Genomic DNA, 72,089 nt, shown 5'->3' with positions numbered 1-72,089 from the left:
TTTGTGCATTTACAATATTCATTGATTTTTGCCATTGAAAAACATAATGTTATTCATATACCAGAAATGTTTGAAGCTACTGACTGAATGAAAAGAGCTGGCATCTCACTCTCTTTGAATCTTCTTTATCATGCTAAGAGGAGCAGGAAAAAGCAAAAAATTTCAGAATTGCACCTTGCAATGTGGAGAAATTACTGTTTGTGCATTTACAATATTCATTGATTTTTGCCATTGAAAAACATCCAGAAATGTTTGAAGCTACTGACTGAATGAAAGGAGCTGGCATCTCACTCTCTTTGAATCTTCTTTATCATGCTAAGAGGAGCAGGAAAAAGCAAAAAATTTCAGAATTGCACCTTGCAATGCGGAGAAATTACTGTTTGTGCATTTACAATATTCATTGATTTTTGCCATTGAAAAACATCATGTTATTCATATACCAGAAATGTTTGAAGCTACTGACTGAATGAAAAGAGCTGGCATCTCACTCTCTTTGAATCTTCTTTATCATGCTAAGAGGAGCAGGAAAAAGCAAAAAATTTCAGAATTGCACCTTGCAATGTGGAGAAATTACTGTTTGTGCATTTACAATATTCATTGATTTTTGCCATTGAAAAACATCCAGAAATGTTTGAAGCTACTGACTGAATGAAAGGAGCTGGCATCTCACTCTCTTTGAATCTTCTTTATCATGCTAAGAGGAGCAGGAAAAAGCAAAAAATTTCAGAATTGCACCTTGCAATGTGGAGAAATTACTGTTTGTGCATTTACAATATTCATTGATTTTTGCCATTGAAAAACGTCCAGAAATGTTTGAAGCTACTGACTGAATGAAAGGAGCTGGCATCTCACTCTCTTTGAATCTTCTTTATCATGCTAAAAGGAGCAGGAAAAAGCAAAAAATTTCAGAATTGCACCTTGCAATGCGGAGAAATTACTGTTTGTGCATTTACAATATTCATTGATTTTTGCCATTGAAAAACATCATGTTATTCATATACCAGAAATGTTTGAAGCTACTGACTGAATGAAAAGAGCTGGCATCTCACTCTCTTTGAATCTTCTTTATCATGCTAAGAGGAGCAGGAAAAAGCAAAAAATTTCAGAATTGCACCTTGCAATGCGGAGAAATTACTGTTTGTGCATTTACAATATTCATTGATTTTTGCCATTGAAAAACATCATGTTATTCATATACCAGAAATGTTTGAAGCTACTGACTGAATGAAAAGAGCTGGCATCTCACTCTCTTTGAATCTTCTTTATCATGCAAAGAGGAGCAGGAAAAAGCAAAAAATTTCAGAATTGCACCTTGCAATGTGGAGAAATTACTGTTTGTGCATTTACAATATTCATTGATTTTTGCCATTGAAAAACGTCCAGAAATGTTTGAAGCTACTGACTGAATGAAAGGAGCTGGCATCTCACTCTCTTTGAATCTTCTTTATCATGCTAAGAGGAGCAGGAAAAAGCAAAAAATTTCAGAATTGCACCCTGCAATGCGGAGAAATTACTGTTTGTGCATTTACAATATTCATTGATTTTTGCCATTGAAAAACATCATGTTATTCATATACCAGAAATGTTTGAAGCTACTGACTGAATGAAAAGAGCTGGCATCTCACTCTCTTTGAATCTTCTTTATCATGCTAAGAGGAGCAGGAAAAAGTAAAAAATTTCAGAATTGCACCTTGCAATGTTTTTGAAATTACTGTTTGTGCATTTACAATATTCATTGATTTTTGCCATTGAAAAACGTCCAGAAATGTTTGAAGCTACTGACTGAATGAAAGGAGCTGGCATCTCACTCTCTTTGAATCTTCTTTATCATGCTAAGAGGAGCAGGAAAAAGCAAAAAATTTCAGAATTGCACCTTGCAATGCGGAGAAATTACTGTTTGTGCATTTACAATATTCATTGATTTTTGCCATTGAAAAACATCATGTTATTCATATACCAGAAATGTTTGAAGCTACTGACTGAATGAAAAGAGCTGGCATCTCACTCTCTTTGAATCTTCTTTATCATGCAAAGAGGAGCAGGAAAAAGCAAAAAATTTCAGAATTGCACCTTGCAATGTGGAGAAATTACTGTTTGTGCATTTACAATATTCATTGATTTTTGCCATTGAAAAACGTCCAGAAATGTTTGAAGCTACTGACTGAATGAAAGGAGCTGGCATCTCACTCTCTTTGAATCTTCTTTATCATGCTAAGAGGAGCAGGAAAAAGCAAAAAATTTCAGAATTGCACCCTGCAATGCGGAGAAATTACTGTTTGTGCATTTACAATATTCATTGATTTTTGCCATTGAAAAACATCATGTTATTCATATACCAGAAATGTTTGAAGCTACTGACTGAATGAAAAGAGCTGGCATCTCACTCTCTTTGAATCTTCTTTATCATGCTAAGAGGAGCAGGAAAAAGTAAAAAATTTCAGAATTGCACCTTGCAATGTTTTTGAAATTACTGTTTGTGCATTTACAATATTCATTGATTTTTGCCATTGAAAAACGTCCAGAAATGTTTGAAGCTACTGACTGAATGAAAGGAGCTGGCATCTCACTCTCTTTGAATCTTCTTTATCATGCTAAGAGGAGCAGGAAAAAGCAAAAAATTTCAGAATTGCACCTTGCAATGCGGAGAAATTACTGTTTGTGCATTTACAATATTCATTGATTTTTGCCATTGAAAAACATCATGTTATTCATATACCAGAAATGTTTGAAGCTACTGACTGAATGAAAAGAGCTGGCATCTCACTCTCTTTGAATCTTCTTTATCATGCTAAGAGGAGCAGGAAAAAGCAAAAAATTTCAGAATTGCACCTTGCAATGTGGAGAAATTACTGTTTGTGCATTTACAATATTCATTGATTTTTACCATTGAAAAACATCCAGAAATGTTTGAAGCTACTGACTGAATGAAAGGAGCTGGCATCTCACTCTCTTTGAATCTTCTTTATCATGCTAAGAGGAGCAGGAAAAAGCAAAAAATTTCAGAATTGCACCCTGCAATGCGGAGAAATTACTGTTTGTGCATTCACAATATTCATTGATTTTTGCCATTGAAAAACATCATGTTATTCATATACCAGAAATGTTTGAAGCTACTGACTGAATGAAAAGAGCTGGCATCTCACTCTCTTTGAATCTTCTTTATCATGCTAAGAGGAGCAGGAAAAAGCAAAAAATTTCAGAATTGCACCTTGCAATGTGGAGAAATTACTGTTTGTGCATTTACAATATTCATTGATTTTTGCCATTGAAAAACGTCCAGAAATGTTTGAAGCTACTGACTGAATGAAAGGAGCTGGCATCTCACTCTCTTTGAATCTTCTTTATCATGCTAAGAGGAGCAGGAAAAAGCAAAAAATTTCAGAATAGCACCTTGCAATGTGGAGAAATTACTGTTTGTGCATTTACAATATTCATTGATTTTTGCCATTGAAAAACGTCCAGAAATGTTTGAAGCTACTGACTGAATGAAAGGAGCTGGCATGTCACTCTCTTTGAATCTTCTTTATCATGCTAAAAGGAGCAGGAAAAAGCAAAAAATTTCAGAATTGCACCTTGCAATGCGGAGAAATTACTGTTTGTGCATTTACAATATTCATTGATTTTTGCCATTGAAAAACATCATGTTATTCATATACCAGAAATGTTTGAAGCTACTGACTGAATGAAAAGAGCTGGCATCTCACTCTCTTTGAATCTTCTTTATCATGCTAAGAGGAGCAGGAAAAAGCAAAAAATTTCAGAATTGCACCTTGCAATGTGTTTGAAATTACTGTTTGTGCATTTACAATATTCATTGATTTTTGCCATTGAAAAACGTCCAGAAATGTTTGAAGCTACTGACTGAATGAAAGGAGCTGGCATCTCACTCTCTTTGAATCTTCTTTATCATGCTAAGAGGAGCAGGAAAAAGCAAAAAATTTCAGAATTGCACCTTGCAATGTGGAGAAATTACTGTTTGTGCATTTACAATATTCATTGATTTTTGCCATTGAAAAACGTCCAGAAATGTTTGAAGCTACTGACTGAATGAAAGGAGCTGGCATCTCACTCTCTTTGAATCTTCTTTATCATGCTAAAAGGAGCAGGAAAAAGCAAAAAATTTCAGAATTGCACCTTGCAATGCGGAGAAATTACTGTTTGTGCATTTACAATATTCATTGATTTTTGCCATTGAAAAACATCATGTTATTCATATACCAGAAATGTTTGAAGCTACTGACTGAATGAAAAGAGCTGGCATCTCACTCTCTTTGAATCTTCTTTATCATGCTAAGAGGAGCAGGAAAAAGCAAAAAATTTCAGAATTGCACCTTGCAATGTGTTTGAAATTACTGTTTGTGCATTTACAATATTCATTGATTTTTGCCACTGAAAAACGTCCAGAAATGTTTGAAGCTACTGACTGAATGAAAGGAGCTGGCATCTCACTCTCTTTGAATCTTCTTTATCATGCTAAGAGGAGCAGGAAAAAGCAAAAAATTTCAGAATTGCACCTTGCAATGCGGAGAAATTGCTGTTTGTGCATTTACAATATTCATTGATTTTTGCCATTGAAAAACATCATGTTATTCATATACCAGAAATGTTTGAAGCTACTGACTTAATGAAAAGAGCTGGCATCTCACTCTCTTTGAATCTTCTTTATCATGCTAAGAGGAGCAGGAAAAAGCAAAAAATTGCAGAATTGCACCTTGCAATGCGGAGAAATTACTGTTTGTGCATTTACAATATTCATTGATTTTTGCCATTGAAAAACGTCCAGAAATGTTTGAAGCTACTGACTGAATGAAAGGAGCTGGCATCTCACTCTCTTTGAATCTTCTTTATCATGCTAAAAGGAGCAGGAAAAAGCAAAAAATTTCAGAATTGCACCTTGCAATGCGGAGAAATTACTGTTTGTGCATTTACAATATTCATTGATTTTTGCCATTGAAAAACATCATGTTATTCATATACCAGAAATGTTTGAAGCTACTGACTGAATGAAAAGAGCTGGCATCTCACTCTCTTTGAATCTTCTTTATCATGCTAAGAGGAGCAGGAAAAAGCAAAAAATTTCAGAATTGCACCTTGCAATGTGTTTGAAATTACTGTTTGTGCATTTACAATATTCATTGATTTTTGCCACTGAAAAACGTCCAGAAATGTTTGAAGCTACTGACTGAATGAAAGGAGCTGGCATCTCACTCTCTTTGAATCTTCTTTATCATGCTAAGAGGAGCAGGAAAAAGCAAAAAATTTCAGAATTGCACCTTGCAATGCGGAGAAATTGCTGTTTGTGCATTTACAATATTCATTGATTTTTGCCATTGAAAAACATCATGTTATTCATATACCAGAAATGTTTGAAGCTACTGACTGAATGAAAAGAGCTGGCATCTCACTCTCTTTGAATCTTCTTTATCATGCTAAGAGGAGCAGGAAAAAGCAAAAAATTTCAGAATTGCTCCTTGCAATGTGTTTGAAATTACTGTTTGTGCATTTAAAATATTCATTGATTTTTGCCATTGAAAAACGTCCAGAAATGTTTGAAGCTACTGACTGAGTGAAAGGAGCTGGCATCTCACTCTCTTTGAATCTTCTTTATCATGCTAAGATGAGCAGGAAAAAGCAAAAAATTTCAGAATTGCACCTTGCAATGTGGAGAAATTACTGTTTGTGCATTTACAATATTCATTGATTTTTGCCATTGAAAAACGTCCAGAAATGTTTGAAGCTACTGACTGAATGAAAGCAGCTGGCATCTCACTCTCTTTGAATCTTCTTTATCATGCTAAGAGGAGCAGGAAAAAGCAAAAAATTTCAGAATTGCACCTTGCAATGCGGAGAAATTACTGTTTGTGCATTTACAATATTCATTGATTTTTGCCATTGAAAAACATCATGTTATTCATATACCAGAAATGTTTGAAGCTACTGACTGAATGAAAAGAGCTGGCATCTCACTCTCTTTGAATCTTCTTTATCATGCTAAGAGGAGCAGGAAAAAGCAAAAAATTTCAGAATTGCACCTTGCAATGTGTTTGAAATTACTGTTTGTGCATTTACAATATTCATTGATTTTTGCCATTGAAAAACGTCCAGAAATGTTTGAAGCTACTGACTGAATGAAAGGAGCTGGCATCTCACTCTCTTTGAATCTTCTTTATCATGCTAAGAGGAGCAGGAAAAAGCAAAAAATTTCAGAATTGCACCTTGCAATGCGGAGAAATTACTGTTTGTGCATTTACAATATTCATTGATTTTTGCCATTGAAAAACATCATGTTATTCATATACCAGAAATGTTTGAAGCTACTGACTGAATGAAAAGAGCTGGCATCTCACTCTCTTTGAATCTTCTTTATCATGCTAAGAGGAGCAGGAAAAAGCAAAAAATTTCAGAATTGCACCTTGCAATGTGGAGAAATTACTGTTTGTGCATTTACAATATTCATTGATTTTTGCCATTGAAAAACGTCCAGAAATGTTTGAAGCTACTGACTGAATGAAAGCAGCTGGCATCTCACTCTCTTTGAATCTTCTTTATCATGCTAAGAGGAGCAGGAAAAAGCAAAAAATTGCAGAATTGCACCTTGCAATGCGGAGAAATTACTGTTTGTGCATTTACAATATTCATTGATTTTTGCCATTGAAAAACATCATGTTATTCATATACCAGAAATGTTTGAAGCTACTGACTTAATGAAAAGAGCTGGCATCTCACTCTCTTTGAATCTTCTTTATCATGCTAAGAGGAGCAGGAAAAAGCAAAAAATTTCAGAATTGCACCTTGTAATGTTGAGAAATTACAGTTTGTGCATTTACAATATTCATTGATTTTTGCCATTGAAAAACATCATGTTATTCATATACCAGAAATGTTTGAAGCTACTGACTGAATGAAAGGAGCTGGCATCTCACTCTCTTTGAATCTTCTTTATCATGCTAAGAGGAGCAGGAAAAAGCAAAAAATTTCAGAATTGCACCTTGCAATGTGGAGAAATTACTGTTTGTGCATTTACATTATTCATTGATTTTTGCCATTGAAAAACGTCCAGAAATGTTTGAAGCTACTGACTGAATGAAAGGAGCTGGCATCTCACTCTCTTTGAATCTTCTTTATCATGCTAAGAGGAGCAGGAAAAAGCAAAAAATTTCAGAATTGCACCCTGCAATGCGGAGAAATTACTGTTTGTGCATTTACAATATTCATTGATTTTTGTCATTGAAAAACATCATGTTATTCATATACCAGAAATGTTTGAAGCTACTGACTGAATGAAAAGAGCTGGCATCTCACTCTCTTTGAATCTTCTTTATCATGCTAAGAGGAGCAGGAAAAAGCAAAAAATTTCAGAATTGCACCTTGCAATGTGGAGAAATTTCTGTTTGTGCATGTACAATATTCATTGATTTTTGCCATTGAAAAATGTCCAGAAATGTTTGAAGCTACTGACTGAATGAAAGGAGCTGGCATCTTACTCTCTTTGAATCTTCTTTATCATGCTAAAAGGAGCAGGAAAAAGCAAAAAATTTCAGAATTGCACCTTGCAATGTGGAGAAATTACTGTTTGTGCATTTACAATATTCATTGATTTTTGCCATTGAAAAACGTCCAGAAATGTTTGAAGCTACTGACTGAATGAAAGCAGCTGGCATCTCACTCTCTTTGAATCTTCTTTATCATGCTAAGAGAAGCAGGAAAAAGAAAAAATTTCAGAATTGCACCTTGCAATGCGGAGAAATTACTGTTTGTGCATTTACAATAGTCATTGATTTTTGCCATTGAAAAACGTCCAGAAATGTTTGAAGCTACTGACTGAATGAAAGCAGCTGGCATCTCACTCTCTTTGAATCTTCTTTATCATGCTAAGAGGAGCAGGAAAAAGCAAAAAATTTCAGAATTGCACCTTGCAATGCGGAGAAATTACTTTTTGTGCATTTACAATATTCATTGATTTTTGCCATTGAAAAACATCATGTTATTCATATACCAGAAATGTTTGAAGCTACTGACTGAATGAAAGGAGCTGGCATCTCACTCTCTTTGAATCTTCTTTATCATGCTAAGAGGAGCAGGAAAAAGAAAAAAATTTCAGAATTGCACCTTGCAATGTGGAGAAATTACTGTTTGTGCATTTACAATATTCATTGATTTTTGCCATTGAAAAACGTCCAGAAATGTTTGAAGCTACTGACTGAATGAAAGGAGCTGGCATCTCACTCTCTTTGAATCTTCTTTATCATGCTAAGAGGAGCAGGAAAAAGCAAAAAATTTCAGAATTGCACCCTGCAATGCGGAGAAATTACTGTTTGTGCATTTACAATATTCATTGATTTTTGCCATTGAAAAACATCATGTTATTCATATACCAGAAATGTTTGAAGCTACTGACTGAATGAAAAGAGCTGGCATCTCACTCTCTTTGAATCTTCTTTATCATGCTAAGAGGAGCAGGAAAAAGTAAAAAAATTTCAGAATTGCACCTTGCAATGTTTTTGAAATTACTGTTTGTGCATTTACAATATTCATTGATTTTTGCCATTGAAAAACGTCCAGAAATGTTTGAAGCTACTGACTGAATGAAAGGAGCTGGCATCTCACTCTCTTTGAATCTTCTTTATCATGCTAAGAGGAGCAGGAAAAAGCAAAAAATTTCAGAATTGCACCTTGCAATGCGGAGAAATTACTGTTTGTGCATTTACAATATTCATTGATTTTTGCCATTGAAAAACATCATGTTATTCATATACCAGAAATGTTTGAAGCTACTGACTGAATGAAAAGAGCTGGCATCTCACTCTCTTTGAATCTTCTTTATCATGCTAAGAGGAGCAGGAAAAAGCAAAAAATTTCAGAATTGCACCTTGCAATGTGGAGAAATTACTGTTTGTGCATTTACAATATTCATTGATTTTTGCCATTGAAAAACATCCAGAAATGTTTGAAGCTACTGACTGAATGAAAGGAGCTGGCATCTCACTCTCTTTGAATCTTCTTTATCATGCTAAGAGGAGCAGGAAAAAGCAAAAAATTTCAGAATTGCACCCTGCAATGCGGAGAAATTACTGTTTGTGCATTTACAATATTCATTGATTTTTGCCATTGAAAAACATCATGTTATTCATATACCAGAAATGTTTGAAGCTACTGACTGAATGAAAAGAGCTGGCATCTCACTCTCTTTGAATCTTCTTTATCATGCTAAGAGGAGCAGGAAAAAGCAAAAAAATTCAGAATTGCACCTTGCAATGTGGAGAAATTACTGTTTGTGCATTTACAATATTCATTGATTTTTGCCATTGAAAAATGTCCAGAAATGTTTGAAGCTACTGACTGAATGAAAGGAGCTGGCATCTTACTCTCTTTGAATCTTCTTTATCATGCTAAGAGGAGCAGGAAAAAGCAAAAAAATTCAGAATTGCACCTTGCAATGTGGAGAAATTACTGTTTGTGCATTTACAATATTCATTGATTTTTGCCATTGAAAAACGTCCAGAAATGTTTGAAGCTACTGACTGAATGAAAGGAGCTGGCATCTCACTCTCTTTGAATCTTCTTTATCATGCTAAGAGGAGCAGGAAAAATCAAAAAATTTCAGAATTGCACCTTGCAATGCGGAGAAATTACTGTTTGTGCATTTACAATATTCATTGATTTTTGCCATTGAAAAACATCATGTTATTCAGATACCAGAAATGTTTGAAGCTACTGACTGAATGAAAAGAGCTGGCATCTCACTCTCTTTGAATCTTCTTTATCATGCTAAGAGGAGCAGGAAAAAGCAAAAAATTTCAGAATTGCACCTTGCAATGTGGAGAAATTACTGTTTGTGCATTTACAATATTCATTGATTTTTGCCATTGAAAAACGTTCAGAAATGTTTGAAGCTACTGACTGAATGAAAGGAGCTGGCATCTCACTCTCTTTGAATCTTCTTTATCATGCTAAGAGGAGCGTACACACTCACACACTCGCACTTTATCATGCTAAGAGGAGCAGGAAAAAGCAAAAAATTTCAGAATTGCACCTTGCAATGTGGAGAAATTACTGTTTGTGCATTTACAATATTCATTGATTTTTGCCATTGAAAAACGTCCAGAAATGTTTGAAGCTACTGACTGAATGAAAGGAGCTGGCATCTCCCTCTCTTTGAATCTTATTTAGCATGCTAAGAGGAGCGTACACACTCACACACTCGCACAGACACTCGCACACACACCCGCACATACACTCATACACATTCGCAGACACTCGCACACACACTCGCACACACAGTCCTACACACTCACACACACACACTCGCAAACACTAGCACACACTCACACACACTCACTAACACGCACACACTCGTGCACACTCACACACACTCACACACTCATGCACACTAGCACACACTCACAGCACACACTCACACTCACACACACTCACTCACATGCACACACTCGCACACACTCACACACACTTGCGCACACTCGCACACACTCGCATGCCCACACTCGCACACTCGCACGCCCACACTCACACACTCTCACACACATTTGCACACACTCGCACTCACTCGCACGCACTCGCACGCACACACTCGCACACACTCGCACACACTCACACACTCAAGCACACTAGCACACACTCGCATGCACACACGCACACACTCGCACAAACTCACACACACTCGCACACACTCACACACTCGCGCACACTAGCACACACTCTCACGCCCACACTCGCACACTCTCACACACATTTGCACACACTCACACTCACTCACACGCACTCGCACGCACACACGCACACACTCGCAAAAACTCACACACACTCGCACACACTCATACACAATCGCACACACACTCGCACACTCTCGCACACACTCACTCGCACACACTTGCACACACTCACTCACACACACACTCGCACACACTCGCACACACTTGCACACACTCGCACACACACTCATACACACTCGCACACACTCACACATACAGCCCTACACACAATCGCACACATTCACACACACACTCGCACACACTCACACACACTCACTCACTAACACGCACACACTCGCGCACACTCACACACACTCACACACTCATGCACACTAGCACACACTCGCAAGCACACACTCACACTCACACACACACTGACTCACACGCACACACTCGCACACACTCACACACACTTGCGCACACTCGCACACACTCGCACGCCCACACTCGCACACTCTCGCACACATTTGCACACACTCGCACTCACTCGCATGCACTCGCATGCACACAATCGCACACACTCACACACACTTGCGCACACTCGCACACACTCGCACGCCCACACTTGCACACTCTCGCACACATTTGCACACACTCGCACTCACTGGCACGCACACAATGCACACACTCGCACACACTCGCACACACTCGCGCACACTAGCACACACTCGCACACACACTCACACACACACTCGCACACACTTATGCACAATCACACACACACTCGTACACACACTCGCACACACTCACACACATTCACACACACTCACACACACTTGCACACACACACTTGCTCACACTCACACACACTTGCACACACTCGCACACACACTCATACACACTTGCACACACTCGCACACACACATGCACACACACTCGCACACACACTCACACACACTCGCACACGCTCGCACACACTCACATGCACACACTCACACACACTCGCACACACTCGCACCCACTCACTCGTGCACACTCGGGCACATTTGCACACACTCGCACACACTCGCACACTCTCGCACACACACTCGCACACACACTCGCACACACTCACACACACACTCGCACGCACACACTCGCACGCACACACTCGCACGCACACACTCGCACACACACTCGCACAGACACACTCGCACACACTCGCACACACTCACTCGCACACAAATTTGCACACACGCACACACTCACACACACTCACTCATACACACTCGCACACACTTGCACCCACTCACTCGTGCACACTCGCGCACACTCGGGCACATTTGCACACACTCGTACACACTCGCACACTCTCGCACACACACTCGCACACACTCGCACACACTCACTCACACTTGCACACTCTCGCACACATTTGCACACACTCACACTCACTCGCACGCACTCGCACGCACACAACGCACACACTCGCACACACTCGCACACACTCGCGCACACTAGCACACACTCGCACACACACTCAAACACACACTCGCACACACTTATGCACAATCACACACACACACTCGGACACACACTCGCACACACTCACACACACTCACACACACTTGCACACACACACTTGCACACACTCACACACACTTGCACACACTTGCACACACACACTTGCACACACTCACACACACTTGCACACACTCGCACACACACTCATACACACTCGCACACACTCGCACACACACACATGCACACACTCACACACACACTCACACACACTCGCACACACTCACTCACACTTGCACACTCTCGCACACATTTGCACACACTCACACTTACTCGCACGCACTCGCACGCACACAAGGCACACTCTCGCACACACTCACTCACACTTGCACACACTCGCGCACATTAGCACACACTCGCACACACACTCACACACACACTCGCACACACTTATGCACAATCACACACACACACTCGTACACACACTCGCACACACTCGCACACACTCGCACACACACACATGCACACACTCGCACACACACTCACACACACTCGCACACACTCACTCACACTTGCACACTCTCGCACACATTTGCACACACTCACACTTACTCGCACGCACTCGCACGCACACAAGGCACACTCTCGCACACACTCACTCACACTTGCACACACTCGCGCACATTAGCACACACTCGCACACACACTCACACACACACTCGCACACACTTATGCACAATCACACACACACACTCGTACACACACTCGCACACACTCGCACACACTCACACACACTCACTCATACACACTCGCACACACTCGCACCCACTCACTCGAGCACACTCGCACACACTCGCACGCACACACTCGCACACACTCACACGCACACACTCATGCACACTCGCACACACTTGTACGCACTCGCACACACACTCGCACACTTGCACACACTCGAACACACACACTCGAACACACACTCGCAAACACTCTCACACACACTCGCACATACACTCATACACACTCGGACACACGTACACACACTCGCACACACAGTCGCACACACTCACACACACACTCGCAAGCACTCGCACACACTCACACACACACTCACTTACTCACACGCACACACTCGCGCACACTCACACACTCGCGCACACTAGCAAACACTCGCAAGCACACACTTGCACAGACTCACACACACACTCACTCACACGCGCACACTCGCACACACTCACACACACTCGCACACACTCGCACACGCTCACACACATTTGCACACACTCGCACTCACTCACACGCACACATCCGCACACACTCGCACGCACACACTCGCACACACACTCGCACACACTCACTCGCACACACTTGCACACACTCGCACACACTTGCACACAATTGCACACACTCACACACAGACTCATACACACTCACACATACAGTCCTACAAACTCACACACACAATCGCACACACTCGCACACACTCACACACACACTCGCACACACTCACACACACTCGCACACACTCGTACACACTCGTCACACTCACACACACACTCGCACACAATTGAACACACTCGCATACACACTCGAACACACACTCACACACACTCGCACACACTCGCACACACACACTCGCACACACTTGCACACACACACTCACAATCACACACAATCGAGCGCACTCGCACACACACACTCGCACACACACTCACACACACTCGCACACACTTATACACAATCGCATACACACACTCGTACACACACTCGCACACACTCGCACACACTCACTCACACACACTCGCACACACACTCGCACACACTCACACACACTTGCACACACTCGCACACACTCACACGCACACACACTCGCACACACACTCACACACACTCACACACTCCCACGCACACACTTGCACACACACTCGCACACACTCACACGCACACACTCGCACACACGCTCGCACACACTCACACCCACTCACTCGTGCACACTCGCGCACACTCGGGCACATTTGCACACACTCGTACACTCTCGCACACACACTCGCACACACTCGCACACACACTCGCACACACTCGCACACTCGAACACACTCGCACACACTCGCAAACACTCGCACATACAGTCCTACAAGCTCACTCACACTCGCACACATTCACACACACTCGCACACACACGCACACACACTCGCACACACTCGTACACACTCGCACACACACTCGCACACACTTGCACACACTCTCACACACTCGCACACACACTCGCACATACACTCATATACACTCTCACACACGCGCACACACTCGCACACACAGTCGTACACACTCACACACACACTCGCACACACACACACACTCACTTACTCACACGCACACACTCGCGCACACTCGCACACACTCACACACTCGCGCACACACTCGCACACACTCACTCACACACACACACTCGTGCACACTCACACAGACTCGCACACACTCACACACGCTCGCACACATTTGCACACACTCGCACGCACTCGCACGCATACACCCGTGCACACTCACACACACACTCGCACACACTTTCAAACACACTCGCATACACTCACTCATACACAATCGCACACACACACTCGCACACACTCGCACACACACCCGCACACACACACTTGCACACACACGCACACACACTCGTACACACTCGCACACACTCGCACACATTCGCACACACTCGCACTCACTTGCACACACTCGTACGCACACACTGGCACACACTCGCACTCACTCACTCACACACACTTGCACACACTCACACACACAGACTCGCACACACTCGCACACACTCGCACACACTCACATGCACACACTTGCACTCACTTGCACACACTCGTACGCACACACTGGCACACACTCGCACTCACTCGCTCGCACACACTTGCACACATTCACACACACAGACTCGCACACACTCGCATACACTCGCTAGCACACACTCGCACCCACTTGCACACACTCGTACGCACACACTGGCACACACTCACACACACCCTCGCACACACTCGCACACACTTGCACACACTCGCACACACACTCATACACACTCGCACACACTCGCACATACAGCCCTACACACAATCGCACAAATTCACACACACTCACACACACTCACACACACACTCACACACACTCACTCACACTCAAACACAATCGAGCAAACTCGCACACACACACTCGCACACACACTCACACACAGACTCTCACACACTTATACACAATCGCTCAAACACTCGAACACACACTCGCACACACTCGCACACACTCGTACACACTCACACACACTTGCACACACACTCTCGCACTCACTCACACACACTTGCACACACTCGCACACATTCACATGCACAAACACTTGCACACACACTCACACACACTCACACACGCTCGCACACACTCACACGCACACACTCGTACACACACTCACACACACTCACACCCACTCACTCGTGCACACTCGCACACACTCGGGCACATTTGCACACACTCGCACACACTCGCACACTCTCGCACACACACTCGCACACATTCATACACAATCGCACACACTCGCACACACTCGCACACTCTCGCACACACTCACTCGCACACACTCGCACACACTTGCACACACACACTCATACACACTCGCACACACTCGCACATACAGCCCTACACACAATCGCACACATTCACACACACTCGCACACACACACTCGCACACACTCGCACACACTCGTACACACTTACTCACACTCACACACACTCACACACAATCGAGCAAACTCACACACACACACTCGCACACACACTCACACACACACTCGCACACACACTCGCACACACTTATACACAATCGCACACACACACTCGTACACACACTCGCACACACTCGCACACACTCGCACACACTCACACACACTCGCACACACACTCTCGCACACACTCACACACACTCACACACGCTCGCACACACTCACACGCACACACTCGCACACACACTCACACCCACTCACTCGTGCACACTCGCACACACTCGGGCACATTTGCACACACTCGCACACACTCGCACACTGTCGCACACACACTCGCACACACTCACACACACACTCGCACACACTCACACACACTCACAGACTCGAACACACTCGCACACACTCGCAAACACTCGCACATACAGTCCTACAAGCTCACTCACACTCGCACACAATCACACACACTCGCACACACACGCACACACACTCGCACACACTCGTACGCACTCGCACACACACTCGCACACACTTGCACACACTCAAACACACTCGCACACAGACTCGCACACACACTCGAAAACACACTTGCACATACACTCATATACACTCACACACACGCGCACACACTCGCAGACACAGTCGTACACACTCACACACACACTCACACACACACTCACTTACTCACATGCACACACTAGCGCACCCTCGCACACACTCACACACTCGTGCACACTAGCACACACTCGCAAGCACACACTCGCACAGACTCACACACACTCACTCACACACACACACTCGTGCACACTCACACACAATCGCACACACTCGCACACGCTCGCATACATTTGCACACACTCGCACTCACTCGCACGCACTCGCACGCACACACCCGTGCACACTCACACACGCACTCACACACACTTTCACACACACTCGCACACACTCACTCATACACAATCGCACACACACACTCGCACACACTCGCACACACTCGCACACACATTGACACGCACTCGCACACACTCACTCATACACTCATACACAATCTCACACACACACTCGCACGCACTCGCACACACTTGCACACACATGCACACACACTCATACACACTCGCACACACACTCGCACAAACACGCACGCACACACTCGCACACACTCGCACCCACACACTCACACACACTCGCACACACTCACACACACACTCGCACACACTCGCACACACTCACTCATGCACACACTCGCACACACTCGCACACACACACACTCATACACAATCACATACACACTCGCACACAAACACTCGCACACACACACTCGAACAGACTCGCACACACTCGCACATACAGTCCTACACACTCACACACACAATCGCACACACTCGCACACACTACTACACACACTCGCACACACTCACACACACTCGCACACACTCGCACACACACTCGCACACACACTCGCACATACACTCATACACATTCGCACACACACTCGCACACACAGTCGTACACAGACACACTCGCAAACACTCGCACACACTCACACACACACTCACTCACTCGCACACACTCATGCACACTCGCACACACTCACACACTCACGCACACTAACACACACTCGCAAGCACACATTCACACTCACACACACACTCACTCACACGCAGACCCTCGCGCATACTCGCACACACTCACACACACTCGCATACACTCGCACGCCGACACTTGCACACTCTCGCACACATTTGCACACACTCGCACTCACTCGCACGCACTCACACGCACACACTCGCACACACTCACACACACACTCGAACACACCATACACAATTGCACACACACTCGCACACACACTCGCACACATTCGCACACACTCGCACTCACTCACACTCACTTGCACACACTTGCACACACTCGCACATACACTCACACACACTCGCACACACGCCTACACACACTCGCACACACTCGCACACACTCGCACACACACTCACACACACACTCATACACATTCGCACACACACTCGCACACACAGTCCTACACACACACTCTTGCAAACACTCGCACACACTCACACACACACTCACTCACACGCACACACTCACGCACACTAACACACACTCGCAAGCACACACTCACACTCACACACACACTCACTCACACGCATACCCTCGCGCATACTCACACACACTCACACACACTCGCATACACTTGCACACCCAAACTTGCACACTCTCGCACAGATTTGCACACACTCGCACTCACTCGCACGCACTCACACGCACACACTCGCACACACTCACACACACACTCGAACACACCATACACAATCGCACACACACTCGCACACAAACTCGCACACACGCAAACACTCACACACACTCACTCATACACACTCGCACACACTCACTCGCACACACTCACACACACTCGCACACACTCACACCCAGTCACTCGAGCACACTCGCACACACACTCGCACGCACACACTCGCGCACACTCACACGCACAAACTCGCACACATTCGCACACACTCGCACTCACTTGCACACACTCGTGCACACACACTCGCACTCACTCGCTTGCACACAACTTGCACAGACTCACACACACAGACTCGCACACACTCCCACACACTCGCACACACATTCGCACACACACTCGCACACACACACTTGCATGCACACACTCACACGCACACACTCGCACACACACTCGCACACACACTCGCAAACACTCGCACACACTCACTCGCACACACTCACACACACTCGCACACACTCACACCCAGTCACTCGAGCACACTCGCACACACACTCGCACGCACACACTCGCGCACATTCACACGCACAAACTCGCACACATTCGCACACACTCACACTCACTTGCACACACTCGTGCGCACACACTCGCACTCACTCGCTTGCACACAACTTGCACATACTCACACACAGACTCGCACACACTCCCACACACTCGCACACACATTCGCACACACACTCGCACGCACACACTTGCATGCACACACTCACACGCACACACTCGCAAACACACTCGCACACACACTCGCAAACACTCGCACACACTCACTCGCACACATTCACACACACTCACTCGCACACACTCGCACACACTGACACACACTCGCACACACTCGCACTCATTCACTCGAGCATACACGCACAAACTCGCACGCACACACTCGCACACACTCACATGCACACACTCGTGCACACTCACGCACACTCGCACGCACACACTTGCACACATTTGCACACACTCGCACTCACTTGCACGCACTCGTACGCACACTCTGGCACACACTCGCACACACTTGCACACACTCACACACACACACTCGCACATAGTCGCACACAGTCGCACACACTCGCATGCACACACTCACACACACACACACTCGCACACACTTGCACACACTCGCACACGCACTCATACACACTCGTACACACTCGCACATACAGCCCTACACACAATCGCACACATTCACAAACACTCGCACACACTCACACACACACTCGCACACACTCGCACACACTTGTACACACTCACTCACACTCACACACACTCACACACAATCGAGCAAACTCGCACACACACACTCGCACACACACTCACACACACACCCGCACACACTTATACACAATCGCACACACACACTCGTACACACACTCGCACACACTCGCACACACTCACACACACTCGCACACACACACTTGCACACTCTCGCACACATTTGCACACACTCGCACTCACTCGCACGCACTCACACGCACACACTCGCACACACTCACACACACACTCGCACACACCATACACAATCGCACACACACTCCCACACACACTCGCACACATTCGCACACACTCGCACTCACTCACACTCACTTGCACACACTTGCACACACTCGCACATACACTCACAAACACTCGCACACACGCACGCACACACTCGCGCACACTCACACGCACAAACTCACACACATTCGCACACACTCGCACTCACTTGCACACACTCGTGCACACACACTCGCACTCACTCGCTTGCACACAACTTGCACACACTCACACACACAGACTCGCACACACTCCCACACACTCGCACACACATTCGCACACACACTCGCACGCACTCGCACACACTTATACACAATCACACACACACACTCGTACACACACTCGCACACACTTGCACATACTCACTCACACACACTCGCACACAATCGAACACACTCACTTGCACACACACTCACACACACACTCGCACACACTTATACACAATTGCACACACACACTCGTACACACACTCGCACACACTCGCAAACACACACTCGCACACACTCACACACACTTGCACACACTCACACACACACTCATACACACTCGCACACACTCGCACATACACATGCACACACACTCGCACACACACTCACACACTCGCACAAGCTCACATACACTCACAGGCACACACTCACACACACTCGCACCCACTCACTCATGCACACTCGTGCACATTTGGGCACATTTGCACACACACTCGCAGACACTCTCACACACACTCCCACACACTCATACACACTCGCACACACTCGCACGCACACTCGCACTCACACTCACACACACACTTGCACTCACTCACACGCACTCACACGCACACACTTGCACACACTCACACACACACTCGCACACACCATACACAATCGCACACACACTCGCACACACACTCGCACACATTCGCACACACTCGCACTCACTTACACTCACTTGCACACACTTGCACACACTCGCACATACACTCACACACACTCGCACACACGCACGCACACACTCGCGCACACTCACACGCACAAACTCGCACACATTCGCACACACTCGCACTCACTTGCACACACTCGTGCGCACACACTCGCACTCACTCGCTTGCACACAACTTGCACACACTCACACCCACAGACTCGCACACACTCCCACACACTCGCACACACATTCGCACACACACTCGCACGCACACACTTGCATGCACACACTCACACGCACACACTCGCACACACACTCGCAAACACTCGCACACACTCACTCGCACACATTCGCACACACTCACTCGCACACACTCACTCGCACACACTCACACACACTCGCACACACTCGCACTCATTCACTCGAGCATACTCGCACAAACTCGCACGCACACACTCGCACACAGTCACATGCACACACTCGTGCACACTCACGCACACTCGCACGCACACACTTGCACACATTTGCACACACTCGCACTCACTTGCACGCACTCGTACGCACACACTGGCACACTCTCGCACACACTTGCACACACTCACACACACACACTCGCACATAGTCGCACACAGTCGCACACACTCGCATGCACACACTCGCACACACACACACTCGCACACACTTGCACACACTCGCACACAGTCACATGCACACACTCGTGCACACTCACGCACACTCGCACGCACACACTTGCACACATTTGCACACACTCGCACTCACTTGCACGCACTCGTACGCACACACTGGCACACTCTCGCACACACTTGCACACACTCACACACACACACTCGCACATAGTCGCACACAGTCGCACACACTCGCATGCACACACTCGCACACACACACACACTCGCACACACTTGCACACACTCGCACACGCACTCATACACACTCGTACACACTCGCACATACAGCCCTACACACAATCGCACACATTCACAAACACTCGCACACACACTCGCACACACTCGTACACACTCACTCACACTCACACACATTCACACACAATCGAGCAAACTCGCACACACACACTCGCACACACACTCACACACACACCCGCACACACTTATACACAATCGCACACACACACTCGTACACACACTCGCACACACTCGCACACACTCACACACACTCGCACACACACACTCGCACACACTCACACACACTTGCACACACTCGCACACATTCACATGCACACACACTCGCACATACACTCACACACACTCGCACACACTCACACGCACACACTCGCACACACACTCGCACACACTCACACCCACTCACTCGTGCACACTCGTGCACATTTGCACACACTCGCACACACTCGCACACTCTCGCACACACACTCGCACACACTCGCACACACACTCGCACACACTCACACACACTCGAACACACTCGCACACACTCACAAACAATCGCACATACAGTCCTACAAGCTCACTCACACTCGCACACAATCACACACACTCACACTGACTCGCACGCACTCGCACACACTTGCACACACACGCACACACACTCATACACACTCGTACACACTCGCACACACACTCGCACAAACACACACGCACACACTCGCACACACTCGCACTCACACACTCACACACACTCGCACACACTCACACACACTCGCACACACTCACTCATGCACACACTCACACACTCGCACACACACACTCATACACACTCGCACACACACTCAAACACAATTGTACACACTCACACACTCGCACTCATACACAATCACACACACACTCGCACACACACACTCGCACACACACACTCGCACACACACACACTCAAACAGACTCGCACACACTCGCACATACAGTCCTACACACTCACACTCACAATCGCACACTCGCACACACTCCTACACACACTCACACACACTCACGCACACTCGCACACACACTCATACGCATTTGCACACACACTCGCACACACAGTCCTACACACACACACTCGCAAACACTCGCACACACTCACACACACATTCACTCACATGCACACACTCACGCACACTCGCACACACTCACACACTCATGCACACTAACACACACTTGCAAGCACACACTCACACTCACACACACACTCACTCACACGCAGACCCTCGCGCATACTCGCACACACTCACACACACTCGCATACACTCGCACGCCCACACTTGCACACTCTCGCACACATTTGCACACACTCGCACTCACTCGCACGCACTCACACGCACACACTCGCACACACTCACACACACACTCGCACACACCATACACAATCGCACACACACTCGCACACACACTCGCACACATTCGCACACACTCGCACTCACTCACACTCACTTGCACACACTTGCACACACTCGCACATACACTCACACACACTCGCACACACATACTCGCATGCACACACTCGCATGCATACACTCGCACACACTCGCACACACTCGCACACACACACTCGCACACATTTGCACACATTCGCACACACTCACTCGCACACACTCGCACACAAACTCGCACACACACACTCACACACACTCACTCATACACACTCGCACACACTCACTCGCACACACTCACACACACTCGCACACACTCACACCCAGTCACTCGAGCACACTCGCACACACTCGCACGCAGACACTCGCGCACACTCACATGCACAAACTCGCACACATTCGCACACACTCGCACACACTTGCACACACTCGTACGCACACATTCGCACTCACTCGCTTGCACACAACTTGCACACACTCACACACACAGACTTGCACACACTCGCACACACTCGCACACACATTCGCACACACACTCGCACGCACACACTTGCACGCACACACTCGCATGCACACATTCGCACACACACTCGCACACACACTCGCACCCACACTCGCAAACACTCGCACACACTCACTCGCACACTTTCGCACACACTCACTTGCACACACTCGCACACACTCACTCGCACACACTCACACACACTCGCACACACTCGCACCCATTCACTCGAGCACACTCGCACACACTCGCACGCACACACTCACATGCACACACTCGTGCACACTCACGCACACTCGCACGCACACACTCGCACACATTCGCACACACTCACACTCACTTGCACGCACTCGTATGCACACACTGGCACACACTCGCACACACACACTCACACACACTTGCACACACTCACACACTCGCACACACTCGCACACACTCGCACGCACACACTCGCACACACACTCACACACACTCACACACTCGCACACACTTATACACAATCACACACACACACACGCGTACACACACTCGCACACACTTGCACATACTCACTCACACACACTCGCACACAATCGAACACACTCGCACACACACACTTGCACACACACTCACACACACACTCGCACACACTTATACACAATTGCACACACACACTCGTACACACACTCGCACACACTCGCAAACACACACTCGCACACACTCACACACACTTGCACACACTCACACACACACTCATACACACTCGCACACACTCGCACACACACATGCACACACACTCGCACACACACTCACACACTCGCACAAGATCGCATACACTCACACGCACACACTCGCACACACTCGCACCCACTCACTCATGCACACTCGTGCACATTTGGGCACATTTGCACACACACTCGCACAAACTCGCACACACACTCGCACACACTCACACACACTCGCACACACTCGCACACACACTCACACACACACTTGCACACACTCGCACACACACACTCGCACACACACTCACACACTCACACACACTTATACACAATCGCACACACACACTCGTACACACACTCGCACACACTCGCACACACTCACTCACACACAATCGAACACACTCGCACACACACACTTGCACACACACTCACACACACTCACACACACACTCGCACACACTTATACACAATTGCACACTCACACTCGTACACACACTCGCACACATTCGCACACACTCGCACTCACTCACACTCACTTGCACACACTTGCACACACTCGCACATACACTCACAAACACTCGCACACACGCACGCACACACTCGCGCACACTCACACGCACAAACTCACACACATTCGCACACACTCGCACTCACTTGCACACACTCGTGCACACACACTCGCACTCACTCGCTTGCACACAACTTGCACACACTCACACACACAGACTCGCACACACTCCCACACACTCGCACACACATTCGCACACACACTCGCACGCACTCGCACACACTTATACACAATCACACACACACACTCGTACACACACTCGCACACACTTGCACATACTCACTCACACACACTCGCACACAATCGAACACACTCACTTGCACACACACTCACACACACACTCGCACACACTTATACACAATTGCACACACACACTCGTACACACACTCGCACACACTCGCAAACACACACTCGCACACACTCACACACACTTGCACACACTCACACACACACTCATACACACTCGCACACACTCGCACATACACATGCACACACACTCGCACACACACTCACACACTCGCACAAGCTCACATACACTCACAGGCACACACTCACACACACTCGCACCCACTCACTCATGCACACTCGTGCACATTTGGGCACATTTGCACACACACTCGCAGACACTCTCACACACACTCCCACACACTCATACACACTCGCACACACTCGCACGCACACTCACACTCACACTCACACACACACTTGCACTCACTCACACGCACTCACACGCACACACTTGCACACACTCACACACACACTCGCACACACCATACACAATCGCACACACACTCGCACACACACTCGCACACATTCGCACACACTCGCACTCACTTACACTCACTTGCACACACTTGCACACACTCGCACATACACTCACACACACTCGCACACACGCACGCACACACTCGCGCACACTCACACGCACAAACTCGCACACATTCGCACACACTCGCACTCACTTGCACACACTCGTGCGCACACACTCGCACTCACTCGCTTGCACACAACTTGCACACACTCACACCCACAGACTCGCACACACTCCCACACACTCGCACACACATTCGCACACACACTCGCACGCACACACTTGCATGCACACACTCACACGCACACACTCGCACACACACTCGCAAACACTCGCACACACTCACTCGCACACATTCGCACACACTCACTCGCACACACTCACTCGCACACACTCACACACACTCGCACACACTCGCACTCATTCACTCGAGCATACTCGCACAAACTCGCACGCACACACTCGCACACAGTCACATGCACACACTCGTGCACACTCACGCACACTCGCACGCACACACTTGCACACATTTGCACACACTCGCACTCACTTGCACGCACTCGTACGCACACACTGGCACACTCTCGCACACACTTGCACACACTCACACACACACACTCGCACATAGTCGCACACAGTCGCACACACTCGCATGCACACACTCGCACACACACACACACTCGCACACACTTGCACACACTCGCACACAGTCACATGCACACACTCGTGCACACTCACGCACACTCGCACGCACACACTTGCACACATTTGCACACACTCGCACTCACTTGCACGCACTCGTACGCACACACTGGCACACTCTCGCACACACTTGCACACACTCACACACACACACTCGCACATAGTCGCACACAGTCGCACACACTCGCATGCACACACTCGCACACACACACACACTCGCACACACTTGCACACACTCGCACACGCACTCATACACACTCGTACACACTCGCACATACAGCCCTACACACAATCGCACACATTCACAAACACTCGCACACACACTCGCACACACTCGCACACACTCGTACACACTCACTCACACTCACACACATTCACACACAATCGAGCAAACTCGCACACACACACTCGCACACACACTCACACACACACCCGCACACACTTATACACAATCGCACACACACACTCGTACACACACTCGCACACACTCGCACACACTCACACACACTCGCACACACACACTCGCACACACTCACACACACTTGCACACACTCGCACACATTCACATGCACACACACTCGCACATACACTCACACACACTCGCACACACTCACACGCACACACTCGCACACACACTCGCACACACTCACACCCACTCACTCGTGCACACTCGTGCACATTTGCACACACTCGCACACACTCGCACACTCTCGCACACACACTCGCACACACTCGCACACACACTCGCACACACTCACACACACTCGAACACACTCGCACACACTCACAAACAATCGCACATACAGTCCTACAAGCTCACTCACACTCGCACACAATCACACACACTCACACTGACTCGCACGCACTCGCACACACTTGCACACACACGCACACACACTCATACACACTCGTACACACTCGCACACACACTCGCACAAACACACACGCACACACTCGCACACACTCGCACACACTCGCACTCACACACTCACACACACTCGCACACACTCACACACACTCGCACACACTCACTCATGCACACACTCACACACTCGCACACACACACTCATACACACTCGCACACACACTCAAACACAATTGTACACACTCACACACTCGCACTCATACACAATCACACACACACTCGCACACACACACTCGCACACACACACTCGCACACACACACACTCAAACAGACTCGCACACACTCGCACATACAGTCCTACACACTCACACTCACAATCGCACACTCGCACACACTCCTACACACACTCACACACACTCACGCACACTCGCACACACACTCATACGCATTTGCACACACACTCGCACACACAGTCCTACACACACACACTCGCAAACACTCGCACACACTCACACACACATTCACTCACATGCACACACTCACGCACACTCGCACACACTCACACACTCATGCACACTAACACACACTTGCAAGCACACACTCACACTCACACACACACTCACTCACACGCAGACCCTCGCGCATACTCGCACACACTCACACACACTCGCATACACTCGCACGCCCACACTTGCACACTCTCGCACACATTTGCACACACTCGCACTCACTCGCACGCACTCACACGCACACACTCGCACACACTCACACACACACTCGCACACACCATACACAATCGCACACACACTCGCACACACACTCGCACACATTCGCACACACTCGCACTCACTCACACTCACTTGCACACACTTGCACACACTCGCACATACACTCACACACACTCGCACACACATACTCGCATGCACACACTCGCATGCATACACTCGCACACACTCGCACACACTCGCACACACACACTCGCACACATTTGCACACATTCGCACACACTCACTCGCACACACTCGCACACAAACTCGCACACACACACTCACACACACTCACTCATACACACTCGCACACACTCACTCGCACACACTCACACACACTCGCACACACTCACACCCAGTCACTCGAGCACACTCGCACACACTCGCACGCAGACACTCGCGCACACTCACATGCACAAACTCGCACACATTCGCACACACTCGCACACACTTGCACACACTCGTACGCACACATTCGCACTCACTCGCTTGCACACAACTTGCACACACTCACACACACAGACTTGCACACACTCGCACACACTCGCACACACATTCGCACACACACTCGCACGCACACACTTGCACGCACACACTCGCATGCACACATTCGCACACACACTCGCACACACACTCGCACCCACACTCGCAAACACTCGCACACACTCACTCGCACACATTCGCACACACTCACTTGCACACACTCGCACACACTCACTCGCACACACTCACACACACTCGCACACACTCGCACCCATTCACTCGAGCACACTCGCACACACTCGCACGCACACACTCACATGCACACACTCGTGCACACTCACGCACACTCGCACGCACACACTCGCACACATTCGCACACACTCACACTCACTTGCACGCACTCGTATGCACACACTGGCACACACTCGCACACACACACTCACACACACTTGCACACACTCACACACTCGCACACACTCGCACACACTCGCACGCACACACTCGCACACACACTCACACACACTCACACACTCGCACACACTTATACACAATCACACACACACACACGCGTACACACACTCGCACACACTTGCACATACTCACTCACACACACTCGCACACAATCGAACACACTCGCACACACACACTTGCACACACACTCACACACACACTCGCACACACTTATACACAATTGCACACACACACTCGTACACACACTCGCACACACTCGCAAACACACACTCGCACACACTCACACACACTTGCACACACTCACACACACACTCATACACACTCGCACACACTCGCACACACACATGCACACACACTCGCACACACACTCACACACTCGCACAAGATCGCATACACTCACACGCACACACTCGCACACACTCGCACCCACTCACTCATGCACACTCGTGCACATTTGGGCACATTTGCACACACACTCGCACAAACTCGCACACACACTCGCACACACTCACACACACTCGCACACACTCGCACACACACTCACACACACACTTGCACACACTCGCACACACACACTCGCACACACACTCACACACTCACACACACTTATACACAATCGCACACACACACTCGTACACACACTCGCACACACTCGCACACACTCACTCACACACAATCGAACACACTCGCACACACACACTTGCACACACACTCACACACACTCACACACACACTCGCACACACTTATACACAATTGCACACTCACACTCGTACACACACTCGCACACACTCGCACACACTCGCACACACACTCCTACACACTCGCACACACACACTCACACACACTTGCACACACTCACACACTCGCACACACTCGCACACACTCGCACGCACACACTCGCACACACACTCACACACACTCACACACTCGCACACACTTATACACAATCACACACACACACTCGTACACACACTCGCACACACTTGCACATACTCACTCACACACACTCGCACACAATCGAACACACTCGCACACACACACTTGCACACACACTCACACACACACTCGCACACACTTATACACAATTGCACACACACACTCGTACACACACTCGCACACACTCGCAAACACACACTCGCACACACTCACACACACTTGCACACTCTCGCACACATTTGCACACACTCGCACTCACTCGCACGCACTCACACGCACACACTCGCACACACTCACACACACACTCGAACACACCATACACAATCGCACACACACTCGCACACACACTCGCACACATTCGCACACACTCGCACTCACTCACACTCACTTGCACACACTTGCACACACTCGCACATACACTCACACACACTCGCACACACGCCTACGCACACTCGCACACACTCGCACACACTTGCACACACACTCACACACACACTCGCACATACACTCATACACATTCGCACACACACTCGCACACACAGTCCTACACACACACACTCGCAAACACTCGCACACACTCACACACACACTCACTCACACGCACACACTCACGCACACTAACACACACTCGCAAGCACACACTCACACTCACACACACACTCACTCACACGCAGACCCTCGTGCATACTCACACAAACTCACACACACTCGCATACACTCGCACACCCAAACTTGCACACTCTCGCACACATTTGCACACACTCGCACTCACTCGCACGCACTCACACGCACACACTCGCACACACTCACACACACACTCGAACACACCATACACAATCGCACACACACTCGCACACAAACTCACACACACGCACACACTCACACACACTCACTCATACACACTCGCACACACTCACTCGCACACACTCACACACACTCGCACACACTCACACCCAGTCACTCGAGCACACTCGCACACACACTCGCACGCACACACTCGCGCACACTCACACGCACAAACTCGCACACATTCGCACACACTCGCACTCACTTGCACACACTCGTGCGCACACACTTGCACTCACTTGCTTGCACACAACTTGCACACACTCACACACACAGACTCGCACACACTCCCACACACTCGCACACACATTCGCACACACACTCGCACGCACACACTTGCATGCACACACTCACACGCACACACTCGCACACACACTCGCACACACACTCGCAAACACTCGCACACACTCACTCGCACACATTCGCACACACTCACTCGCACACACTCGCACACACTCACTCGCACACACTCACACACACTCGCACACACTCGCACTCATTCACTCGAGCATACTCGCACAAACTCGCACGCACACACTCGCACACAGTCACATGCACACACTCGTGCACACTCACGCACACTCGCACGCACACACTTGCACACATTTGCACACACTCGCACTCACTTGCACGCACTCGTACGCACACACTGGCACACACTCGCACACACTTGCACACACTCACACACACACACTCGCACATAGTCGCACACAGTCGCACACACTCGCATGCACACACTCGCACACACACACACACTCGCACACACTTGCACACACTCGCACACGCACTCATACACACTCGTACACACTCGCACATACAGCCCTACACACAATCGCACACATTCACAAACACTCGCACACACTCACACACAAACACTCGCACACACTCGCACACACTCGTACACACTCACTCACACTCACACACACTCACACACATTCGAGCAAACTCGCACACACACACTCGCACACACACACTCACACACACACCCGCAAACACTTATAGACAATCGCACACACACACTTGTACACACACTCGCACACACTCGCACACACTCACACACACTCGCACACACACACTCGCACACACTCACACACACTTGCACACACTCGCACACATTCACATGCACACACACTCGCACATACACTCACACACACTCGCACACGCTCGCACACACTCACACGCACACACTCGCACACACACTCGCACACACTCACACCCACTCACTCGTGCACACTCGCGCACATTTGCACACACTCGCACACACTCGCTCACTCTCGCACACACACTCGCACACACTCGCACACACACTCGCACACACTCACACACACTCACACACTCGAACACACTCGCGCACACTCACAAACAATCGCACATACAGTCCTACAAGCTCATTCACACTCGCACACAATCACACACACTCACACTGACTCGCACGCACTCGCACACACTTGCACACACACGCACACACACTCATACACACTCGTACACACTCGCACACACACTCGTACAAACACGCACGCACACACTCGCACACACTCGCAGTCACACACTCACACACACTCGCACACACTCACACACACACTCGCACACACTCGCACACACTCACTCATGCACACACTCGCACACACTCGCACACACACACACACTCATACACACTCGCACACACACTCGAACACAATTGTACACACTCACACACACACTCGCACTCATACACAATCACACACACACTCGCACACACACACTCGCACACACACACTCGCACACACACACACTCGAACAGACTCGCACACACTCGCACATACAGTCCTACACACTCACACTCACAATCGCACACACTCGCACACACTCCTACACACACTCGCACACACTCACGCACACTCGCACACACACTCGCACACACTCGCACATACACTCATACGCATTTGCACACACACTCGCACACACATTCCTACACACACACACTCGCAAACACTCGCACACACTCACACACACACTCACTCACATGCACACACTCACGCACACTCGCACACACTCACACACTCATGCACACTAACACATACTTGCAAGCACACACTCACACACACACACACTCACTCACACGCAGACACTCGCGCATACTCGCACACACTCACACACACTCGCATACACTCGCACGCCCACACTTGCACACTCTCGCACACATTTGCACATACTCGCACTCACTCGCACGCACTCACACGCACACACTCGCACACACTCACACACACACTCGCACACACCATACACAATCTCACACACACTCGCACACACACTCGCACACATTCGCACACACTCGCACTCACTCACACTCACTTGCACACACTTGCACACACTCGCACATACACTCACACACACTCGCACACACGCTCGCACACACCATACACAATCTCACACACACTCGCACACACACTCGAACACATTCGCACACACTCGCACTCACTCACACTCACTTGCACACACTTGCACACACTCGCACATACACTCACACACACTCGCACACACGCACGCACACACTCACGCACACTCACACGCACAAACTCACACACATTCGCACACACTCGCACTCACTTGCACACACTCGTGCGCACACACTAGCACTCACTCGCTTGCACACAACTTGCACACACTCACACACACAGACTCGCACACACTCCCACACACTCGCACACACATTCGCACACACACTCGCACGCACACACTTGCATGCAAACACTCACACGCACACACTCGCACACACACTCGCACACACTCACTCGCACACATTCGCACACACTCACTCGCACACACTCACACACACTCACTCGCACACACTCACACACACTCGCACACACTCGCACTCATTCACTCGAGCATACTCGCACAAACTCGCACGCACACACTCGCACACACTCACATGCACACACTCGTGCACACTCACGCACACTCGCACGCACACACTTGCACACATTTGCACACACTCGCACTCACTTGCACGCACTCGTACGCACACACTGGCACACACTCGCACACACTTGCACACAATCACACACACACACTCGCACATAGTCGCACACAGTCGCACACACTCGCACACACACACACACTCGCACACACTCACACACACTTGCACACACTCGCACACATTCACATGCACACACACTCGCACATACACTCACACACACTCACACGCACACACTCGCACACACACTCGCACACACTCACACCCACTCACTCGTGCACACTCGTGCACATTTGCACACACTCGCACACACTCGCACACTCTCGCACACACACTCGCACACACTCGCACACACACTCGCACACACTCACACACACTCACACACTCGAACACACTCGCACACACTCACAAACAATCGCACATACAGTCCTACAAGCTCACTCACACTCGCACACAATCACACACACTCACACTGACTCGCACGCACTCGCACACACTTGCACACACACGCACACACACTCATACACACTCGTACACACTCGCACACACACTCGCACAAACACACACGCACACACTCGCACACACTCGCACTCACACACTCACACACACTCGCACACACTCACACACACACTCGCACACACTCACTCATGCACACACTCGCACACACTCGCACACACACACTCATACACACTCGCACACACACTCGAACACAATTGTACACACTCACACACACACTCGCACTCATGCACAATCACACACACACTCGCACACACACACTCACACACACACACTCGCACACACACACACACTCGAACAGACTCGCACACACTCGCACATACAGTCCTACACACTCACACTCACAATCGCACACACTCGCACACACTCCTACACACACTCGCACACACTCACGCACACTCGCACACACACTCGCACACACACTCGCACATACACTCATACGCATTTGCACACACACTCGCACACACAGTCCTACAAACACACACTCGCAAACACTCGCACACACTCACACACACACTCACTCACATGCACACTCTCACGCACACTCGCACACACTCACACACTCATGCACACTAACACATACTTGCAAGCACACACTCACACTCACACACACACTCACTCACACGCAGACCCTCGCGCATACTCGCACACACTCACACACACTCGCATACACTCGCACGCCCACACTTGCACACTCTCGCACACATTTGCACACACTCGCACTCACTCGCACGCACTCACACGCACACACTCGCACACACTCACACACACACTCGCACACACCATACACAATCGCACACACACTCGCACACACACTCGCACACACTCGCATGCACACACTCGCATGCATACACTCGCACACACTCGCACACACTCGCACACACACACTCGCACACACTCGCACACACACACTCGCACACATTTGCACACATTCGCACACACTCACTCGCACACACTCGCACACAAACTCGCACACACACACACACTCACACACACTCACTCATACACACTCGCACACACTCACTCGCACACACTCACACACACTCACACACACTCACACCCAGTCACTCGAGCACACTCGCACACACTCGCACGCACACACTCGCGCACACTCACATGCACAAACTCGCACACATTCGCACACACTCACACTCACTTGCACACACTCGTACGCACACACTCGCACTCACTCGCTTGCACACAACTTGCACACACTCACACACACAGACTTGCACACACTCGCACACACTCGCACACACATTCGCACACACACTCGCGCACACAGTTGCACGCACACACTCGCACGCACACATTTGCACACACACTCGCACACACACTCGCACACACACTCGCAAAGACTCGCACACACTCACTCGCACACATTCGCACACACTCACTCGCACACACTCGCACACACTCACTCGCACACACTCACACACACTCGCACAGACTCGCACCCATTCACTCGAGCACACTCGCACACACTCGCACGCACACACTCACATGCACACACTCGTGCACACTCACGCACACTCGCATGCACACACTCGCACACATTCGCACACACTCACACTCACTTGCACGCACTCGTACGCACACACTCGCACACACTCCTACACACACTCGCACACACTCACGCACACTCGCACACACACTCGCACATACACTCATACGCATTTGCACACACACTCGCACACACAGTCCTACACACACACACCCGCAAACACTCGCACACACTCACACACACACTCACTCACATGCACACACTCACGCACACTCGCACACACTCACACACTCATGCACACTAACACATACTTGCAAGCACACACTCACACTCACACACACACTCACTCACACGCAGACCCTCGCGCATACTCGCACACACTCACACACACTCGCATACACTCGCACGCCCACACTTGCACACTCTTGAACACATTTGCACACACTCGCACTCACTCGCACGCACTCACACGCACACACTCGCACACACTCACACACACACTCGCACACACCATACACAATCGCACACACACTCGCACACACACTCGCACACATTCGCACACACTCGCACTCACTCACACTCACTTGCACACACTTGCATACACTCGCAAATACACTCACACACACTCGCACACACGCACGCACACACTCGCGCACACTCACACGCACAAACTCGCACACATTCGCACACATTTGCACTCACTTGCACACACTCGTGCGCACACACTCGCACTCACTCGCTTGCACACACTTGCATGCACACACTCACACGCACACACTCGCACACACACTCGCAAACACTCGCACACACTCACTCGCACACATTCGCACACACTCACTTGCACACACTCGCACACACTCACTCGCACACACTCACACACACTCGCACTCATTCACTCGAGCATACTCGCACAAACTCGCAAGCACACACTCGCACACACTCACATGCACACACTCGTGCACACTCACGCACACTCGCACGCACACACTTGCACACATTTGCACACACTCGCACTCACTTGCACGCACTCGTACGCTCACACTGGCACACACTCGCACACACTTGCACACACTCACACACACACACTCGCACATAGTCGCACACAGTCGCACACACTCGCATGCACACACTCGCACACACACACACACTCGCACACACTTGCACACACTCGCACACGCACTCATACACACTCGTACACACTCGCACATACAGCCCTACACACAATCGCACACATTCACAAACACTCGCACACACTCACACACACACTCGCACACACTCGTACACACTCACTCACACTCACACACATTCACACACAATCGAGCAAACTCGCACACACACACTCGCACACACACTCACACCCGCACACACTTATACACAATCGCACACACACTCGCACACACTCACACACACTCGCACACACACACTCGCACACACTCACACAAACTTGCACACACTCGCACACATTCACATGCACACACACTCGCACATACACTCACACACACTCGCACACGCTCGCACACACTCACACGCACACACTCGCACACACACTCGCACACACTCACACCCACTCACTCGTGCACACTCGCGCACATTTGCACACACTCGCACACACTCGCACACTCTCGCACATATACTCGCACACACTCGCACACACACTCGCACACACTCACACACACTCACACACTTGAACACACTCGCACACACTCACAAACAATCGCACATACAGTCCTACAAGCTCACTCACACTCGCACACAATCACACACACTCACACTGACTCGCACGCACTCGCACACACTTGCACACACACGCACACACACTCATACACACTCGTACACACTCGCACACACACTCGCACAAACACGCACGTACACACTCGCACACACTCGCACACACTCGCACTCACACACTCACACACACTCGCACACACTCACACACACACTCGCACACACTCGCACACACTCACTCATGCACACACTCGCACACACTCGCACACACACACTCATACACACTCGCACACACACTCGAACACAATTGTACACACTCACACACACACTCGCACTCATACACAATCACACACACACTCGCACACACACACTCACACACACACACTCGCACACACACACACTCGAACAGACTCGCACACACTCGCACATACAGTCCTACACACTCACACTCACAATCGCACACACTCGCACACACTCCTACACACACTCGCACACACTCACGCACACTCGCACACACACTCGCACACACAATCGCACATACACTCATACGCATTTGCACACACACTCGCAAACACTCGCACACACTCACACACACACTCACTCACATGCACACTCTCACGCACACTCGCACACACTCACACACTCATGCACACTAACACATACTTGCAAGCACACACTCACACTCACACACACACTCACTCACACGCAGACCCTCGCGCATACTCGCACACACTCACACACACTCGCATACACTCGCACGCCCACACTTGCACACTCTCGCACACATTTGCACACACTCGCACTCACTCGCACGCACTCACACGCACACACTCGCACACACTCACACACACACTCGCACACACCATACACAATCGCACACACACTCACACACATTCGCACACACTCGCACTCACTCACACTCACTTGCACACACTTGCACACACTCGCAAATACACTCACACACACTCGCACACACGCACGCACACACTCGCGCACACTCACACGCACAAACTCGCACACATTCGCACACACTCGCACTCACTTGCACACACTCGTGCGCACACACTCGCACTCACACGCTTGCACACAACTTGCACACACTCACACCCACAGACTCGCACACACTCCCACACACTCGCACACACATTCGCACACACACTCGCACGCACACACTTGCATGCACACACTCACACGCACACACTCGCACACACACTCGCAAACAGTCGCACACACTCACTCGCACACATTCGCACACACTCACTTGCACACACTCGCACACACTCACTCGCACACACTCACACACACTCGCACACACTCGCACTCATTCACTCGAGCATACTCGCACAAACTCGCAAGCACACACTCGCACACACTCACATGCACACACTCGTGCACACTCACGCACACTCGCACGCACACACTTGCACACATTTGCACACAATCGCACTCACTTGCACGCACTCGTACGCTCACACTGGCACACACTCGCACACACTTGCACACACTCACACACACACACTCGCACATAGTCGCACACAGTCGCACACACTCGCATGCACACACTCGCACACACACACACACTCGCACACACTTGCACACACTCGCACACGCACTCATACACACTCGTACACACTCGCACATACAGCCCTACACACAATCGCACACATTCACAAACACTCGCACACACTCACACACACACTCGCACACACTCGCACACACTCGTACACACTCACTCACACTCACACACATTCACACACAATCGAGCAAACTCGCACACACACACTCGCACACACACTCACACCCGCACACACTTATACACAATCGCACACACACTCGTACACACACTCGCACACACTCACACACACTCGCACACACACACTCGCACACACTCACACACACTTGCACACACTCGCACACATTCACATGCACACACACTCGCACATACACTCACACACACTCGCACACGCTCGCACACACTCACACGCACACACTCGCACACACACTCGCACACACTCACACCCACTCACTCGTGCACACTCGCGCACATTTGCACACACTCGCACACTCTCGCACACATACTCGCACACACTCGCACACACACTCGCACACACTCACACACACTCACACACTTGAACACACTCGCACACACTCACAAACAATCGCACATACAGTCCTACAAGCTCACTCACACTCGCACACAATCACACACACTCACACTGACTCGCACGCACTCGCACACACTTGCACACACACGCACACACACTCATACACACTCGTACACACTCGCACACACACTCGCACAAACACGCACGCACACACTCGCACACACTCGCACACACTCGCACTCACACACTCACACACACTCGCACACACTCACACACACACTCGCACACACTCACTCATGCACACACTCGCACACACTTGCACACACACACTCATACACACTCGCACACACACTCGAACACAATTGTACACACTCACACACACACTCGCACTCATACACAATCACACACACACTCGCACACACACACTCACACACACACACTCGCACACACACACACACTCGAACAGACTCGCACACACTCGCACATACAGTCCTACACACTCACACTCACAATCGCACACACTCGCACACACTCCTACACACACTCGCACACACTCACGCACACTCGCACACACACTCGCACACACACTCGCACACACACTCATACGCATTTGCACACACACTCGCACACACAGTCCTACACACACACACTCGCAAACACTCGCACACACTCCCACACACACTCACTCACATGCACACTCTCACGCACACTCGCACACACTCACACACTCATGCACACTAACACATACTTGCAAGCACACACTCACACTCACACACACACTCACTCACACGCAGACCCTCGCGCATACTCGCACACACTCACACACACTCGCATACACTCGCACGCCCACACTTGCACACTCTCGCACACATTTGCACACACTCGCACTCACTCGCACGCACTCACACGCACACACTCGCACACACTCACACACACACTCGCACACACCATACACAATCGCACACACACTCGCACACACACTCGCACACATTCGCACACACTCGCACTCACTCACACTCACTTGCACACACTTGCACACACTCGCACATACACTCACACACACTCGCACACACACACTCGCATGCACACACTCGCATGCATACACTCGCACACACTCGCACACACTCGCACACACACACTCGCACACATTTGCACACATTCGCACACACTCACTCGCACACACTCGCACACAAACTCGCACACACACACTCACACACACTCACTCATACACACTCGCACACACTCACTCGCACACACTCACACACACTCGCACACACTCACACCCAGTCACTCGAGCACACTCGCACACACTCGCACGCAGACACTCGCGCACACTCACATGCACAAACTCGCACACATTCGCACACACTCGCACACACTTGCACACACTCGTACGCACACATTCGCACTCACTCGCTTGCACACAACTTGCACACACTCACACACACAGACTTGCACACACTCGCACACACTCGCACACACATTCGCACACACACTCGCACGCACACACTTGCACGCACACACTCGCATGCACACATTCGCACACACACTCGCACACACACTCGCACCCACACTCGCAAACACTCGCACACACTCACTCGCACACATTCGCACACACTCACTTGCACACACTCGCACACACTCACTCGCACACACTCACACACACTCGCACACACTCGCACCCATTCACTCGAGCACACTCGCACACACTCGCACGCACACACTCACATGCACACACTCGTGCACACTCACGCACACTCGCACGCACACACTCGCACACATTCGCACACACTCACACTCACTTGCACGCACTCGTACGCACACACTGGCACACACTCGCACACACACACTCACACACACTTGCACACACTCACACACTCGCACACACTCGCACACACTCGCACGCACACACTCGCACACACACTCACACACACTCACACACTCGCACACACTTATACACAATCACACACACACACACGCGTACACACACTCGCACACACTTGCACATACTCACTCACACACACTCGCACACAATCGAACACACTCGCACACACACACTTGCACACACACTCACACACACACTCGCACACACTTATACACAATTGCACACACACACTCGTACACACACTCGCACACACTCGCAAACACACACTCGCACACACTCACACACACTTGCACACACTCACACACACACTCGCACACACTCGCACACACTCGCACACACACATGCACACACACTCGCACACACACTCACACACTCGCACAAGATCGCATACACTCACACGCACACACTCGCACACACTCGCACCCACTCACTCATGCACACTCGTGCACATTTGGGCACATTTGCACACACACTCGCACAAACTCGCACACACACTCGCACACACTCACACACACTCGCACACACTCGCACACACACTCACACACACACTTGCACACACTCGCACACACACACTCGCACACACACTCACACACTCGCACACACTTATACACAATCGCACACACACACTCGTACACACACTCGCACACACTCGCACACACTCACTCACACACACTCGCACACAATCGAACACACTCGCACACACACACTTGCACACACACTCACACACACTCACACACACACTCGCACACACTTATACACAATTGCACACTCACACTCGTACACACACTCGCACACACTCGCACACACTCGCACACACACTCCTACACACTCGCACACACACACTCACACACACTTGCACACACTCACACACTCGCACACACTCGCACACACTCGCACGCACACACTCGCACACACACTCACACACACTCACACACTCGCACACACTTATACACAATCACACACACACACTCATACACACACTCGCACACACTTGCACATACTCACTCACACACACTCGCACACAATCGAACACACTCGCACACACACACTTGCACACACACTCACACACACACTCGCACACACTTATACACAATTGCACACACACACTCGTACACACACTCGCACACACTCGCAAACACACACTCGCACACACTCACACACACTTGCACACTCTCGCACACATTTGCACACACTCGCACTCACTCGCACGCACTCACACGCACACACTCGCACACACTCACACACACACTCGAACACACCATACACAATCGCACACACACTCGCACACACACTCGCACACATTCGCACACACTTGCACTCACTCACACTCACTTGCACACACTTGCACACACTCGCACATACACTCACACACACTCGCACACACGCCTACGCACACTCGCACACACTCGCACACACTTGCACACACACTCACACACACACTCGCACATACACTCATACACATTCGCACACACACTCGCACACACAGTCCTACACACACACACTCGCAAACACTCGCACACACTCACACACACACTCACTCACACGCACACACTCACGCACACTAACACACACTCGCAAGCACACACTCACACTCACACACACACTCACTCACACGCAGACCCTCGTGCATACTCACACAAACTCACACACACTCGCATACACTCGCACACCCAAACTTGCACACTCTCGCACACATTTGCACACACTCGCACTCACTCGCACGCACTCACACGCACACACTCGCACACACTCACACACACACTCGAACACACCATACACAATCGCACACACACTCGCACACAAACTCACACACACGCACACACTCACACACACTCACTCATACAAACTCGCACACACTCACTCGCACACACTCACACACACTCGCACACACTCACACCCAGTCACTCGAGCACACTCGCACACACACTCGCACGCACACACTCGCGCACACTCACACGCACAAACTCGCACACATTCGCACACACTCGCACTCACTTGCACACACTCGTGCGCACACACTTGCACTCACTTGCTTGCACACAACTTGCACACACTCACACACACAGACTCGCACACACTCCCACACACTCGCACACACATTCGCACACACACTCGCACGCACACACTTGCATGCACACACTCACATGCACACACTCGCACACACACTCGCACACACACTCGCAAACACTCGCACACACTCACTCGCACACATTCGCACACACTCACTCGCACACACTCGCACACACTCACTCGCACACACTCACACACACTCGCACACACTCGCACTCATTCACTCGAGCATACTCGCACAAACTCGCACGCACACACTCGCACACACTCACATGCACACACTCGTGCACACTCACGCACACTCGAACGCACACACTTGCACACATTTGCACACACTCGCACTCACTTGCACGCACTCGTACGCACACACTGGCACACACTCGCACACACTTGCACACACTCACACACACACACTCGCACATAGTCGCACACAGTCGCACACACTCGCATGCACACACTCGCACACACACACACACTCGCACACACTTGCACACACTCGCACACGCACTCATACACACTCGCACATACAGCCCTACACACAATCGCACACATTCACAAACACTCGCACACACTCACACACAAACACTCGCACACACTCGCACACACTCGTACACACTCACTCACACTCACACACACTCACACACAATCGAGCAAACTCACACACACACACTCGCACACACACTCACACACACACCCGCAAACACTTATAGACAATCGCACACACACACTTGTACACACACTCGCACACACTCGCACACACTCACACACACTCGCACACACACACTCACACACACTCACACACACTTGCACACACTCGCACACATTCACATGCACACACACTCGCACATACACTCACAAACACTCGCACACGCTCGCACACACTCACACGCACACACTCGCACACACACTCGCACACACTCACACCCACTCACTCGTGCACACTCGCGCACATTTGCACACACTCGCACACACTCGCACACTCTCGCACACACACTCGCACACACTCGCACACACACTCGCACACACTCACACACACTCACACACTCGAACACACTCGCGCACACTCACAAACAATCGCACATACAGTCCTACAAGCTCATTCACACTCGCACACAATCACACACACTCACACTGACTCGCACGCACTCGCACACACTTGCACACACACGCACACACACTCATACACACTCGTACACACTCGCACACACACTCGCACAAACACGCACGCACACACTCGCACACACTCGCAGTCACACACTCACACACACTCGCACACACTCACACACACACTCGCACACACTCGCACACACTCACTCATGCACACACTCGCACACACTCGCACACACACACACACTCATACACACTCGCACACACACTCGAACACAATTGTACACACTCACACACACACTCGCACTCATACACAATCACACACACACTCGCACACACACACTCGCACACACACACTCGCACACACACACACTCGAACAGACTCGCACACACTCGCACATACAGTCCTACACACTCACACTCACAATCGCACACACTCGCACACACTCCTACACACACTCGCACACACTCACGCACACTCGCACACACACTCGCACACACTCGCACATACACTCATACGCATTTGCACACACACTCGCACACACATTCCTACACACACACACTCGCAAACACTCGCACACACTCACACACACACTCACTCACATGCACACACTCACGCACACTCGCACACACTCACACACTCATGCACACTAACACATACTTGCAAGCACACACTCACACACACACACACTCACTCACACGCAGACACTCGCGCATACTCGCACACACTCACACACACTCGCATACACTCGCACGCCCACACTTGCACACTCTCGCACACATTTGCACATACTCGCACTCACTCGCACGCACTCACACGCACACACTCGCACACACTCACACACACACTCGCACACACCATACACAATCTCACACACACTCGCACACACACTCGCACACATTCGCACACACTCGCACTCACTCACACTCACTTGCACACACTTGCACACACTCGCACATACACTCACACACACTCGCACACACGCTCGCACACACCATACACAATCTCACACACACTCGCACACACACTCGAACACATTCGCACACACTCGCACTCACTCACACTCACTTGCACACACTTGCACACACTCGCACATACACTCACACACACTCGCACACACGCACGCACACACTCACGCACACTCACACGCACAAACTCACACACATTCGCACACACTCGCACTCACTTGCACACACTCGTGCGCACACACTAGCACTCACTCGCTTGCACACAACTTGCACACACTCACACACACAGACTCGCACACACTCCCACACACTCGCACACACATTCGCACACACACTCGCACGCACACACTTGCATGCAAACACTCACACGCACACACTCGCACACACACTCGCACACACTCACTCGCACACATTCGCACACACTCACTCGCACACACTCGCACACACTCACTCGCACACACTCACACACACTCGCACACACTCGCACTCATTCACTCGAGCATACTCGCACAAACTCGCACGCACACACTCGCACACACTCACATGCACACACTCGTGCACACTCACGCACACTCGCACGCACACACTTGCACACATTTGCACACACTCGCACTCACTTGCACGCACTCGTACGCACACACTGGCACACACTCGCACACACTTGCACACAATCACACACACACACTCGCACATAGTCGCACACAGTCGCACACACTCGCACACACACACACACTCGCACACACTCACACACACTTGCACACACTCGCACACATTCACATGCACACACACTCGCACATACACTCACACACACTCGCACACACTCACACGCACACACTCGCACACACACTCGCACACACTCACACCCACTCACTCGTGCACACTCGTGCACATTTGCACACACTCGCACACACTCGCACACTCTCGCACACACACTCGCACACACTCGCACACACACTCGCACACACTCACACACACTCACACACTCGAACACACTCGCACACACTCACAAACAATCACACATACAGTCCTACAAGCTCACTCACACTCGCACACAATCACACACACTCACACTGACTCGCACGCACTCGCACACACTTGCACACACACGCACACACACTCATACACACTCGTACACACTCGCACACACACTTGCACAAACACACACGCACACACTCGCACACACTCGCACACACTCGCACTCACACACTCACACACACTCGCACACACTCACACACACACTCGCACACACTCGCACACACTCACTCATGCACACACTCACACACTCGCACACACACACTCATACACACTCGCACACACACTCGAACACAATTGTACACACTCACACACTCGCACTCATACACAATCACACACACACTCGCACACACACACTCGCACACACACACTCGCACACACACACACTCAAACAGACTCGCACACACTCGCACATACAGTCCTACACACTCACACTCACAATCGCACACACTCGCACACACTCCTACACACACTCGCACACACTCACGCACACTCGCACACACACTCGCACACACACTCGCACATACACTCATACGCATTTGCACACACACTCGCACACACAGTCCTACACACACACACTCGCAAACACTCGCACACACTCACACACACACTCACTCACATGCACACACTCACGCACACTCGCACACACTCACACACTCATGCACACTAACACACACTTGCAAGCACACACTCACACTCACACACACACTCACTCACACGCAGACCCTCGCGCATACTCGCACACACTCACACACACTCGCATACACTCGCACGCCCACACTTGCACACTCTCGCACACATTTGCACACACTCGCACTCACTCGCACGCACTCACACGCACACACTCGGACACACTCACACACACACTCGCACACACCATACACAATCGCACACACACTCGCACACACACTCGCACACATTCGTACACACTCGCACTCACTCACACTCACTTGCACACACTTGCACACACTCGCACATACACTCACACACACTCGCACACACACACTCGCATGCACACACTCGCATGCATACACTCGCACACACTCGCACACACTCGCACACACACACTCGCACACATTTGCACACATTCGCACACACTCACTCGCACACACTCGCACACAAACTCGCACACTCACACTCACACACACTCACTCATACACACTCGCACACACTCACTCGCACACACTCACACACACTCGCACACACTCACACCCAGTCACTCGAGCACACTCGCACACACTCGCACGCACACACTCGCGCACACTCACATGCACAAACTCGCACACATTCGCACACACTCGCACTCACTTGCACACACTCGTACGTACACACTCGCACTCACTCGCTTGCACACAACTTGCACACACTCACACACACAGACTTGCACACACTCGCACACACTCGCACACACATTCGCACACACACTCGCACGCACACACTTGCACGCACACACTCGCATGCACACATTCACACACACACTCGCACACACACTCGCACACACACTCGCAAACACTCGCACACACTCACTCGCACACATTCGCACACACTCACTTGCACACACTCGCACACACTCACTCGCACACACTCACACACACTCGCACACACTCGCACCCATTCACTCGAGCACACTCGCACACACTCGCACGCACACACTCACATGCACACACTCGTGCACACTCACACACACTCGCACGCACACACTCGCACACATTCGCACACACTCACACTCACTTGCACGCACTCGTACGCACACACTGGCACACACTCGCACACACACACTCACACACACTTGCACACACTCACACACTCGCACACACTCGCACACACTCGCACGCACACACTCGCACACACACTCACACACACTCACACACTCGCACACACTTATACACAATCACACACACACACGCGTACACACACTCGCACACACTTGCACATACTCACTCACACACACTCGCACACAATCGAACACACTCGCACACACACACTTGCACACACACTCACACACACACTCGCACACACTTATACACAATTGCACACACACACTCGTACACACACTCGCACACACTCGCAAACACACACTCGCACACACTCACACACACTTGCACACACTCACACACACACTCATACACACTCGCACACACTCGCACACACACATGCACACACACTCGCACACACACTCACACACTCGCACAAGATCGCATACACTCACACGCACACACTCGCACACACTCGCACCCACTCACTCATGCACACTCATGCACATTTGGGCACATTTGCACACACACTCGCACAAACTCGCACACACACTCGCACACACTCACACACACTCGCACACACTCGCACACACACTCACACACACACTTGCACACACTCGCACACACACACTCGCACACACACTCACACACTCGCACACACTTATACACAATCGCACACACACACTCGTACACACACTCGCACACACTCGCACACACTCACTCACACACACTCGCACACAATCGATCACACTCGCACACACACACTTGCACACACACTCACACACACTCACACACACACTCGCACACACTTATACACAATTGCACACTCACACTCGTACACACACTCGCACACACTCGCACACACTCGCACACACACTCCTACACACTCGCACACACACACTCACACACACTTGCACACACTCACACACTCGCACACACTCGCACACACTCGCACGCACACACTCGCACACACACTCACACACACTCACACACTCGCACACACTTATACACAATCACACACACACACTCGTACACACACTCGCACACACTTGCACATACTCACTCACACACACTCACACACAATCGAACACACTCGCACACACACACTTGCACACACACTCACACACACACTCGCACACACTTATACACAATTGCACACACACACTCGTACACACACTCGCACACACTCGCAAACACACACTCGCACACACTCACACACACTTGCACACTCTCGCACACATTTGCACACACTCGCACTCACTCGCACGCACTCACACGCACACACTCGCACACACTCACACACACACTCGAACACACCATACACAATCGCACACACACTCGCACACACACTCGCACACATTCGCACACACTCGCACTCACTCACACTCACTTGCACACACTTGCACACACTCGCACATACACTCACACACACTCGCACACACGCCTACGCACACTCGCACACACTCGCACACACTTGCACACACACTCACACACACACTCGCACATACACTCATACACATTCGCACACACACTCGCACACACAGTCCTACACACACACACTCGCAAACACTCGCACACACTCACACACACACTCACTCACACGCACACACTCACGCACACTAACACACACTCGCAAGCACACACTCACACTCACACACACACTCACTCACACGCAGACCCTCGTGCATACTCACACATACTCACACACACTCGCATACACTCGCACACCCAAACTTGCACACTCTCGCACACATTTGCACACACTCGCACTCACTCGCACGCACTCACATGCACACACTCGCACACACTCACACACACACTCGAACACACCATACACAATCGCACACACACTCGCACACAAACTCGCACACACGCACACACTCACACACACTCACTCATACACACTCGCACACACTCACTCGCACACACTCACACACACTCGCACACACTCACACCCAGTCACTCGAGCACACTCGCACACACACTCGCACGCACACACTCGCGCACACTCACACGCACAAAGTCGCACACATTCGCACACACTCACTTGCACACACTCGTGCGCACACACTCGCACTCACTCGCTTGCACACAACTTGCACACACTCACACACACAGACTCGCACACACTCCCACACACTCGCACACACATTCGCACACACACTCGCACGCACACACTTGCATGCACACACTCACATGCACACACTCGCACACACACTCGCACACACACTCGCAAACACTCGCACACACTCACTTGCACACACTCACACACACTCGCACACACTCACACCCAGTCACTCGAGCTCACTCGCACACACACTCGCACGCACACACTCGCGCACACTCACACGCACAAACTCGCACACATTCGCACACACTCGCACTCACTTGCACACACTCGTGCGCACACACTCGCACTCACTTGCTTGCACACAACTTGCACACACTCACACACACAGACTCGCACACACTCACACACACTCGCACACACATTCGCACACACACTCGCACGCACACACTTGCATGCACACACTCACACGCACACACTCGCACACACACTCGCACACACACTCGCAAACACTCGCACACACTCACTCGCACACATTCGCACACACTCACTCGCACACACTCGCACACACTCACTCGCACACACTCACACACACTCGCACACACTCGCACTCATTCACTCGAGCATACTCGCACAAACTCGCACGCACACACTCGCACACACTCACATGCACACACTCGTGCACACTCACGCACACTCGCACGCACACACTTGCACACATTTGCACACACTCGCACTCACTTGCACGCACTCGTACGCACACACTGGCACACACTCGCACACACTTGCACACACTCACACACACACACTCGCACATAGTCGCACACAGTCGCACACACTCGCATGCACACACTCGCACACACTCGCACACACTTGCACACACTCGCACACGCACTCATACACACTCGTACACACTCGCACATACAGCCCTACACACAATCGCACACATTCACAAACACTCGCACACACTCACACACACACACTCACACACACTTGTACACACTCACTCACACTCACACACACTCACACACAATCGAGCAAACTCGCACACACACACTCGCACACACACTCACACACACACCCGCACACACTTATACACAATCGCACACACACACTTGTACACACACTCGCACACACTCGCACACACTCACACACACTCGCACACACACACTCGCACACACTCACACACACTTGCACACACTCGCACACATTCACATGCACACACACTCGCACATACACTCACATACACTCGCACACGCTCGCACACACTCACACTCGCACACACACTCGCACACACTCACACCCACTCACTCGTGCACACTCGCGCACATTTGCACACACTCGCACACACTCGCACACTCTCGCACACACACTCGCACACACTCGCACACACACTCACACACACTCACACACACTCACACACTCGAACACACTCGCACACACTCACAAACAATCGCACATACAGTCCTACAAGCTCATTCACACTCGCACACAATCACACACACTCACACTGACTCGCACGCACTCGCACACACTTGCACACACACGCACACACACTCATACACACTCGTACACACTCGCACACACACTCGCACAAACACGCACGCACACACTCGCACACACTCGCAGTCACACACTCACACACACTCGCATTCACTCACACACACACTCGCACACACTCGCACACACTCACTCATGCACACACTCGCACACACTCGCACACACACACACTCATACACACTCGCACACACACTCGAACACAATTGTACACACTCACACACACACTCGCACTCATACACAATCACACACACACTCGCACACACACACTCGCACACACACACTCGCACACACACACACTCGAACAGACTCGCACACACTCGCACATACAGTCCTACACACTCACACTCACAATCGCACACACTCGCACACACACTCGCACACACTCACGCACACTCGCACACACACTCGCACACACTCGCACATACACTCATACGCATTTGCACACACACTCGCACACACATTCCTACACACACACACTCGCAAACACTCGCACACACTCACACACACACTCACTCACATGCACACACTCACGCACACTCGCACACACTCACACACTCATGCACACTAACACATACTTGCAAGCACACACTCACACACACACACACTCACTCACACGCAGACCCTCGCGCATACTCGCACACACTCACACACACTCGCATACACTCGCACGCCCACACTTGCACACTCTCGCACACATTTGCACATACTCGCACTCACTCGCACGCACTCACACGCACACACTCGCACACACTCACACACACACTCGCACACACCATACACAATCTCACACACACTCGCACACACACTCGCACACATTCGCACACACTCGCACTCACTCACACTCACTTGCACACACTTGCACACACTCACACATACACTCACACACACTCGCACACACGCACGCACACACTCGCGCACACTCACACGCACAAACTCACACACATTCACACACACTCGCACTCACTTGCACACACTCGTGCGCACACACTCGCACTCACTCGCTTGCACACAACTTGCACACACTCACACACACAGACTCGCACACACTCCCACACACTCGCACACACATTCGCACACACACTCGCACGCACACACTTGCATGCAAACACTCACACGCACACACTCGCACACACACTCGCACACACTCACTCGCACACATTCGCAGACACTCACTCGCACACACTCGCACACACTCACTTGCACACACTCACACACACTCGCACACACTCGCACTCATTCACTCGAGCATACTCGCACAAACTCGCACGCACACACTCGCACACACTCACATGCACACACTCGTGCACACTCACGCACACTCGCACGCACACACTTGCACACATTTGCACACACTCGCACTCACTTGCACGCACTCGTACGCACACACTGGCACACACTCGCACACACTTGCACACAATCACACACACACACTCGCACATAGTCGCACACAGTCGCACACACTCGCATGCACACACTCGCACACACACACACACTCGCACACACTTGCACACACTCGCACACGCACTCATACACACTCGAACATACAGCCCTACACACAATCGCACACATTCACAAACACTCGCACACACTCACACACACACTCGCACACACTCGCACACACTCGTACACACTCACTCACACACACTCACACACAATCGAGCAAACTCGCACACACACACTCACACACACACCCGCACACACTTATACACAATCGCACACACACACTCGTACACACACTCGCACACACTCGCACACACTCACACACACTCACACACACACACTTGCACACACTCACACACACTTGCACACACTCGCACACATTCACATGCACACACACTCGCACATACACTCACACACACTCGCACACGCTCGCACACACTCACACGCACACACTCGCACACACACTCACACACACTCACACCCACTCACTCGTGCACACTCGCGCACATTTGCACACACTCGCACACACTCGCACACTCTCGCACACACACTCGCACACACTCTCACACACACTCGCACACACTCGAACACACTCGCACACACTCACAAACAATCGCACATACAGTCCTACTAGCTCACTCACACTCGCACACAATCACACACACTCACGCACTCGCACACACTTGCACACACACGCACACACACTCATACACACTCGTACACACTCGCACACACTCGCACAAACACGCACGCACACACTCATACACACTCGCACACACACTCGAACACAATTGTACACACTCACACACAAACTCGCACTCATACACACTCGCACACACACACTCGCACACACACACTCGCACACACGCACACACTCGCACAGACTCGCACATACTCGCACATACAGTCCTACACACTCACACTCACAATCGCACACACTCCTACACACACTCGCACACACTCACGCACACTCGCACACACACTCGCACATACACTCATACGCATTTGCACACACACTCGCACACACAGTCCTACACACAAACACTCGCAAACACTCGCACACACTCACACACACACTCACTCACATGCACACACTCACGCACACTCACACACACTCACACACTCATGCACACTAACACATACTTGCAAGCACACACTCACACTCACACACACACTCACTCACACGCAGACCCTCACGCATACTCGCACACACTCACACACACTCGCATACACTCGCACGCCCACACTTGCACACTCTCGCACACATTTGCACACACTCACACTCACTCGCACGCACTCACACGCACACACTCGCACACACTCACACACACACTCGCACACATCATACACAATCGCACACACACTCGCACACACACTCGCACACACTCGCACTCACTCACACTCACTTGCACACACTTGCACACACTCGCACATACACTCACACACAATCGCACACACGCACACACACACTCGCATGCACACACTCGCACGCATACACTCGCACACACTCGCACACACTCGCACACACACACTCGCACACATTTGCACACATTCGCACACACTCACTCGCACACACTCGCACACAAACTCGCACACACACACACACTCACACACACTCACTCATACACACTCACACACACTCACTCTCACACACTCACACACACTCACACCCAATCACTCGAGCACACTCGCACACACTCGCACGCACACACTCGCGCACACTCACATGCACAAACTCGCACACATTTTCACACACTCGCACTTACTTGCACACACTCGTACGCACACACTCGCACTCACTCGCTTGCACACAACTTGCACACACTCACACACACAGACTTGCACACACTCGCACACACATTCGCACACACACTCGCAAACACTCGCACACACTCACTCGCACACATTCGCACACACTCACTCGCACACACTCGCACACACTCACTCGCACACACTCACACACACTCGCACACACTCGCACCCATTCACTCGAGCACACTCGCACACACTCGCACGCACACACTCACATGCACACACTCGTGCACACTCACGCACACTCGCACGCACACACTCGCACGCACACACTCGCACACATTTGCACACACTCACACTCACTTGCACGCACTCGTACGCACACACTGGCACACACTCGCACACACACACTCACACACACTTGCACACACTCACACACTCGCACACACTCGCACACACTCGCACGCACACACTCGCACACACACTCACACACACTCACACACTCGCACACACTTATACACAATCACACACACACACTTGTACACACACTCGCACACACTTGCACATACTCACACACACTCGCGCACAATCGAACACACTCGCACACACACACTTGCACACACACTCACACACACACTCGCACACACTTATACACAATTGCACACACACACTCGTACACACACTCGCACACACTCGCAAACACACACTCGCACACACTCACACACACTTGCACACACTCACACACACACTCATACACACTCGCACACACTCACACACACACATGCACACACACTCGCACACACACTCACGCACTCGCACAAGCTCGCATACACTCACACGCACACACTCGCACACACTCGCATCCACTCACTCATGCACACTCCTGCACATTTGGGCACATTTGCACACACACTCGCACACACTCGTACACACACTCGCACACACTCACACACACTCGCACACACTCGCACGCACACTCACACACACACTCACACACACACTTGCACACACTCGCACACACACACTCGCACACACACTCACACACTCGCACACACTTATACACAATCGCACACACACACTCGTACACACTCGCACACACTCGCACACACTCACTCACACACACTCGCACACAATCGAACACACTCGCACACACACACTTGCACACACACTCACACACACTCACACACACACTCGCACACACTTATACACAATTGCACACACACACTCGTACACACACTCGCACACACTCGTACACACACTCCTACACACTCGCACACACACACTCACACACACTTGCACACACTCACACACTCGCACATACTCGCACACACTCGCACGCACACACTCGCACACACACTCACACACACTCACACACTCGCACACACTTATACACAATCGCACACACACACTCGTACACACACTCGCACACACTCACACACACTCACTCACACACACTCGCACACAATCGAACACACTCGCACACACACACTTGCACACACACTCACACACACTCACACACACACTCGCACACACACTCGCACACACTCACACACACTTGCACACACTCGCACACACACACTCGCACACACACTCACACACACTCACACACTCGCACACACTTATACACAATCGCACACACACACTCGTACACACACTCGCACACACTCGCACACACTCACTCACACACACTCGCACACAATCAAACACACTCGCACACACACACTTGCACACACACTCACACACACTCACACACACACTCGCACACACTTATACACAATTGCACACACACACTCGTACACACACTCGCACACACTCGCACACACACTCCTACACACTCGCACACACACACTCACACACACTTGCACACACTCACACACTCGCACACACTCGCACGCACACACTCGCACACACACTCACACACACTCACACACTCGCACACACTTATACACAATCACACACACACACTCATACACACACTCGCACACACTTGCACATACTCACTCACACACACTCGCACACAATCGAACACACTCACACACACACTTGCACACACACTCACACACACACTCGCACACACTTATACACAATTGCACACACACACTCGTACACACACTCGCACACACTCGCAAACACACACTCGCACACACTCACACACACTTGCACACACTCACACACACACTCATACACACTCGCACACACTCGCACACACACATGCACACACACTCACGCACACACTCACACACTCGCACAAGCTCGCATACACTCACACGCACACACTCACACACACTCGCACCCACTCACTCATGCACACTCGTGCACATTTGGGCACATTTGCACACACACTCGCACACACACTCCCACACACTCATACACACTCGCACACACTCGCACGCACACTCGCACTCACGCTCACACTCGCACACACACACTCGCACACACACTCACACACACTCACACACTCGCACACACTTATACACAATCGCACACACACACTCATACACACACTCGCACAAAATCGAACACACTCGCACACACACACTTGCACACACACTCACACACACTCACACACACACTCGCACACACTTATACACAATTGCACACACACACTCGTACACACTCGCACACACACTCCTACACACTCGCACACACACACTCATGCACACACTCGCACACACTCGCACACACACACACTCATACACACTCGCACACACACTCGAACACAATTGTACACACTCACACACACACTCGCACTCATACACAATCACACAAACACTCACACACACACACTCGCACACACACACACTCGAACAGACTCGCACAGACTCGCACATACAGTCCTATACACTCACACTCACAATCGCACACACTCGCACACACTCCTACACACACTCGCACACACTCACGCACACTCGCACACACACTCGCACATACACTCATACGCATTTGCACACACACTCGCACACACAGTCCTACACACACACACCCGCAAACACTCGCACACACTCACACACACACTCACTCACATGCACACACTCACGCACACTCGCACACACTCACACACTCATGCACACTAACACATACTTGCAAGCACACACTCACACTCACACACACACTCACTCACACGCAGACCCTCGCGCATACTCGCACACACTCACACACACTCGCATACACTCGCACGCCCACACTTGCACACTCTTGAACACATTTGCACACACTCGCACTCACTCGCACGCACTCACACGCACACACTCGCACACACTCACACACACACTCGCACACACCATACACAATCGCACACACACTCGCACACACACTCGCACACATTCGCACACACTCGCACTCACTCACACTCACTTGCACACACTTGCATACACTCGCAAATACACTCACACACACTCGCACACACGCACGCACACACTCGCGCACACTCACACGCACAAACTCGCACACATTCGCACACATTTGCACTCACTTGCACACACTCGTGCGCACACACTCGCACTCACTCGCTTGCACACACTTGCATGCACACACTCACACGCACACACTCGCACACACACTCGCAAACACTCGCACACACTCACTCGCACACATTCGCACACACTCACTTGCAAACACTCGCACACACTCACTCGCACACACTCACACACACTCGCACACACTCGCACTCATTCACTCGAGCATACTCGCACAAACTCGCAAGCACACACTCGCACACACTCACATGCACACACTCGTGCACACTCACGCACACTCTCACGCACACACTTGCACACATTTGCACACACTCGCACTCACTTGCACGCACTCGTACGCTCACACTGGCACACACTCGCACACACTTGCACACACTCACACACACACACTCGCACATAGTCGCACACAGTCGCACACACTCGCATGCACACACTCGCACACACACACACACACTCGCACACACTTGCACACACTCGCACACGCACTCATACACACTCGTACACACTCGCACATACAGCCCTACACACAATCGTACACATTCACAAACACTCGCACACACTCACACACACACTCGCACATACTCGCACACACTCGTACACACTCACTCACACTCACACACATTCACACACAATCGAGCAAACTCGCACACACACACTCGCACACACACTCACACCCGCACACACTTATACACAATCGCACACACACTCGCACACACTCACACACACTCGCACACACACACTCGCACACACTCACACACACTTGCACACACTCGCACACATTCACATGCACACACACTCGCACATACACTCACACACACTCGCACACGCTCGCACACACTCACACGCACACACTCGCACACACACTCGCACACACTCACACCCACTCACTCGTGCACACTCGCGCACATTTGCACACACTCGCACACACTCGCACACTCTCGCACATATACTCGCACACACTCGCACACACACTCGCACACACTCACACACACTCACACACTTGAACACACTCGCACACACTCACAAACAATCGCACATACAGTCCTACAAGCTCACTCACACTCGCACACAATCACACACACTCACACTGACTCGCACGCACTCGCACACACTTGCACACACATGCACACACACTCATACACACTCGTACACACTCGCACACACACTCGCACAAACACGCACGTACACACTCGCACACACTCGCACACACTCGCACTCACACACTCACACACACTCGCACACACTCACACACACACTCGCACACACTCGCACACACTCACTCATGCACACACTCGCACACACTCGCACACACACACTCACACACTCGCACACACACTCGAACACAATTGTACACACTCACACACACACTCGCACTCATACACAATCACACACACACTCGCACACACACACTCACGCACACACACTCGCACACACACACACTCGAACAGACTCGCACACACTCGCACATACAGTCCTACACACTCACACTCACAATCGCACACACTCGCACACACTCCTACACACACTCGCACACACTCACGCACACTCGCACACACACTCGCACACACACTCGCACATACACTCATACGCATTTGCACACACACTCGCAAACACTCGCACACACTCACACACACACTCACTCACATGCACACTCTCACGCACACTCGCACACACTCACACACTCATGCACACTAACACATACTTGCAAGCACACACTCAAACTCACACACACACTCACTCACACGCAGACCCTCGCGCATACTCGCACACACTCACACACACTCGCATACACTCGCACGCCCACACTTGCACATTCTCGCACACATTTGCACACACTCGCACTCACTCGCACGCACTCACACGCACACACTCGCACACACTCACACACACACTCGCACACACCATACACAATCGCACACACACTCGCACACATTCGCACACACTCGCACTCACTCACACTCACTTGCACACACTTGAACACACTCGCAAATACACTCACACACACTCGCACACACGCACGCACACACTCGCGCACACTCACACGCACAAACTCGCACACATTCGCACACACTCGCACTCACTTGCACACACTCGTGCGCACACACTCGCACTCACACGCTTGCACACAACTTGCACACACTCACACCCACAGACTCGCACACACTCCCACACACATTCGCACACACACTCGCACGCACACACTTGCATGCACACACTCACACGCACACACTCGCACACACACTCGCAAACAGTCGCACACACTCACTCGCACACATTCGCACACACTCACTTGCACACACTCGCACACACTCACTCGCACACACTCACACACACTCGCACACACTCGCACTCATTCACTCGAGCATACTCGCACAAACTCGCAAGCACACACTCGCACACACTCACATGCACACACTCGTGCACACTCACGCACACTCGCACGCACACACTTGCACACATTTGCACACAATCGCACTCACTTGCACGCACTCGTACGCTCACACTGGCACACACTCGCACACACTTGCACACACTCACACACACACACTCGCACATAGTCGCACACAGTCGCACACACTCGCATGCACACACTCGCACACACACACACACTCGCACACACTTGCACACACTCGCACACGCACTCATACACACTCGTACACACTCGCACATACAGCCCTACACACAATCGCACACATTCACAAACACTAGCACACACTCACACACACACTCGCACACACTCGCACACACTCGTACACACTCACTCACACTCACACACATTCACACACAATCGAGCAAACTCGCACACACACACTCGCACACACACTCACACCCGCACACACTTATACACAATCGCACACACACTCGTACACACACTCGCACACACTCACACACACTCGCACACACACACTCGCACACACTCACACACACTTGCACACACTCGCACACATTCACATGCACACACACTCGCACATACACTCACACACACTCGCACACGCTCGCACACACTCACACGCACACACTCGCACACACACTCGCACACACTCACACCCACTCACTCGTGCACACTCGCGCACATTTGCACACACTCACACACACTCGCACACTCTCGCACACATACTCGCACACACTCGCACACACACTCGCACACACTCACACACACTCACACACTTGAACACACTCGCACACACTCACAAACAATCGCACATACAGTCCTACAAGCTCACTCACACTCGCACACAATCACACACACTCACACTGACTCGCACGCACTCGCACACACTTGCACACACACGCACACACACTCATACACACTCGTACACACTCGCACACACACTCGCACAAACACGCACGCACACACTCGCACACACTCGCACTCACACACTCACACACACTCGCACACACTCACACACACACTCGCACACACTCACTCATGCACACACTCGCACACACTCGCACACACACACTCATACACACTCGCACACACACTCGAACACAATTGTACACACTCACACACACACTCGCACTCATACACAATCACACACACACTCGCACACACACACTCACACACACACACTCGCACACACACACACACTCGAACAGACTCGCACACACTCGCACATACAGTCCTACACACTCACACTCACAATCGCACACACTCGCACACACTCCTACACACACTCGCACACACTCACGCACACTCGCACACACACTCGCACACACACTCGCACATACACTCATACGCATTTGCACACACACTCGCACACACAGTCCTACAAACACACACTCGCAAACACTCGCACACACTCACACACACACTCACTCACATGCACACTCTCACGCACACTCGCACACACTCACACACTCATGCACACTAACACATACTTGCAAGCACACACTCACACTCACACACACACTCACTCACACGCAGACCCTCGCGCATACTCGCACACACTCACACACACTCGCATACACTCGCACGCCCACACTTGCACACTCTCGCACACATTTGCACACACTCGCACTCACTCGCACGCACTCACACGCACACACTCGCACACACTCACACACACACTCGCACACACACTCGCACACACACTCGCACTCACTCGCACGCACTCACACGCACACACTCGCACACACTCACACACACAATCGCACACACACTCGCACACACACTCGCACACACTCGCATGCACACACTCGCATGCATACACTCGCACACACTCGCACACACTCGCACACACACACTCGCACACACTCGCACACACACACTCGCACACATTTGCACACATTCGCACACACTCACTCGCACACACTCGCACACAAACTCGCACACACACACACACACACACACTCACTCATACACACTCGCACACACTCACTCGCACACACTCACACACACTCACACACACTCACACCCAGTCACTCGAGCACACTCGCACACACTCGCACGCACACACTCGCGCACACTCACATGCACAAACTCGCACACATTCGCACACACTCGCACTCACTTGCACACACTCGTACGCACACACTCGCACTCACTCGCTTGCACACAACTTGCACACACTCACACACACAGACTTGCACACACTCGCACACACTCGCACACACATTCGCACACACACTCGCGCACACAGTTGCACGCACACACTCGCACGCACACATTTGCACACACACTCGCACACACACTCGCACACACACTCGCAAACACTCGCACACACTCACTCGCACACATTCGCACACACTCACTCGCACACACTCGCACACACTCACTCGCACACACTCACACACACTCGCACAGACTCGCACCCATTCACTCGAGCACACTCGCACACACTCGCACGCACACACTCACATGCACACACTCGTGCACACTCACGCACACTCGCATGCACACACTCGCACACATTCGCACACACTCACACTCACTTGCACGCACTCGTACGCACACACTCGCACACACTCCTACACACACTCGCACACACTCACGCACACTCGCACACACACTCGCACATACACTCATACGCATTTGCACACACACTCGCACACACAGTCCTACACACACACACCCGCAAACACTCGCACACACTCACACACACACTCACTCACATGCACACACTCACGCACACTCGCACACACTCACACACTCATGCACACTAACACATACTTGCAAGCACACACTCACACTCACACACACACTCACTCACACGCAGACCCTCGCGCATACTCGCACACACTCACACACACTCGCATACACTCGCACGCCCACACTTGCACACTCTTGAACACATTTGCACACACTCGCACTCACTCGCACGCACTCACACGCACACACTCGCACACACTCACACACACACTCGCACACACCATACACAATCGCACACACACTCGCACACACACTCGCACACATTCGCACACACTCGCACTCACTCACACTCACTTGCACACACTTGCATACACTCGCAAATACACTCACACACACTCGCACACACGCACGCACACACTCGCGCACACTCACACGCACAAACTCGCACACATTCGCACACATTTGCACTCACTTGCACACACTCGTGCGCACACACTCGCACTCACTCGCTTGCACACACTTGCATGCACACACTCACACGCACACACTCGCACACACACTCGCAAACACTCGCACACACTCACTCGCACACATTCGCACACACTCACTTGCACACACTCGCACACACTCACTCGCACACACTCACACACACTCGCACACACTCGCACTCATTCACTCGAGCATACTCGCACAAACTCGCAAGCACACACTCGCACACACTCACATGCACACACTCGTGCACACTCACGCACACTCGCACGCACACACTTGCACACATTTGCACACACTCGCACTCACTTGCACGCACTCGTACGCTCACACTGGCACACACTCGCACACACTTGCACACACTCACACACACACACTCGCACATAGTCGCACACAGTCGCACACACTCGCATGCACACACTCGCACACACACACACACTCGCACACACTTGCACACACTCGCACACGCACTCATACACACTCGTACACACTCGCACATACAGCCCTACACACAATCGCACACATTCACAAACACTCGCACACACTTACACACACACTCGCACACACTCGCACACACTCGTACACACTCACTCACACTCACACACATTCACACACAATCGAGCAAACTCGCACACACACACTCGCACACACACTCACACCCGCACACACTTATACACAATCGCACACACACTCGCACACACTCACACACACTCGCACACACACACTCGCACACACTCACACACACTTGCACACACTCGCACACATTCACATGCACACACACTCGCACATACACTCACACACACTCGCACACGCTCGCACACACTCACACGCACACACTCGCACACACACTCGCACACACTCACACCCACTCACTCGTGCACACTCGCGCACATTTGCACACACTCGCACACACTCGCACACTCTCGCACATATACTCGCACACACTCGCACACACACTCGCACACACTCACACACACTCACACACTTGAACACACTCGCACACACTCACAAACAATCGCACATACAGTCCTACAAGCTCACTCACACTCGCACACAATCACACACACTCACACTGACTCGCACGCACTCGCACACACTTGCACACACACGCACACACACTCATACACACTCGTACACACTCGCACACACACTCGCACAAACACGCACGTACACACTCGCACACACTCGCACACACTCGCACTCACACACTCACACACACTCGCACACACTCACACACACACTCGCACACACTCGCACACACTCACTCATGCACACACTCGCACACACTCGCACACACACACTCATACACACTCGCACACACACTCGAACACAATTGTACACACTCACACACACACTCGCACTCATACACAATCACACACACACTCGCACACACACACTCACACACACACACTCGCACACACACACACTCGAACAGACTCGCACACACTCGCACATACAGTCCTACACACTCACACTCACAATCGCACACACTCGCACACACTCCTACACACACTCGCACACACTCACGCACACTCGCACACACACTCGCACACACACTCGCACATACACTCATACGCATTTGCACACACACTCGCAAACACTCGCACACACTCACACACACACTCACTCACATGCACACTCTCACGCACACTCGCACACACTCACACACTCATGCACACTAACACATACTTGCAAGCACACACTCACACTCACACACACACTCACTCACACGCAGACCCTCGCGCATACTCGCACACACTCACACACACTCGCATACACTCGCACGCCCACACTTGCACACTCTCGCACACATTTGCACACACTCGCACTCACTCGCACGCACTCACACGCACACACTCGCACACACTCACACACACACTCGCACACACCATACACAATCGCACACACACTCGCACACATTCGCACACACTCGCACTCACTCACACTCACTTGCACACACTTGCACACACTCGCAAATACACTCACACACACTCGCACACACGCACGCACACACTCGCGCACACTCACACGCACAAACTCGCACACATTCGCACACACTCGCACTCACTTGCACACACTCGTGCGCACACACTCGCACTCACACGCTTGCACACAACTTGCACACACTCACACCCACAGACTCGCACACACTCCCACACACTCGCACACACATTCGCACACACACTCGCACGCACACACTTGCATGCACACACTCACACGCACACACTCGCACACACACTCGCAAACAGTCGCACACACTCACTCGCACACATTCGCACACACTCACTTGCACACACTCGCACACACTCACTCGCACACACTCACACACACTCGCACACACTCGCACTCATTCACTCGAGCATACTCGCACAAACTCGCAAGCACACACTCGCACACACTCACATGCACACACTCGTGCACACTCACGCACACTCGCACGCACACACTTGCACACATTTGCACACAATCGCACTCACTTGCACGCACTCGTACGCTCACACTGGCACACACTCGCACACACTTGCACACACTCACACACACACACTCGCACATAGTCGCACACAGTCGCACACACTCGCATGCACACACTCGCACACACACACACACTCGCACACACTTGCACACACTCGCACACGCACTCATACACACTCGTACACACTCGCACATACAGCCCTACACACAATCGCACACATTCACAAACACTCGCACACACTCACACACACACTCGCACACACTCGCACACACTCGTACACACTCACTCACACTCACACACATTCACACACAATCGAGCAAACTCGCACACACACACTCGCACACACACTCACACCCGCACACACTTATACACAATCGCACACACACTCGTACACACACTCGCACACACTCACACACACTCGCACACACACACTCGCACACACTCACACACACTTGCACACACTCGCACACATTCACATGCACACACACTCGCACATACACTCACACACACTCGCACACGCTCGCACACACTCACACGCACACACTCGCACACACACTCGCACACACTCACACCCACTCACTCGTGCACACTCGCGCACATTAGCACACACTCGCACACACTCGCACACTCTCGCACACATACTAGCACACACTCGCACACACACTCGCACACACTCACACACACTCACACACTTGAACACACTCACACACACTCACAAACAATCGCACATACAGTCCTACAAGCTCACTCACACTCGCACACAATCACACACACTCACACTGACTCGCACGCACTCGCACACACTTGCACACACACGCACACACACTCATACACACTCGTACACACTCGCACACACACTCGCACAAACACGCACGCACACACTCGCACACACTCGCACACACTCGCACTCACACACTCACACACACTCGCACACACTCACACACACACTCGCACACACTCACTCATGCACACACTCGCACACACTCGCACACACACACTCATACACACTCGCACACACACTCGAACACAATTGTACACACTCACACACACACTCGCACTCATACACAATCACACACACACTCGCACACACACACTCACACACACACACTCGCACACACACACACACTCGAACAGACTCGCACACACTCGCACATACAGTCCTACACACTCACACTCACAATCGCACACACTCGCACACACTCCTACACACACTCGCACACACTCACGCACACTCGCACACACACTCGCACACACACTCGCACATACACTCATACGCATTTGCACACACACTCGCACACACAGTCCTACAAACACACACTCGCAAACACTCGCACACACTCACACACACACTCACTCACATGCACACTCTCACGCACACTCGCACACACTCACACACTCATGCACACTAACACATACTTGCAAGCACACACTCACACTCACACACACACTCACTCACACGCAGACCCTCGCGCATACTCGCACACACTCACACACACTCGCATACACTCGCACGCCCACACTTGCACACTCTCGCACACATTTGCACACACTCGCACTCACTCGCACGCACTCACACGCACACACTCGCACACACTCACACACACACTCGCACACACCATACACAATCGCACACACACTCGCACACACACTCGCACACACTCGCATGCACACACTCGCATGCATACACTCGCACACACTCGCACACACTCGCACACACACACTCGCACACACTCGCACACACACACTCGCACACATTTGCACACATTCGCACACACTCACTCGCACACACTCGCACACAAACTCGCACACACACACACACTCACACACACTCACTCATACACACTCGCACACACTCACTCGCACACACTCACACACACTCACACACACTCACACCCAGTCACTCGAGCACACTCGCACACACTCGCACGCACACACTCGCGCACACTCACATGCACAAACTCGCACACATCCGCACACACTCGCACTCACTTGCACACACTCGTACGCACACACTCGCACTCACTCGCTTGCACACAACTTGCACACACTCACACACACAGACTTGCACACACTCGCACACACTCGCACACACATTCGCACACACACTCGCGCACACAGTTGCACGCACACACTCGCACGCACACATTTGCACACACACTCGCACACACACTCGCACACACACTCGCAAACACTCGCACACACTCACTCGCACACATTCGCACACACTCACTCGCACACACTCGCACACACTCACTCGCACACACTCACACACACTCGCACAGACTCGCACCCATTCACTCGAGCACACTCGCACACACTCGCACGCACACACTCACATGCACACACTCGTGCACACTCACGCACACTCGCATGCACACACTCGCACACATTCGCACACACTCACACTCACTTGCACGCACTCGTACGCACACACTGGCACACACTCGCACGCACACACTCGCACACACACTCACACACACTCACACACTCGCACACACTTATACACAATCACACACACACACTCGTACACACACTAGCACACACTTGCACATACTCACTCACACACACTCGCACACAATCGAACACACTCGCACACACACACTTGCACACACACTCACACACACACTCGCACACACTTATACACAATTGCACACACACACTCGTACACACACTCGCACACACTCGCAAACACACACTCGCACACACTCATACACACTTGCACACACTCACACACACACTCATACACACTCGCACACACTCGCACACACACATGCACACACACTCGCACACACACTCACACACTCGCACAAGCTCGCATACACTCACACACACACTCGCACACACTCGCACCCACTCACTCATGCACACTCATGCACATTTGGGCACATTTGCACACACACTCGCACAAACTCGCACACACACTCGCACACACTCACACACACTCGCACGCACACTCACACACACACTCACACACACACTTGCACACACTCGCACACACACACTCGCACACACACTCACACACTCGCACACACTTATACACAATCGCACACACACTCGTACACACACTCGCACACACTCGCACACACTCACTCGCACACACTCACACACACTCGCACACACTCACACCCAGTCACTCGAGCACACTCGCACAGACTCGCACGCACACACTCGCACACACTCACATGCACAAACTCGCACACATTCGCACACACTCGCACTCACTTGCACACACTCGTACGCACACACTCGCACTGACTCGCTTGCACACAACTTGCACACACTCACACACACAGACTTGCACACACTCGCACACACTCGCACACACACTCGCACACACTCACACACACACTCGCACACACTCGCACACACTCACTCATGCACACACTCGCACACACACACTCATACACACACGCACACACACTCAAACACAATTGTACACACTCACACACACACTCGCACTCATACACAATCACACACACACTCGCACACACACACTCGCACACACACACACTCGAACAGACTCGCACACACTCGCACATACAGTCCTACACACTCACACTCACAATCGCACACACTCGCACACACTCCTACACACACTCGCACACACTCACGCACACTCACACACACACTCGCACACACACTCGCACATACACTCATAGGCATTTGCACACACACTCGCACACACAGTCCTACACACACACACTCGCAAACACTCGCACACACTCACACACACACTCACTCACATGCACACACTCACGCACACTCGCACACACTCACGCACACTAACACATACTTGCAAGCAAACACTCACACTCACACACACACTCACTCACACGCAGACCCTCGCGCATACTCGCACACACTCACACACACTCGCATACACTCGCACGCCCACACTTGCACACTCTCGCACACATTTGCACACACTCGCACTCACTCGCACGCACTCACACGCACACACTCGCACACACTCACACATACACTCGCACACACCATACACAATCGCACACACACTCGCACACACACTCGCACACATTCGCACACACTCGCACTCACTCACACTCACTTGCACACACTTGCACACACTCGCACATACACTCACACACACTCGCACACACGCACACACACACTCGCATGCACACACTCGCATGCATACACTCGCACACACTCGCACACACTCGCACACACACACTCGCACACATTTGCACACATTCGCACACACTCACTCGCACACACTCGCACACAAACTCGCACACACACACACACTCACACACACTCACTCATACACACTCGCACACACTCACTCGCACACACTCACACACACTCGCACACACTCACACCCAGTCACTCGAGCACACTCGCACACACTCGCACGCACACACTCGCGCACACTCACATGCACAAACTCGCACATATTCGCACACACTCGCACTCACTTGCACACACTCGTACGCACACACTCGCACTCACTCGCTTGCACACAACTTGCACACACTCACACACACAGACTTGCACACACTCGCACACACTCGCACACACATTCGCACACACACTCGCACGCACACACTTGCACGCACACACTCGCACACACACATTCGCACACACACTCGCACACACACTCGCACACACACTCGCAAACACTCGCACACACTCACTCGCACACATTCGCACACACTCACTCGCACACACTCGCACACACTCACTCGCACACACCCACACAGACTCGCACACACTCGCACCCATTCACTCGAGCACACTCGCACACACTCGCACGCACACACTCGCACACATTCGCACACACTCACACTCACTTGCACGCACTCGTACGCACACACTGGCACACACTCGCACACACACACTTGCACACACACTCACACACACACTCGCACACACTTATACACAATTGCACACACACACTCGTACACACACTCGCACACACTCGCAAACACACACTCGCACACACTCACACACACTTGCACACACTCACACACACACTCATACACTCGCACAAGCTCACATACACTCACAGGCACACACTCACACACACTCGCACCCACTCACTCATGCACACTCGTGCACATTTGGGCACATTTGCACACACACTCGCAGACACTCTCACACACACTCCCACACACTCATACACACTCGCACACACTCGCACGCACACTCGCACTCACACTCACACACACAGTTGCACTCACTCACACGCACTCACACGCACACACTTGCACACACTCACACACACACTCGCACACACCATACACAATCGCACACACACTCGCACACACACTCGCACACATTCGCACACACTCGCACTCACTTACACTCACTTGCACACACTTGCACACACTCGCACATACACTCACACACACTCGCACACACGCACGCACACACTCGCG

Source organism: Phyllobates terribilis, unplaced genomic scaffold, assembly GCF_046119375.1.
Source record: "Phyllobates terribilis strain yellow unplaced genomic scaffold, ASM4611937v1 Scaffold_12__6_contigs__length_324123572, whole genome shotgun sequence".
Lineage (NCBI taxonomy): Eukaryota > Metazoa > Chordata > Amphibia > Anura > Dendrobatidae > Phyllobates > Phyllobates terribilis.
The sequence above is the reverse complement of the archived record's forward strand: the minus strand, read 5'-3'. Positions refer to the sequence as shown.